Below are 72,089 nucleotides of genomic sequence, written 5' to 3' on the forward strand. Positions count from 1 at the left end.
ATGCACTAGGACATTTTAACGGTAAAAAATAATGTGGGCCGATCATGGGCTGACCGTACTTTATAATTTATTTGAAATATTAACATAAAATATTTTTTTATGCCGACGCAAATTGAAATCTGTATTTTTTGCGACGTGCTACCGACTTCATGCCATCCATTTTGACGGCATGGCAAAGTCGGCATTCATATTAAAAATAGGGTAGGCAACGTGAAAAATTACAGACGGATTTGCCAACCTATAAACTTCCTAATTTTCGTAATATTTGATTTCCAAATCCTAAGTGTCGGCATAACCAACCTAAAAAAAGCGTAGGCGCCGTGCCCAAAACAAAGATGGTTTGACCAACCATAAAACATCCTACTTTTGGACTAAATAGTGATAGAGTCGTTTTGGCCAACATTAAAACGTCACTAAATTATATGTTCGTTAATAAGTTAAAAACGTCAACCCCCAAAATTCCGGGTTGGCTCTTAGTCGGATAAAATGGCCTTACTATTTTTCCGGTGTCCGACCATCGGCTAACTGTAAATTGGAAAATTTGTGTTACATGGGTTATTGGACTCGAAGTCAGACTCGTTCTCCCTCCCAAATAATATTTTATTTTATAAATTGGATCAGGAATTTGAGTATAGTTCGAGGTCGGAAGATATAGCGTCGTGGCTGGACGGGAACGGTTTACAGCGGTGGCGGGAGGACGGAAATGGCTGGCGGCGTCAGAACTCGTTGTAGAAGCGGCTTATTAGACACGGAGTCGGACGCGTTCTCCCTCCCAAATAATATTTTATTTTATAAATCTGATCAGGAATTTGAGAAATTACGAGGTCGGAAGTTAAGAGCATCGTGGCTGAACGGGAACGGTTTACGGCGGTGGCAGCAGGACGGAACGGCTGGCGGCGGCTGCGGCTGGATGGAATGGCTAGCTGCCGCTGCGGCGGTTTAGAGCACCGCTATATAAATTCTGACCACCTGGCTGTGGCTGGACGGGAACGGCTGATTGCGGCTGCGGCTCCGGCTGGACGGAACGGCGGGCTGCGGTTGCGGATGGACAGGAATGGGTGGCAGCGTCAGAACTCGTTGTAGAAGCGGCTTATTAGACACAGAGTCGGACGCGTTCTCCCGCCAAAATAATATTTATTTATAAATCTGATCAGGAATTTGAGAAAAGTTCGAGGTCGGAAGTTATAGCATCGTGGCTGAACGGGAACGGTTTACGGCGGTGGCGGCAGGACGGGAACGGTTGGCGGCGGTTGCGACTGGACGGAACGGCTGGCTACGGCTGGCACTGTCAAGACAGGAACGTACTTATTTTCTTATTTTGTTTTCTTGTATACTTTTGCCATTAGTGTTAATTTCATATACTCTTGACCTACACTAACGATTATGATATATCAATTCCCCTGACTTATAGAAAATACTGCTCTTGACCATCTTGTTGTCGCGTATAAGGAGTAATGTTTAGCACATTAGTAATAATTAATTACATGTAATTCGAATGTTCAATTTCAACCCCTAATAAATAAAAACTAGCCCTTGTGGTTTAAGAGTAATAATAATAAAAATTAACCTTTAACCCCATATGAATTTCGAGCGATACATAATAAATTTAATTTATACAGATCATAGAATCAATTAAAAACAAAATCTAAATATTTAGATATGAAAATTTTTAATAAGTGTTTATAGTGTTATTTTATAAAATAGAAATATTTATTCTTCTGGTAAACAGTATTTGCAGAAATACTTCGGCACTTAATTAGGTAATTATTCACAGTTTCCTTCACATGGTTTCAAACAAGTGAAACACATCCAGTCTTAACAATTATTGCACTATAATCCTTCATCGTTCTTTTTCCTCGTACTCTGAAGTTAATCACATGCAGCGCATCTTTTTCCACGCTTAGACGAGGGGCAGGTCACTTAAATTTTGGGTGCGTCTTAATCATAGTAAAATTATTAAATCAGGGTAATCAAGATTAGAAAATCTAATCACGATTTAAACAATCTAATCATAATTTAAACAAGATCTAATCATTCTAATCAGGATTAAATCTTTAACCAGATCAAATCGAGATTTTATAATTAAAATCAACATTAAAGTACGATAATTTAATATTAATTATTAATATTGATGGTTCTATCGTAAATGTATTTGATTGAAATGATAAAAAATAACTTATCGCATTTTATTTAAAACATCCGAAAACATCACAGCTTTGTAACAAGTTGTCACAGCTTAGTAACACGAGTTATCACCGCTTAGTAATTAAGGAAACATTGTAATAGGAACGACTTTTTTCATGTAACATTATTCTAATCCGCTCGTTCTAATCACGCACAATTGTAATCATTCCATTCACCAATATATAATCATTCTAATTCTCCTTCAAATTTCTAATCGCGATTTAATCATACTAATCATTATGAAATCGTTTCAAACGTGATTTAATCAACAGAATCGTGATTAAATTGAATTTAATCAAAATAATCACGATTAAATCGGATTTAATCTTTCGAGGGGTGCGTCGTTAATCAAGGAAGTGACCTGCCCCTCAGATTTAACAGTTTTCTTAAAAATTTTCTCTCTCGTTTTCTCCGGCCTTAATTTTTTTACACTTCTTCAAAATAATTCATACATTCAGCACTTGTTAGATGTTGTAGAGTTTCTTGACTTAACGTGCCGAAGTTTTATTAAATACAATTCGTTTTGGATATGTTATAAAAGGGAATATCAATTACCAATACATATTCTAAAAGAATTAATGAATACTAAGATAATTATATAACTGACTTCATCTAAATCATTGGGAATCTTAATTTTCCAACAGCCTCTTTCCGGGCCGCTACCCAGGCTGAAACGAAGAAGAGATCCAAATCCTCGGCGCTTGAGTAACACTATATGTTTAAAGCAGTGTCCATCGAAACTCTTGGCTCCTTCGGTTTGGAACTGACAAACGCTATGGGTCGTTGGATTCGATCCGTCACTACTTAATCCAGCGCTTCGCCGTCGTGGTTCAACGAGGTAATGCCTCTTCGACACTGCACACCTTCCCACCGGGAACTTCCTTCGATGACTATTAGTTCGTTATAAATAAATTACACCAAGTGACAATTAAAATTATCAAAATAAATACTACTTGGACTTAAAAAGCTAGGGAAGCACTGATTCTATGATCTGTATAAATTATATTTAATTCTTATGTATCGCTTGAAATTTATTTATATAAAAGTTAATTTTAATTTTAAATACTTTTAAACAACGTGGGCTAGTTTTTATCTATGATGAAGTATTGTTCCACCAGTTCACTCATAAACTTCATTTTTAGTCTAAAATATATTTTTCTAAAGATAGTGTTACTCGTTCTTAGATAATTAAAATAATAATTAAATTTTATTTATATTTCTTTGTTAATTAACCTTTTTTAAGAATTTTCGTTATATAAAATCTTACTATTTTATAAAATTTATTTATTTTGGTTTTAAAACTATAGTCAGGGCAGTCTTATACTTTTGCCGCCAAAAAATCTGCCACCCTTTTATTTATACAAAATCGTCTTTTCGGTGCAATGCATAAATAGGCCCTATAATTATCAAATAAAAAGAATTTCGAGAAAAGAGAAGAAGCAATAATACACTTTTCACAAAATAATTCAGCAAGTGAAACAATTTGTATGATTTTGCCCAACTTGTTTAAATGGAAAACGACGCCTTTAAAATTCAGTCAGTGGCGACTTTTAGCAACGACAAGGGGAAAAATTTCCACGTTATTCAGTTTCCACGTTATTCAGTTTCCACGTTATTCAGTTTCCACGCTATTCAGTTTCCACGCTATTCAGTTTCCACGCTATTCAGTTTCCACGCTATTCAGTTTCCTCGTTATTCAGTTTCCACGTTATTCAGTTTCCACGCTATTCAGTTTCCACGTTATTCTTTTTCCACGCTATTCAGTTTCCACGTTATTCAGTTTCCACGTTATTCAAGTCGCTGTCATTTTCCACGTAAATCAGGATGCACGTTATCGGTATTTGGTTTTAAGTTGATGCCACTAACAAGGAACTACCAGATGTGTAACTCTTCGATTTTGTTTAAATTCAGGGATTAAGTAGACCTTCATGTAACTTAAAAAACACCAAAGGGAAAAAATGCGATGGGCTTTAGTTTTACCATGGCAACCGAAAACGTTTTTGACAACTAAAATATTACATTTCTCTAAGTAAATTAACAAGGCAAAATCGCAAATTCTTATGAAATTATTCAAAAAATTTTTGAACAAAGGTGGTTAAATTTGGGTAAGTATCTAATTTTGGGTAAATATCTAATTTTGGGTAAATATCTAATTTTGGGTATATATGTTATTTTGGGTAAATATCTAATTGTGGGTAAATACCTAATTTTGGGTAAAAACCTAATTTTGGGTAAATACCTAATTTTGGGTATATATGTAATTTTGGGTAAAAACCTAATTTTGGGTAAATACCTAATTTTGGGTATATATGTAATTTTGGGTAAATATATAATTTTGGGTATATATGTAATTTTGGGTAAATATATAATTTTGGGTAAATATCTAATTTTGGGTAAATACCTAATTTTGGGTAAATATCTAATTTTGGGTAAATATCTAATTTTGGGTAAATACCTAATTTTGGGTAAATATCTAATTTTGGGTAAATACCTAATTTTGGGTAAATATCTAATTTTGGGTAAATATCTAATTTTGGGTAAATATCTAATTTTGGGTACATATCTAATTTTGGGTACATATCTAATTTTGGGTAAATATGTAATTTTGGGTAAATATCTAATTTTGGGTAAATATATAGTTAATTAACTCTTTATAATGGTTTGTATAAAACTTTATCCGTTAAATGAGTAGGATTTTGATTAAAAATCTGCTTTTTATTCAGACAACTAGGTTGGCAGGTTTGCCAGGTAATCCTTTTTGAGCCTCCCGGGTTCGTGAAAAATCGGGCCCAACCTTCTGCTTATCTATACTCAAAAGTAAATAACCACATAAGTAATATTTTATAGAATGGTCTATTGGAAGAAACGCGGGTGTCCATACCATTATAGCTACTAGCAACTTGTTTTCCCCCATGACCTAATATTTCTGTGAAAAATTGACCTATTCCGACCAAACTAATTTCATTTAAGGTCTTCGAGTACGCTATACACTTTGTTCATTGTCAGTTTTCGTCTACCACCTAGCGTTAAAATAAAAAAAAACTCGAAAATCGTTAAAAATGTCACGATTTTGCAGATATTTACAAACAAAAACGACCTTCCCCGTTTGTGTACAACCTGAAAATTTCTAGGTAATATAGTTTTTGAGGAAAATGCCAGGGGCAATCAAATTAAAAGACCCTGTAATATTAAAATCCTTGGTGGAAAAACTTCAATTTTTACTAAAATTAATCGAGAATATAAAAGACGATTTAAAATTACATTAAATTTAATTTGGGATAGGCTAGTTTTACGGGACATAACGAAGGTTTAACTAATTTTAAAGTAAAATAAATCTGTAGAAAGCACTCCTTGGTCGCTAAAACATTGAACTAAACGATATGCCAAAACCAATTTTACCACTGAAAAAAAAACTAGATATAAACCAGCATAATTTTTTGAAAATACCCTTGAAATAAATAAAATGAAAAACCGGTAACTAATCGCCATCTGAAGTATTTATGTTCAAAAAGACGCTGATCTTGCAAATTTAAAATATAATCAGTTTGTTCTTACCCGCATTTAGAAGTTCTCTTGAAATGGCTCCGAAAGCCGAAAATATCGAAGTTATTTCAAATATTACGGATGATTTTGAAAATAAGTACCCACCACGAGAATATAAAATCGAAATTGTTTGGAAGAATGTTTTGATAGCCACTTTCGTTCATATCTTGGCGTTATGGGCTCTTCTCAATATTCACAACTGCAAATGGCAAACGCTATTATTCTGTAAGTAATTTAAAATTTTTATTTGCTCTTTCCAATTTCTGCAGTAAATTAGTTCTAAATGGCTTTTCAGTCAACAAAGAAATACTTAATTTATGTAACTTTCAGAAATTATTACAAGTGCCCTAAAAATAATAATAATTAAAAAAAATTGCAAATGTAAACGGCAAAACTTTAAACTAAAAATGAAGAAATGAGCTTGTTACGTCATTAAAAAATAGTCCATAAAATTTTGAAAAATTTACTTCACATTATATTAATAAAACTCACCCTTTTCAACAATCAATATTTAAAAGTCAATTTTAATGTCCTGTTTTTCCCTTAACTAAAAAAAAACATTTATCTGAGCGCCAACAAAATCAAATTTCAATGGAAACCCTAAATACACTTTCCATCCTCTCCTTAAAAGTAGGGATGCACCGATATATCGATAACCGATATATCGGCCGATATATCGGCTAATTTTTCAAATATCGGTATCGGCCAATATCGGCTTAAGCGAGGCCGATATTAGCCGATATTTCTGGTATTAGAAAAACATTTTCTAGTGTTTCTTTTTGATCGCTGTAGTAGGAAATAATTATTCGCGTCCAAAACGGTCAGGAATCATAAGTGGTTTTTAGACTCCAAAAGCCTTAGATCATATCATTTTTTAACAGGTGGTTACGAGAGTAAACAAAAAAGCATAATATTGTGATAGGTAACTTTGTTAATATCGGCCGATATATCGGCTATCCTAGACCGATTTCGCAAAGCGCACTTTTGTCCAGGGCTGGTTGTTTAAGGTGGCCGCTGTAGTGCTTAAGGCGGAGCAGCGGGGTACAAATACATATACTTATGTACCCATATCGGTGCATCCCTACTTAAAAGTCACTTAAGGTTCACTTGTATTGAAAGTATAAAATATTTTTTATATATTTGGGATAAATTCAGCTCTTGCTAATAAAGCCTTCCATTATAAACTTTAATACACATAATTATCATATTAGAAAGGTAGTTTTCGTCTTATATTACGTGACTGGAAACATAATCATTCGACCGTGAACGCTGGCGAAAACTACTATAAAAATTCGTGGTGTCTCGTTCTATTTCAGTTTCACTCTCGACGGTGAAGATAGGCTCAGAGCAAAAACCAAGCAAGTCTAAAAACGCCTTTTTTGAAAAAGAAAATTGTTTTTAAAATTTACCGATTTAAATGTAGATTTACGGGCGTTGTACGTATAATAGCTTCATATTTGATCAAATTTTTTTGACGTTAAAATAAGAAGGGTTAAATTTTTAATCGTCGCTTCAACTTCGAATCTAGATGCTTTCTAGGGAAGGTACACCGGATTGGTTGATAATTTGGTTTGTCACCGATAAACAAAAAAATAATGGTGCATGTGGCGAAATCTAAGCTTTAAAAATGTTGTATTTCGTAAAATAAATGTTAAAAAAATGCCCGTTTAACTAAAATTTTTAATTTGTTAAATTAAACTTTAAATTATTAATTGAATTAATTTCTCGTGGATGGAAAAAGATCACAATGCCGAGAGGGTGGCAGACATATAGTGTCTCAAACTTTCCTTCAACTTCTAAAAAACCTTTCGGGGCTAGGAAGCACTTCTTTTATCGTCTATTAATATACTTAAGAAAAGAATCAGTTTAATTTGCGATACATCTACGCTGTTAGAGAAGTATCAAACGTATAGACTAGATTTAACGCTAAAACGTGAATGACGCCGTCTTTGATCCCCTTTAGATCCGCCATTCTCTCTCCCCTAGCGATGATTGTATAGGTGCTGATGTTGTGAGATTCCCTCATGCTCCTACAATTATTTGACACGCTTCTGCTTATGGTAGCCACGGTTCGGTTCGTTTCTGGTTCCTAGAACTGACTAAGTGGAACCGGAACCGAACCGATCAAGACAAATTGGAACAGGAACTCAACCGAAAACTTGTAGGAACCGAACCGAACCGAGAACCGAAACAAAAATTGGGGAGAAACTGAAAAGCTATTTTCGCTTATTTCCAAATATTTTGAAGTAACACAAAACACGCGGCGAAATAAAAACCAACAGTTTGGACAAAACGAAATTAAGTGATTTCTAAATACAAAGGTTTTTCCTTCCAATTGAGACCATAGACATAATAGACCTTGTCACTGTTGTAAGTAGTGTATTTATTGTTTTTCGCGACTTTTTCAAAAGTAATAGTATTCGGTTCTTTCGGTTCCGGTTCGGTTCTACATGGAACCGGAACCGAACCGAACCGAAGTGGCTTCGGTTCCCATCATCTGGAACCGGAACCAGTTTTTCCGGTTCTAAACGGCAACAAAGTCAACTCGTTCTTATTTATCGGATAACTTTTCTGAAAACCAAAATTGTTTGCCGTGAAATAACAATATCTTTATGTTGTGATATTATTGGATTTATTATAATCCTATATTTTGATAAATATACTATTATCGTAGATCAGTATACACCAAAAATACCTCTGGCTTGTGAAATAAAATAAATCAATAAACCGTAATGGTAGTCACCATGGTAGTATATCTCGCGCACGGTCGCCACGGTGTGTAACGTTTATTCTCACACTATAGTAATATAGGGCGGACACCATAACCAACTTACCTTGAGGCTGTTACAATTAGAAAATCCTCCTGGCGAGTCGATCGCTTACCTTTCACCAGAGCTGCAGTCAAGGGTTTTAAGCTTACTTAAGAATTATAAGCGCCTTTGGTAAGGATTGCCAACATTTAATAACTAATAGGTATATGAGCATGAACACTAATATACAAATATAAACCTGGAACACTAATTAACAGCCCATATATATCACTTGAAGACAAACATGCATTTAACTACAAAGGTCATTCCATGACAAATGGGCACAGCATGTCAACCCGACCCCAACCGATTTGGTTCAAAATTGGTATAGGGGGTTTTTACTATCGTGAAAACCGAAATCTCAAATTATTTTGAAATCGGAGCAGTTGTTTTGGAGATACAGAAAATAGCCATTTTCAAAAAATGACTTGACCCCTAAAACTGACCACTGCATATCTTCGTCAATTCTTAACCGATTTTAATTATTGAAACGTCATTTTAAAGACAACGCGCTGTACCTTTATTAATACTTTAATATGATTTAAAGTTCACCATATTAAATACTATAAATTGCGATTAAACAATCTGACCTTTGACCTTTGGCTTTAACCACGGTTTTAAATTCCAAATAACAATTTTTTTCGAATTCCCCGCCTGCGGCTTACCCAAAAAGATTCAAACCCCAAATGAATATTTTTGGTTATAGAGATACATCTTTTTACAGTTTACCCCCGAATAAGTATAAAAAGCAAATTGCACGTTTCTTTCCAAAATGTTTAATTTCTAACTTAAAAATATTCAATTTTAATTGATTGCTTAACCTTAATACATTAAACAAACTTGTGTTTTGAAAATTCTAATTCAATTTGTACAGTATCGACGTCTTTTAACAAATACTTTGATCTAGAATACATCGCTGTTGTTGGATATTCAATTCCACAAACAATGTTTTCTGGTAAAACCCAGCATTCATCTTTTATTAGTGGCCAGTAATAATTTGTTGATTTAAAAGGGGGATACATATAAGATATCAAATAATCTCCACATTCATTTGAGTATTCTTTTACAACACCAATATAACATTTACTTTCATAAACAGTGGCCACGTAGGTTTCTGATGGTATTTCTTCAGATTCGTCAGAAGTTTCAACAGTATTACAAGAAATGTTGAAAATTTTCATTTCTTCCATATTTGATAGTGGAGCAGTTTTTATTTGAGTTTTACTCAGTGGAACAAATTTATGAAAGCCACGTGTACCTTTTATTGTTACTGCTTTAGAGAACCTATTTTGTAGAAAATTCTCTTTTTCAGATATCTCGTTATTGTCAACATAGAAAAATGTAATGTTTTGAAAAGCTTCAACGCAGAAATTAAACATGTCCTTTGGTGTAATTATTTGACCAGAAACTGGACGTTGAAGGCTAGATTTAGCGGTTAATCTCTTAACCGTGCCTCCAATTCCGTCACAGGGGCCTTTTCCGTGGGACGTGGCAAAAAAATGCCACTCTCCATTTAATCCAAAATCATCTTTTTGATATCAAAGATTGCAAAAATTAAATTGGTTTTTATACTGGCCTGCACAACCATCAGAAAAATATTTAATATTATGTAAATTTGGAATCGTTACTTTTAGGAAATTAATTAATTTAGTTTGGAATGTATATACAGTGCTTACAGAATGAGACCTTGTATCACTAATTATACAAACACTAATATGTTTTAGAGGCTCATTTAAATTTGTTCTGTAATAAATTATGTAAGGGTGTAAGGTCGCTTGAGAATTTTCCCAGTGAAATCTTGGTGCTTCGTCTTGAATGACAAAAGAGTAGTTTTCTGAGAAATCACCTATCACTATTACTGCTCCAGGAAGTACAGATTCTTTTAGTGACTTCAAATATTGAGATTGAGCTTTAGATATTATATAATGCCGAGTAAGTTCTAATATTTTAATAGAAAGGGTTTGTAAAAAATCATCTGCTGGTTCTGATATAGTAAGGAGATTTGTTTTATCAGTCGAAACCCATTGACTATAATCAATTGTTTCGAAGTCGTCCAGCATTTTTCGTAGGTATTCATTGTAAAGAACTCCATTTTTTCCAGTACATTTTTTGCACCATCTCATCATACAATTTTTCTCTTCAACGTTACAAACAGTTAGGGCCATAATATCAGATATTGTTAATGTGTTTTCTTTCGGTAACGCTAACACCATTAACTTCGCATTTTGGTGGTATGTACACACACAGACTGTGTGTGTACCCTTTGGCCCAGCTAAAATGCACCAAGGAGGTCGTAGTGAGCAAAAGGTTGAAAATCCAACATTTGGATATCCTTCTTCCTTATATTTTTGATAAAGTTCTTTAAGGTTTAATAATATAAGCCGCTTCTGTCTATGTTCTTTGATACCAGTGATTTTATTTCTAACTGAAACGAAGTCTTTTTGACCTGGAGTCAATCTACTAAAGTCATCGCTCTCATAGAAGTTTGATACTGCGTCTTTTACATTACTGCTTAGTTTCTGCCCTTTCGATTGATAACCGGGCACACTTAAAATTCCCTTTTAATTTTTCAACTGGCGACTACGTTTAACTAAATATTTTGAAGCTCCGAAACGATTTTGAGTTGAACGAATACTAAATGGTGATATGGTTAAAATGCGTAATTTTTCCGAATATGTTGTATTTTGATCGTTGAATTTGGCTACTAATTCGGTCATCATTGTTTCATATAAAGCATGCTCATTTAGTTTATCTTTAGCACTTTCCGAATCCACAACTTCTTGGAGCGACACATCGCAAATTTCTTCAAACTTTCTTTTCAAGTTATTAGTAGCCGAATTATATTTATTTTTTACCATGCGTTGTAATCCACGAGAATTGAGTCCTTCTGTAAATTTAACCAATTACTCTTTTAAGTGCACAGTAGTATAAAAGCAATTAAGAGTCAATTCGACGAAGGGAATTTTTTTTTTTTTTTTTGCCTATGATAGTAAACGCTTTTTTGTAGTTGCTACTGATTTTTCCTTAAAATTCGGATCTAATTGAGAAAAACTTCAAAACTCTTACTTACTTTTTTTAATTGGTGATTGATCAAGTAAGGATAGCGTAGCATTAACTTTGTCCTGTTGCACTTCTTTATCAAATGGGAGTCAGAGTAAGTTGTGGTGTAGAAGGTTCTACACTTATTTGAGAATTTGGACATTCTTCACTGTTTGTGGCTTGAAGCAGACAACTTTCGTAAAAATCAATATTGAAATATAGGGGCTGTACATAATTCTAAATATCTCGAGAACATATTCGGGGGTAAAATGTAAAAATATGTATCTCGATAACCAAAAATATGCATTTGGGGTTTGAATCTTTTTGGGTAAACCGCAGGCGGGGAATTCGAAAACAATTGTTATTTTGAATTTAAAACCGTGGTTAAATCCAAAGGACAAAGGTCAAATTGTTTAATCGCAATTTATAGTATTTAATATGGTGAACTTTAAATCATATTCAGGTATTAATAAAGGTACAGCGAATTGTCTTTAAAATGACGTTGCAATAATTAAAATCGGTTAAGAATTGACGAAGTTATGCATTGGTCAGTTTGAGGGGTCAAGTAATTTTTTGAAAATGGCTATTTTGTGTATCGCCAAAACTACTACTCCGATTTCTAAATAATTTGAGATTTCGGTTTTCACGATAGTAAAAACCCCCTATACAAATTTTGAACCAAATCGGTTGGGGTCGGGTTGACATGCTGTGCCCATCTGTCATGGAATGACCCGCAAACCAGAAAGCTATTATAATAAATATCAACCATTAAAACACAATTAAAAGCACTCCTAGCCCACTCGTTATACACCATGGCCTCATACTTTGTAAAAATAAAGTAAAATAAACAGCCAAATTATGTCAACACAACATCGGGTCGCTGATGTTGCGGACAACGCACGGCCTTGGGTGGAAGACTTTGCACATACACGTGATCATATGGCGCGATGCAACCGCGATTCATACCGGTTCTTGACTCCTCGATACAAAGGTCGCTGCACCCAGCTAAGCTACCGTGGGTGGCCGCGAAGGGCTCGTCAACTCTTGTAAGTTTTCGACTTTTTCGACCCTTTTTGAGTTCCGGAACTTTAAACTTTCTGTTTAAGCTCGGCTGGACTTCAGATTTCACGCACAACTTGGATTCTTTCACCCTGGTCAAATCTACCTTTCGGGTCCCGACTCCTATGTTTTGTTCTAGGCCACTGTCAATCAGGAGGTTGGCCTTAGTCTTGCCCATTTAGTGAAAGGGTTGAATCTATCACGGAGTGCGGCGAGGTCATTCATGTAACGTTTTCTAGTTATCGGGAAAATATGGGCCAGATACATTTTATGGCCCAATTATGGTTCAATTAAGTGGCTATGAGCTGGACTAGGAACGGAATTCTCAGAAAAATACCACGACAAGTCACGATGAACATTTTAACATTTGAATAATAAAAACAGCCGCTTAATTAGTATAATTATATTATTTAAGGCAGTGAGAGTCTTAAAGAATTCCTAAAATATATGATAATGAACGCTGGATAAAAATAGGAATGGATCTTTTAAGAAAGGTTCAATATATTCTTAATAAGGAAGGTAACATTAAAGCAGGTACCGCCACCACGAAAATGAAAGATAAGAGACGAACACAATGGGGAGAGAGACCCCTACGTCTTTGGATTCAACACGTCCCAGAACTGTCCCGTCGACAACAGCATAAAATAATAATAATAATAATGAGCTACATGTAGGCTAATACCCAATTCACCACATTAGGCCTAAGTCATCAAGCAACCTTTAAAGCCATTAATTCAGGTGGCTGGGTTACAATACGTAGGAGGATGTTGCCAAGCCCTTCATGCCATGCGAGCCAACAGCTCCCTACACTACCTATTACCGTTAACCTTAACAAGTTTTTAGGGAAGGGGAAACCGAAGAGCTCGAGAGAAAACCCCTTAAACCAGTGGGGAGAGAACTTGCAAACTCAACGCCTAAGGAATTGTTCCGAGTTTTCACCCAGTGCCACAAGCAGGGATCGAACAAACCTCCTCTTGCTGCGAGGCGAAAGTGCTAACGACTCCGCCACCCCACTTTAAAGACACCTGCTATTGATATGGGACTATAATTACCCCACCCAAAGGCAAGAAGGGGTTTAAATATAGGTCCCACACGCAGAGCCATTTTCCCAACCTAATCTATAACTTTCATTCCTAACGTAACTCGAGAACTAAAGAGGTAATACTCTTAGCCTCATTTATCTAAGGAATGAAGAATGATCCATTTTCCGGTTGAGTTATTTTTATGGACACCGAAACAAAAAGCGACGATAGCAGATTCAAAGCTGGTCTAAGCTGTCCACTGATTGGTTTGTTATGATAGTTGGTTATGCTTTATTTTAATTTTTAAACGCTTATATGGTCTACACTATGTATCGGCGAGAGGTTAATTGGTTCGCTGATCTAATCCGTAGCGTCCTCTACCGGTTTTGAGAAACATAGAAGAGAACAACATTTCCCTCTGTTCGACTACTCATGATCAGGCGAACTATCAAGAGTACCGTAGTTTTCGCTCTGAGCGAGCGAAGTAATTTTTTTTGTTAGCTTACTTTTTGAAAAGAGTAATTAAGCTGAGATTTTTTATCTTACGCTTTAAGCGTCAATATTTTTTTATGAACCATCACATCTTTTGAAAAACACAACAACACAGAACAAAAAGCATAAATATAATCATGTAAAGCAACTTTTGGGTAAAATATAAGAGTTATCCTAGGCCAACAAAAAGATACCGCATTTAATTTTCTTCACAAACGTTGAAATAAAAATAACTTGCTATGCTAATAATTAAGGCGCCACAAAATCTTTTTGAACGAGATAATGTTTTGCAGGTGCATTCTACCGTTATCTTTCCAGCCTTGGTGTGACAGCCGGGGTTCACAGGTTGTGGTCGCACAGATCCTTCAAGGCTCGTCTTCCTCTTAGGATTTTCTTGGCATTTTGCAACACAATTTCGTTCCAGGTACGTTAGTTTATAAATAAACCTCATTTTATTTTTTAATAAGAAATGCTTTCACTAAAAGCATTACAACATTTAGATTGTTACTCTTTATTTTATAAATTACGATTGTGCTCTATTAGGAATAAAATATATCAGTAATCATAATATTGCAATTATATTTTTATCAATATAACATATAATTTCGACTTAAAGAACCAAAAACTATTAAAATATTCATCACTTTATTTTTGTTTTAAAATATTTCAACCCGCAGCGATAAGTGTAGACAAACGATTATTGCATTTATTTTATAAGCTTTGTTTTGCAAAACCCAGATAGTTTTTACCATTATCGTACTACTGTCTATGGATCCATACGCACAGAATTGAGAAGAAGTTCATCTAATCAGAAAAATAGGATGCTTTGGTAGGGTGGGTGAAAAGGAAAATAACTGAACATTTCACGATCGATGAAAAAATAAAAAATGCCAACCACTTTCAAAGAGCAAACTCAACTTTATGGAAATTATGAGCGGTATATGGGCCCATAGTTGTGAAAAGATTCAGAGTTCCATGGGACTAAATAAGGCATATCTTTCATTTTATCGGAAAATATAATAAACCTTTTAGGTCAAAAATAGTTTAAATGCAATCAAATTTCGAACGGCTTGTTTAGTAATGTAGTTGCCTATATTTTGCAATCGGTGAACCACAAATAGCGTCATTAAGCTTTTTAAATCGCTACAGGAACACATATACACTTGGGTCAGAGACCACCGAGTGCATCACAAGCATGCGGACACCAACGCTGATCCATATAACTCCCAAAGGGGCCTCATTTTCTCGCACATTGGATGGCTCATGTGCAAAAAACATCCGGACGTCATTTCCAAAGGACGAACCATTGACTTGTCAGACCTAAAGGCGGATTCAGTTGTCATGTTTCAAAAAAGGTACTGGTTGTAAAATTAAACGTACGACGGATACTTCATGGTTTGCATGTTTATTTAAAATTTTAAAATTATTTAAAATATTTTTTGCTAGCTTTCGGGTTTTAAGACCCCTTTTCAAGCATTACTGTTTCATTACTATATGTTGAACAAAGTGATACGGTGTCGTTCGTCATCTGATTTACATTTCTCTTATCTTCATTACGTTTTTTAGGTATATCTGGTTTTAACTACCCCACAATTTTGTACACATATTTTAACTCTATTTAAATTTAAGTATCCTGATTTTTTATTTCTACCGCTTCTTTAAATTGTCTTTTAAAATAATATGGTTCTTTCGTCATAATTTCTCCGTTGTCAAAGTCAATATTATGTCCTTTTGTGTCCCAAACGTGTTTTGATATAACATTACTTTTGTTACCCATCCTTATACATTTTTTATGTTCATCAATTGTAACTCGAATTTTTTTTTGTCTCACTGATATAAGATTTTTTACATTTACAATTGATTTTGTATACAATGCCTGTTTCATTTATTTTTTCAGTTTTTGATCTATTTTTAATTAGTATAGAGGCTCGGGTTTCTGATTTTTTTACTTTTTAAGTTTATTTCTAGATTTTTTTAATTGTCTCTGGGTTTTTCAATCAATTGTAAATGTAAAAAAATCTTATAACGGAGAAATTATGACGAAGGAACGACATTTTTTTTAAAAGACAATTTATAGAAGCGATAGAAATAAACAATTCAGGAAAATTAGATTTAGTGGGTATTTAACCCCACTCTGTTTCTCGTCCAAAATATTTGAAAAGAAAAAGCAAAACACCAGTACAAGAAAAGTAGACTTCTATCGAAGACATGTTTTTATTCTTGTGATATTAAGTGCTCGAGAGTAGAAGCTACCTAATCCTCTAATTTAGGACGCAAGTTATCTGTCTTTCTTACTTTTTTGTCTTAGGTTTTACTTCTTGCATAAGCGGGCAAGCTTGGTGGGCAGATGGGCAATATCCCACGGGACCTATATTAGATTTTCTTTTGGTGCCTAGTTTATATAGCGTTTTGGGTTATGTCTAAATAACGTATGATTAGAGTGGGGTCATTTGTGGTGATACAAAATGTGCCATATTTGCTTAACTGGAGCAGATAAAATATAAAATGAAACAGAAACTTGTTGATTTAGTTTTGTAAAGCTAAATGCATGTCTTTTTAACATATTTAATTGAAATTAAGAGCTCAAAAGATGTTCGCCTTTAATACAATGACCGAGTGTATGCATTTAAAGAATATTTTATTGAACGCAGGTATTATTTGTGGCTGGCATTCTTTGTAACCTTGGTCATTCCCGTCACCGTTCCAGTCTACTGCTGGAACGAGAGTTTCAAACTATCTTTCCTGGTGTGTTTCGCTTTGCGATACATTTTCTCCTTGCACTGCACTTGGCTCATTAACAGCGCCGCTCACAAGTGGGGCGACAAACCGTACGACAAGAACATCAAAGCGGTGCAAAGCAAAATAACGGCCCTCTTAGAATTTGGAGAAGGATTTCACAATTTCCACCACACGTTTCCCTGGGACTACGCCAGTAGCGAACTTGGCTTCAAGTTCAACCCCACAAAGAATTTCATCGACTTCATGGCCTATATTGGACAAGCTTACGATTTGAAGACTGTCTCGGATGAAGTAATTCGACAACGATCTAAGCGAACGGGAGACCACACAAAATAGGAGCTTTACAAAATAGGACAAGTCGTACAGATCATAGCATTTCGCTTTTTCAGAATATGCCAAATATAATTATTTATGGATAGATATCCATTGAGAAGGTTTTATTGCAGGAAGATCTCAATTTATAGCAATACGCGCGATCGGACGTTTACTTTGGAGCGTTCTCATATGGTTCCAATAAAATAATTTAATTAAAAAGTGGAATAGGAAAACTGATCCGAGAGCGCTCTGAGAGCTAAAATAGATTTCTTCAAAACTTGCTGATTAGTAATTTTGTTAGTCTTTCGCTCTAAATAAAAAATTATTGATAGAAAATTTATGTTCATAATTAATATTGAAACTTATATTAACGTTGATCTCTGTTTATGGCATTTCTTTTGAAGGCATATTTTAAAATAAAAGTTCAGGCTAGAGGTCATCATGCGGTCATCGGTCGTCCATGGATCAGACTGAATGAGGTTTTACAGTTAAAATGTTGTTATAAAGTTTTGTGCTATGCCCTATCTGTAAAAAAAAATTAAAATGCAATTTTCAGTTATTTATGAGATTTGTAAACGATTTGTCTGTATTTGTTGGTTTTAGTTGATGCCACTAAGCAGATAAAAATAAATGTTTTGACAGCTACATTCTATCTTAGAAAATGTCCCATAAATTAGACCGTCTGTGTGTATAAATAAGTAGTCTTGAGTTTAACATTAAAACCTCATCCTTCCCCCACCGTAACGCTATGGAAAAACTATCCCGTTTTTCCACCAAATGCTATTTGACTTTCTAATGGGCTTCACGCTATTGTCAAAATCAATATGCCCTATACTTTTTTTGCGCATTTTCAACTTAAGAACGGTTTATACGATTGTTTTAAAAATTTTAAAGGAAACTTCGTTTAAGAATAGGTTGTGTGCTTTTGTATATATTTTTAAATTAATTACCAAATAAAACTTTAAAAATTAATTTACAAACTATCTTGCAAAAATTGATACCACCAGATGTCGATACAACTACAGCTCCAAATATTTTAACCTTGGCTGTCTAGCCTCTATTGATTATATCTCTACTCTATCATCAAAAATAAAATGGCGTATCGCCGCGATGCACTAGCTCGTGTTTTAACTAAGGCTTGGCTTACACTTTATTATTAAAATTTTTGTACTTCCCTGTTGGTTATCCATTCGTGGTCGAATGCCGAATGGTTAAATGTGAGAAATCTGCGCTGAATGCGGTTGTGGGAAAGGCTAGTTCGAATCCCATCAAAAGAAAATAAATATTTTTATATTTAAGATTTTAATTTGATAATACATTTTAATTTATATCCTGTTTATTTAATCTAGACAAGACGGAATCATATTATTTCAATTATTATTATTATTATTATTATTATTATTATTATTATTATTATTCAGTGGCGTAGACAAATGGGTTTTCGATGTCCAGATTCCCCCTCCTTGGGCCTAGCTTTGACTGTACTACATTTTCACCCCCTTCTCGACCCCCTCTTAACATTCACATACATAGACCCCCTTTGTCAAATTTCTGGCTACGCAATGTTGGGTAAAATATACTGAATACTCAAACGATAAAGTATTTAAAATAGAATACTTAATACCCACAGCATAAATTATTTAAAATAAATAAAATACTTTATTTTAGTATTTTAAAATACTAAAATACTCAAAATACTGTGATTTCTTGAAAAGCGGAATAAATTAAAGACTGTTCGAAAGATTGAAAATATTCCACTTAAAAGGCAGACTGTCTCGTAAGTCTCGAGTCCTCGCTACTCCCACGCCATTACGTGCGATAAGCGGATGTTTCAGTGTTTCACGAGTTTGTGCGTGAGTATCAATTAAGCGTATTTCTTCCGCTTGATGGTGTTGTATGGAGACTATGGGATGGATAAAGTATTTTTGCTAAATATCAACCATGCATAAACATGATGGATGATAAACCACTTATAATTGATGTTAAAGGACGAGTACATAACATACTTCCTCTTATTGTAGATGCTGATGAAGGTAATGGTGTAAAACTAAAAGAGAACAAGAAAGAACTGTAGAAATTTTCAAGACAATAGGTAATTCCCAAAAGGATGTTTGGCTTGAAATATTTAGCACTATTGACAAGTGTGCTGGTTCTCACCAAGTTAGAAATGTACGAGTTATTGTTCTGAGGGAATTAGCTCCACATTTTAGTGCGCTTCGTTTTCTTCTATAAGATATTTACAAGGTTAAAGCTTGGTCTGACCTTTATCAAAAACTGTGTCTGACTATTAAAATAGCTAATTTTGATAAGCTACAGTGTCTAATAAAGTAAATTGCGCCGTTCAAGGTAAGTTTAAGGAAAGCGAACATTGAATCTGACTCTGTCGTAGTGCAACCTTCATTAGACGAGTCTGATCTGCTATCTAAGTATGGCAAGCAGCTAGTTAGTTGCTATAAAGATATGAACGAGTTTCATGATTCGCCTTGCGGTAGTTATGAAAAGCTGTTTAAGAATAGCAAGCTCAAATCTGTGGGAAATTGTTTTGACACCCATAATTTAGATAGCAACGAAGGTTTAATGCTTTTAATTGCTGCCTGGCAATTCAAAGAGCCTCAAATTACAGTGGCAGATATTTTAAATAATATAATAATATAAAGCTTAGCGAGTTCACTAACAAGGAGACGACCCGAGGTGATAGTCACGGATTTTGTTCAAAGTCGGGTATAATGTACACCTCCAAGTAACTTGAAAAACCTGTAACGGAAAAGTTGCGACTGGCTTTCGTTTTGCTATGGCAACCGAAATCGTTTTTGACAACATGATTTGGAATTGTTTCCATTGAAAATAACATGGGAATTTGAAGGATTTTAAGGGTCCCCCAATTGACCAAATTTAATTTTTAAAATCAATTTAAATTTTTTTTCACGTTTTTGAAATTTTGAAATTTTTTAGTTTTAAAAGGTTTAAAATCCTTCAGAATATTAGAATTAAAGAAAGGAGCTGGTTTCGTAAAAATGAGGGTGAAGCCTTTTCTAGATCAACATCCGAAACACGACCCAACTAAATCTGAATCAGATGGCGAAAATTTCTACCACAGCATGTTGAAGTTATTTTTACCTTGGAGAGAAACTTCTTTACTAGGTAATTTAATTTAAAAACTCTTTCGAAAGCCATTTACCGAAGTTAAAAGAGATAATAAAGTATCATGAAAAGTTGAATACTTTAATAGACGCAGAAAAACCACTAGAAGAAGCATTGGCTAAAAATACACCACCTAATTGGCAACATAATTTTGTGGGAGATATCACTGATAATCCGATTGAAGGCATGGAATTAATAGAAGCAGAAAACACAATGAAAGAAGTGAACGCAGTTCTTAGTGAAAATTTAATTTTAACTCCCGAAAGCCTTGTTAATCAACCTATACCTTTGTTTCCAGATCCAAGGAGTATACTTGAGAATATTGCCAACATTTCTGCGTATCAAATCCCCCAAAACAAGGTTTATTCGTATTTGTCTGCGGATACGGAGGAGCTTAAAAGAGTTTCTTGATAAAAACTTCGAGAATAGTTCTATGTAGCCACTTTGAAAAATCATTTCCTATATGTACCAATATCAAGAAAGGACAAGTCATCATTTGAACCATACAGGATCAAATGTACAATTAATGGTGTGCACACTGAGATGGAGATCGATACGGGATCGGCCTTCACGCTTATATCACGACATATAAGGCGGAAGGAATGATCAAAATGGACACCGTTAAGAAGTCTGACATTCAACTCCAGTCTTTTTCAGGTCAGCAGATCGAAGTCGTGGGAGTCAGTACAGTTAAGGTAACACTCCACAGGCATACTCTCCATTATTGTGTTCGAAGGAAACGGTCCAACACTCTGCGACAGATCTTGGATTTCGTCATCTCTACCAATACTTAAAGAAATTAACTCTGAAGCAAATAACGTACTGAGTATTTCCAATTCTGAATATTCATTGCAGATGGTCCTGGCCAAGCACCAAAACGAGTTCGGATTGGAACCTAGATGGTGTCTATAAGGTGTAAAAGTGCATCTACATCGAAAAGCTGGAGTCGAACCAAGATTCTTTAAAGCGAGAACAGTTCCCTATGGCTACAAGGCCAAAGTGGATGAAGAACTGACAAGGTTAACTGAAGCCAACATCATATCTCCGGTTCCATATGCTCAATCAGCCGCTCCTATTGTTCCGATCCTCAAACCCAATGTCAAGATCCGAATTTGCGGTGATTTCAAGGTCACAGCGAACCGCCAGATTGAAACTGAAAAATATCCGCTTCCAAAGCGGAAGACATCTTTGCCAAACTCGCAGGATTCAAAATATTCACTAGGCTTGATATGCGAGATGCATATAGGCAGTTGCAGTTGGACGAGTCGTCAAAGGATCTTGTGGTCATCAATACTCAAAAGGGGCTATTCCAGTACAACTCTCTGCCGTACGGTATATCATCTGCTTCAACAGTGTTTCAAAAACACATGGAGATTCTTCTCAAAAACCAACCAATTGTTACTCCGTACCAGGATGATATATTGCTAGGTGGAACATGTCCCGTTGATCACATGAAGAAGCTGGATTCATTACTACACGTTTTCAGCGATTCTGGTCTGAAACTTAATCTGGAGAAATGTCACTTTGCCAAGGAGTTTATTGATTTTCTGGGGTATCATCTTGAGGGCGAAGGTCTCCATCCACAAACTACCAAGATGACAGCAATCACGGAAGCTCCAGAGCCCAAGAACCTAGAAGAGCTCAGGTCTTTTTTTGGGCGTATTTAACTACTACTCGAAATTAATTCCAAACTATGCAACTGCACTAGCACCGCTGTACAGGCTCCTCGAAAAATCAGCCGATTGGCAATGGGACAAAGAAGAAAGTCTTACCTTTGCAAAAGGCAAGAGATTACTTACGAAATCTAACTTCTTTGTTCATTTTGATCCTAGCAAAGAGATCCGGCAGGCGGGTGCCTCTCCGGTTGACATTGGCGTGGTCATTTCTCATCTGGTAAACGGCGAAGAGAGACCCATTTCATTCGCTTCTCGGACGTTATCCACAGCTGAAAAGAACCACCCGCAGTTGGAGAAAGAGGCCTTGTCACTGATCTACGGCGTGATGAAGTTTCGAGAGTATCTTCTTGGGAGACTGTTCAAGCTTGTTACGGACCACCAGCCATTGGTTAGCCTACTGTCGGAAAAGAAACCCATTCCTCAGATGTCGGCGGCAAGACTACAAAGATGGGTCCTAGTTCTATCCGCATATGATTATGAAATCGAATACAAGAAGGGAATTCTTCATTCAAATGCAGATACCCTAAGCCGCTAACCTCTCCAAGTGCAACATCAAGATCCTCCACTGCCCACTGAATACGTCTTGCTTATTGACAAAGTCAACAACAGTCCGCTTTCCATGGAAGACATTTGACGAGCAACGGTCGAGGATGGTCTACTTGGTCGGGTCTTGTCTTGCACAGTCAACGGATTGAAGCGTACTGATCAGGATGATTCGAAAGCAAAGCCGTACTTCGCCCGACGTGATGAACTATCCACCATGCAAGGACTACTCATGCTCGGACAAAGAATAGTCATTCCTGAGAGCCTATAACCGGCCATATTGAAGCACCTCCACGAAACGCACCAGGGTATCATAAGGATGAAGTCTCTAGCAAGGTCCAGGTTCTGGTGGCCTGGAATCGACAAGGATATAGCCGATTAAAGCAAGCAGTGCCAAACCAGTTCTCCTGAAACCAAAAAGGGTACATCTCCGTGGAACAGAGTCCATTGCGACTTCGCCGGCCCGATCGAGAATAAGTATCTCTTCATATGCGTTGACTCTTTTTCAAAATGGATAGAAGTTGATGTCGTAAACTCAACGTCCACGGACATTGTTGTTCATTCCTTGCGGTTCAAGATGGCTCGTTTTGGACTTATCCGCACTTTGGTCACTGATAATGCTTCATGCTTCACTAGCAATTAATTCAACGACTTCACGTCTAAGAATGGAATAAATCATATGACGATTGCCCCGTACCACCCACAGAGTAATGGTCAAGCTGAAAGGACTGTCCGCACCATATAGGGATCACTGAAGAAGATCTCCGGAGGTAACAGAACTGAAATTAATATACTCAATGACGGTTTTCAATCATTCAAGACAGGATCACTCGAACAAAGGCTGAACCGTATTCTGATGAGACACAAACGTACACCCTTAGTATCTTGGAAATCTCCGGCCGAACTTATGTTTGGAAGAAACATTGTAACAAGTCTAGATCTATGTCATCCTAACCAGCAACCCGTGGTGATGAAGATACCCAAGAGTTCCATCGGATTCAACGAAGACGATGCTGTGTACATCCGCAACTACTCTCAGGGGCCAAAATGGATACCAGGCCATGTTATGAAGCAAATGGGAAGAACCATGTGCGAGGTACGCAGCGGATGTCTGAGCTTAAGAAGACATCAGAACCAGCTAAGAGGGCGGTACACCAAATCTGAACAACCGTTGTCCTCAAACATATCGCTCAGTCCTTCTGTTCCATCAAGAGACGATGACGATTGGTTCCCCATCATGATGCCATGTTGCAGACAGTCGCCGCAGAACAACTCGCCAGTCGATAACAGAATGCCAGTTGCAGTACCATTAACCAACAGTGACCACGAAGTTATTGTCTCTTCATCAATGACGAAACAGCAATCTGGGAGCAATGACACATCAGAAGTCACTCAACCGCGACGTTCACAACGTACGCACAAACCAGTAATTAGACTCGGGTTAATAAAAAAAAAAGGGTGAAGAAAAAGTGATGTTGTGTTTGTATAAAAAATACCTTCTTATCTTATCAAGACGTTATCTTCATTCCTTCTTTGATAACGACCGGACTATAAATATAGCACCGTATTGTGAACCGGCACCAGATGCCCGACGGTCCATCATGTCACCAGTAATAAATCATATACTTGTATTATATAACTTGTCGTATTATCATTATGTTGATATACAACAACTCCGATAAAAGGATTCATTTCTGACAAATCTAAAATTAATGAAATTATTTTTAAACTAAAGCCGCTGTAGTTCACATATAAGGAGTGACTGCGAAAGTGGCCACTACATAGTTGCTCTAAAAAACCCTGGGATTGTAACGGGATGAACAGTTTGCAACGACAACGAAGTATCTACAAGAAAAGGTTTTATAACAATTTAACTAACGTTTACTGTTTACTTCTAGAAAAAGAGTAAATTTGCTAAATATATGGAATTGCAAATACGTTAGGTCCTTATGGAAACATACAGCGGAAGAAGGAATATTTGACTATTGTGCTGAAATAAAGAATACGCTAAATATTATTCTTGGCTAACTAATATATATTAATTGAGAATAAGAGTAATATACATGTATTGCTAAGAGTTGCAAATGATCCAGATAATTGATGGTAAACTACTCTAATTAGTCCTTACACGATATTGACAGAATATTCGAATCTTTTAAAACCAGCTAAAGAGAAGGTTATCTCTAAGGCGATCTTTATCGTAGACCCTATAATTTTGGGGGTTTTCTAGCAGTGCCGTTAATATCTAAAGCCAATCGGGAGCTGAAATATTTTCACCCTTTCGGGGCGACTAAAATACTACGGTGAATTTGCCTTCAATTAGTTTTTATACTATTGGCAGGACATCGATATCCTTAAAAAAAAAGGCTAGAATAACGGATAATATGTTGGAGGCCAACCGCGCCACATAATTTAGACAGTATTTTTTACACAAAATATGGACAGTCTGTCCTTAATTTTGTTATCAAAATACTGCCATAATATTGCAAGAACACGCATTAACATATTGATTTTACTCATTACAATTTAAAAGGATTGTATATGCTCTACGTAATAGAAATTAGATTTGAACCAAATGGGTGAAAATGAACCGATATGGCTAAAATTGGAAAAAATGTGAGAAAAAAATAAAAAAATATAAACAGCAGGAAAAATTTCGCGTATGCTAAAATCTTGGCTACCAGTAATCCACGATGGATATTAATCCGTTAAATGTTGTGCAATGTTTAAAGCAATTTCTGGAATTAGAATCAGTTGATCATAAATTTTAATAATTAATAATTATTTTAAATAAAATAAATTAATATACCACATAATTATTACACTAAAATTATTATACTACCTAATTTATTTAATATTACAATAACAATTAGTTTACTACGTAATTTACTAATTATTACTTTAAAAAGATGTAAATCGAATATACAAAGTAATTTCTACCAAAAACAAAATTAAATATTTTTAGTATTATATATAGTTATATTTTTTTTCACGTGTTTCTACTACACCCGTTAAATATTAAATCCTACCAACTAGTTCTTCTTCCTCTAGATTACTGGTAGCCAAGATTTTAGCATACGCGCCATTTTTCCTGCTGTTTGTTAGGTATTACCGTATACACGAAGAAACCAATATTGACGACAAAATATACTAACTGAACACAATTTATTTCGCTATAGTTAACATTTATCTTAAAAACCAAACATTATTATACCTTATGATTAAAAAATACCGTTTCGTTAAATAAATAAATATAAATAATTTTTGATGAATTTCATTAATTTTTTATTTATTATTTATGAAGTAAATAATATTCTAGAACTTTTAGAACCAAAACAACTACGGATATAGATTGGAAATTAATACAGTTTTTGATCGAAACTGATTTTTTTTAAAAATGTATACTTTTTTTTACAAAATTTTAAAATTATTTTCCAAATTTGGAAAATAATTTAAAAAAAGCAATTTATCTATATAAATAAATTTCCATCAATTCCTATCAATTTTGATCGTTTTGGATCGAAACTATTGATTTTAATAATTTTTTTTAGTGTTATTAACATTTTGAAAAAAAAATATTTCAAACAATTTTGAGATAGTTGGTCGAATTTTGTTTATTTTTATATAATTTTTACAAAACTTTAAAATTGGGCTAATTTAGATCTATTATTTTCCAATTTTGGTCAAGTTTGATCAAATTGACCAAAATAAATACTTGGTTTTTCAAAAAATCGCAATTTATCTATACATTAATCCAATTTTACACAACATATAAATATAGAAATCAATTTGTATCTTCTCTCTTTGGAACTTTTGGGGAAATCTGGGAAAGCATATATCAAAACAACAAATGAGTACAGTGTTTTGTGACATATATGGTTTCAGCCTCTGAATTGCATCAAGTATGGATATTAGTTTACCGTATATTGCTAACAAATTTAGGTACCAATTTTCGACCATTGTTACTGTTTCGATAAATTACAAAAAGTTCAGTATCTAGTACAATGAGATCCTAGTGATCTTTGGGAAGCAAAGGAAAATTTTATACCATTTGAAATGAAAGAATACGTCACGCTTTAAATTTAAATCGAAAAATTTCTATATTTATTTAGGATCACTTTCTGTAAAAGGTTCACATGTGGGTTAATTAAATAGTTTAATTTTACAAATGATATAAGACAGGCATAGTATAGTTGTGTTAAAATCAATGAGATCTTATTCAAGTAAATGATTTTAAATCAATACAATAAAAGCAATTTTTGGTATGACGTGTTTAAATTCGCGAAAACGGAGAGACAGCGCTAATTTTATAATGCTACTTGCAAAGCAATAGATAGATTCTGATTGCTTTATTTTGGAAGACTGTCTATGACCTCCGGGAGAATATAGTTCCATAAGTGGCACTGCCGATCCTTGTAATGGCGCACACTCCTAATTCCATTTACATCAATAATTGACGTCTTCTTATCATTAGAAGTGAAGGGCTCGAATTTCTTGTTTTCAACTGTATTAGGATTCCTATGGAAAAAAATTGTTTATAAGAAAAGAACATCCATAGAATAATTCACAAGCTTCGTTAAAGAATGAACGTGAACCTCAAGGTAGCTTTTAGCTTTGTTAATTGAACGCCATCTATCGGATTAGACCCAACATAAGCAGTTCCTTAAAAATACAAAGATATCTCTTCAAAGAGTCAAACTGCATTAATTAGCTAGGTTCCGTTAATTATAGACCTTAACTTCAACATTCTGTTAGCTTTAAGTTTCAAATACCACCTAACGGATTTTGTTTTGTCTAGACCCTAAATCCCATGTACATATAACGAACCAGGTTAAAGTGATTGAAGGTGGAAATATAAAACCAAAAACCAAAGCTAACTACGTCAAAAGATCTTTGGTTTGTGGTTCATCTTTCAACGAATCTAATTCATTTATTCATTGGCCATCCTAGGAGATGTTGGCTTCCGGAAAAGTTAAATTTTGTTCTAACTTACCCTGTTTTGGCAAAAGTGGCAAACATATCCATATATGTTCTTGACAACTGTGCTTCTTGTGGGGTATATCCCAAACCGGGCCTGATGGGCTCCCCGAAGAGGTAAAGAATGTCATCACCGTGAGCTACACCCATCCAGGTCGGCCATAAGGACGCGGACGAACGATGGGCGAACAAAGTTCTTCAAAACAGAAAAAATTAGTCACCCTGAACCCTGAAGCGTCTCTAACATAATAACAGTTCATCAAGATTTAACTAACGTTGCATCGTAGATGAACCCATGCAGACGCACTACGCCATTCAAATGGCTACGTAAAAAGAGCCATCTATTGAACTAAAAATCGTGCAAAATTAAAACTAAATGAGCACGAGAAAACCTATGGCGTCAAAGCCATAATATCTCTTATCTTAATTTTATCACGAAACTAAGAGATCAGAAGCAATTAAAACTCCTTTTAGTGTCCTTTACACTTTATATTTACGTATTTTTAATTTAAAATGATGGCGACTTGCCTCAGCTTAAGCGTATCCGACAGAAGCCAACCAAATTTGAATAGCAGTATCTTGATGAACTGAGCATAAAAGTAATCTTTCGCTAACCTGTAAACATTAGAACCACCATCAGCATAAGCTTCAGCCATTTCGTTAATGGCGCAGTTGAAATAGGAATCGGAAAATACGTCTTTTATGCTTTGAGCGTTAGCCAGTCCGTCTTCAGGGTCATTCCAAATGGTGTACTCGTAATCGACGAGTTTCAGCGGTAGCCCTTGCAGCTGAGAGACCACTTCCAAAGCCTCCTTGAAGTCATATCTCCTCACAAATGGCTTGTTTTCTTCAAAATATATTACATGCGGAGAAATTAATACAAGCATTTATCTGTTTGATATTTAACCTTTGTTCCTAAATATGTATTGGTCTCTTGTGACGCAAAACCCAAGTAATAAAAACGGATTCAGTTGATCGAAACACGAAGAATTGACAAGGGGGGAATTATAAAGAATGAAAATTCTCTAAATGGTTACAAATGTTTCGTATTTACCGACATAATCAAGCCACTTATCGCAAAAAAATAGTTTCGATAGAATAAACCCCAAATTTGTCTATCAATTTTTTATACTAGCCCGTTTAGAATAAAAAATCACTCACCCCTAACTTGGAAATACATTGGCAGTTGGCCTGGCAAGAACACGCTGGATTCGTCTTGTACTGATCCGAATAAAAGATCGACTTTTGTAAAGTTTCCCTTCCTCAGTAGTTTTCTCGGGTGATCGGGTAAAAATAAACCATCCACCACCGGTTTGAAGACGAAGACGTCGTCGTATCCGAAACTGGGTTCGCTGCTCAGAAGGTCTTCGGGAGACAGCCTTTGCAAGCACTCGACGACTTGCGTTTTGTTTCGGAGATCATTGCCCTTGTCGCAACCAGATTCTTCAATTAACCGCTCTCCCATTCTCAATGCATCTTCCTTCTCGGCGAAGTTCCAGCCGGCAGTTGGTCCACCACTGAGCAAAATAGCCCGGTTAAAGAGACCATTTCCATAAGGTGACATCAAATGATAGGATATGCTCACGGCTCCCGCGCTGTGTCCAACTACGGTAACCTATAGAAAACCTCGAGTTTGTAATTATCCTCAATGTAGTAAAAGAATTTAAAGGGGCACCTTGAGTTTGCCAAATACACCACCAAAATAAAGATATACTATATGTTCTGTATTTAATTTAATAGATTTAAAGACGAATTTCACCTACTTCCTTCAAATATAGAAAATTACAACACAAAGATCGCTTAACAGACTAGAAAATCTTCATATTATTTAAACAACCAAGTAAATGAGTCCAGGATCCACAAAGTTTAATAGGAATATCAAAGTTATTGGTTTGTCTAATTTAAATAATTGGAAAATATAAATGGTATATATAACGTACCTTCGTAGGGTCTCCACCGAAATGTTTTATATTCCTCTGCACCCACTGGAGGGCCATTAGTTGATCGTACATGGCCGCATTGCCGTTGGCTCCTGGATGATCCAAATACAAATAACCAAGTGAGGAAAGTCGATAATTAAAGGAGACAACCACAACGTTTTGCAGAGCTGCCAGGGCCAGGCCGTCGAAGATAGGTTGCGTTGAAGTTCCCTTCATGAATCCACCTCCGTGTACGAAGACAATTACCGGTAGAAGCATTGGCGACAGTACCCAAGCTCTAGGACTCCAGACATTGAGGGTAAGGCAATCTTCACTCAGTGGTTGAAGGGTGCTCCACTTCCGAATAGCCAGGTTGAACCTCTGGAAGGGAAATGGTTTCTGATAGCATGCTCTGAAAGTAAAAAATTCCTGCTGTTGATGGATAATGTATATTGATCTAACTGCGTGCGTTGTGTAACTCCGAAATGTCTAACAGTGAGGGAAACCTTTGTTGTAAGTTTATGTTTTCGGATTGACAAAATCGTGCGATCCAACGTTAAACAGTTTCATTCCGAGTGCCATTTCATTGTGACATCACTTTCCCTGATATACTTCAGATTTGGAAGTCCGTACAATAAAGTTTTACTCCAGATGCGCAGAGCTTTTTACTAGTTACTGAACTCACATGGAATCAAAAGGGCGAATACCCCTTTCATGAGCTGTGGGTACACTTATAAATAAATGTAGATTGCCCAAATATAGGAAAAATTGAGTACGTGGCATGAGTGAAGCAGGGCCGGACTTAGAGAGATAAAGAGTCTGGGCCCCCTTTTCACGCGCTGCATTTACTCTTATCCCTGGAACTAGGCTGTGCCTTAATTTCCCTGATCCAGCGTAGAAGTCTGAGCTCTACGGTTATATTACTAAATAAAAGGTCTTAACAATCGTCGACTAAATATGCGATAATTATCCAACATTTCGATTTAAGGGTGCGTCCGTAAACTGCCAGGCAGAAATTTTGGTAATTTTAAAACCAAATCTTCTACCTAGGAATTTATCCAATATAAATTTCGATTGATATTATAGATTTATGCCTTCGAATACAGTAATTACGGTCACTGAAGGGCCCCTTAAAAGGATGGGCCCCTAGGCCACGGCCTAGGTTGGCCTAGGCGGAAATACGGCACTGGAGTGAAGCAAAAGATTATGTACTTTTTGGTTATAGAACATTAATTTTGAATTTGTGCAAGCACTTACATTTAGCATAACACAAAATATTTTAAAAGTTGTGTATTCACCGATTCACTTAAGCTTGTGATTAATACCAAATTACCTTCGCAGCCTTTTAAGTCAGGTTGGGCAAGCAGGTTATTTTTCACCCTTTAAACATTGGACCCTATTTTTCAATTAATATGTCTAAATTCCCTTGTATTCAGGGCCCCTATTATACGTTTTAGATCAAACCATGGCCCACCCGGCCCTACCCGTGCGGTATACCAATTGCCAAGAATTTGTTTATCCCACAGGTTAATTATAATTTTATAACAAATTAAGTTATTTTGAACTGGCCGAACCTGTTAAAATTTGAAAGAAAAACTACGTGAGCTCGCTACTCTACTGCACTGCACAGATAAACTCGCGCATTTTCGCTCTCGTTCCCTGAAAGAAAAATGTGCACGCGATGAAACAATCATTATCACCTTATTTTATTCGCTTCCGAAAGCTATCGCTACGCCCCCTTTGGATCACCTTTGAAACCTAGATAGATAGCGGCTAAAGCAGACGCTATTATATTTTCCAGAATTTACTTTTTGTTTTTCCTCATCGCTATTCGCAAATTTAACTTCAAAATAATAACAATCAGCTAGGCTAATACCCAAGGCATCACCTTAGGCCTAAGTCATCGAGCGACTTTTCAAGCCTTTAATTCAGGTTGCCGGAGTGCAACGCGTACGAAGGTGGTGGCAAGCCCTTCATTCCACGCGAGCCAACTTCTCCCCATACTAACTATTACCGTTACGTTAAACTCTACAAGTTATTATGGAATGGGGTAACGGAAGAACTCGAGGGAAAATCCCTTTAACCAGTGGGGAGCGAACCGTACGCAGAAGGAATAGTTACGAGTTTTCACAACCTAGTATCGAACCCGGCTCCTTTTGCTACGAGGCGAAAGCGCTAACCATTCCGCCACCCCACAATAATTTGAAAGTAATGATACTGGAATTTTATTATAATTTGGCATCGTTTGCTTATATTTGGATAAGTTTAATTCCGAAAAAAAGTTCGTATGACTTTTCAATTTGTCTTTAGCAGACGCTATTTCTTAAGCGCTACCTCAGAGAAACTAGCGCTGTTACGCCACCTAGACTCGTTTTGTTCGCGAATAGAACAAACTCTTCATGAGTTAACAATATCAATTAGAAACGTGTATATCATTTTTTCTTTCCCCATCGACTTGATAATTTTATCTATTGATGTAATTATTAACTTTTTATCTTTAAAAAATACCTTTAATAATAAAAAGAAACTTTTAAATTATCGAAATTTAAGTGAATAGGTCTTTCAATAAAGTAACTTTTATTTTAATATTTCGTTTACGTCACTTTCTCTTAATTTTACAAGTCTAGGAGTGAGTGATAAAGTCGCGAGGCATTTCTGATTTTTTTAGCGCGCGTGCTTAGATTTTACTAATAAGGCCCTGTCTTGTGACGTAGTACATAAACGTTTCATAGTTATAATTTTTGTTCATTTTTGTATACTCAACATCCCCCTCGCCTCCGCCCTTGGTGGGCCCCAAATAACGCTATTTATTCGGGAAAATCTGGATTTTAATAAGTAGATAATCTACCAGCCATAAATATTAAAACGTGATGCGGTGTAAGCATCCGTGCTTTGGTGGCAAATCGGACCCTTTGAAAATTGTTATTTCTATAGCTAATTATTTGAATACTTTTCTATTAAGAAATGTATTATGTACTTTTTGTTATTCCCTTATTTACGTATTTTGTATAAAATATTTTTTTTATTTTTAAATTTTAATCGGTTTTAAATTTAGCAACAATTAAACATCTTTGTACTTACGCCGGAATTCTGTTGGCTCGGAAGACACCAGTCCATGGTACAATGGGTACAGGCGGCGCGAACCTGAAAACACCCAACGGTGGCAACGCGTAAGGTATGCCTAGAAACACATTGACGGTGAAGTTGGGTCTCCCGGAGTAGACCGTTGGGAACCCTTCCACTTCGCCCTCCTCCGTCTTGACAATGGGTGGTCCTTCTCTTTCGAGACCATCCTCGCGCTCCTGTCCCGCGATCACTGTCAAAAGAATGAAACCCAGAAACAACTCGACTACCACCCGCGTCTCCATTTGAAATCTAAATGGCAACCCGTTTCTTAGAATAAGCGTAGAAGAAATTCCTCTTTTCAACGCGATGTTATTTGTATAATACAACGAAGGATTTCGAAAATTATTCCGTAATAATGGCAGAAAATCTCAAGGGTAAAAGCGTCTTATTCTCAATTCTCCAGTTAAAGGCATTGATGCGCGATACGCTACAACTTACTTGCAAGTGAAAGTGACTTGTAATTTATAACCTATTTGGTAGTCTATGAATCTAGTCAGGACGATATAAAATGGATCCTGCCCTTGACTGAAATCTCTTGTAAGGTTGCCTACGCAGCCCACAATGTAATAAAGTATTTTACCGGTTTCATAATGAATATTGAAACGACTACCACTGTACTCACTTTTTGGAGAGAAAAAGCCTTGAGGTTATAATAAATGTTTTCTTAGCACTGAAGTGTTTTCTAATAGTAGTGGCATTATATACTTTTTTAATATTCGTACACATTAAAATGTGTATTATTTTTAACTTTTATTTTATTATATCTTTTAAAAAATACGGAAGGGCAAGTATTTATTTAAAGAAAAGGGTGCTTGAAAATGATTTTAAATTAAATGCAGCACGTGCCTCTGTATAATAATATACAATATTTAGTTTAAAAAAGAAATTGTAAGGTTCTTATCAAAATATCCAAAATTTGGAAAAGATTGCGTACGTTTTCTTAAAACGTGAGATAATTTCGTCGTACAAAGAAGCGTCCTTCAACCTTGAAATACTTATCGCATTCACGCTTTAAGTCGAACAAGGTCAAAAACCCGTCTTGGAGAAAATAAGTTGTTCTCTTAAGCACTTTATTATTGCATGCGAATAAAGTACCGCATTTTGTAAAAATCCATATACAACCTATTTTCGTTTCGTGATACCAAGGACTTGGATATATAACTCGTCCTTACATGTAAGATATGACAGTAATATTTGTTATAAAAGGATTATAACACGATTAAATGCGCATAGAGTATATATTTACATTTTGTTATACTGACATAAAAATTACTCACTCTGAACAATACTGTAACCCGAATGCTCCGGTATTCAAAGGTTTGCTTTTGGCAATTTATAAAAATATGGAGTTATTATTCGATATTCTACAAAGAAATGAGTGAATTGAATACTCGCATTGTTACATTAGAATATGTCATATTTGACTGAATATAAAATAATATTATTTCTGGTACATTTTTTACCAGAACTAAAACTTTTTAAACGAACTATTTCGCCCTCCAAAATTTCTGTTTCAGTAAGCTGATTTTACCTTCTTTTGGTGAAAAGCGCGTGACACCGGAAATCATGTCTCCATCTCTGGATTAATAATTGAGCCTTTAATTAGCGAAACATTTTGGAAACTTGAATATCGTGACCAAAGGTTAAGCAACTCGGGATACGAGGACTTTTGAAAGAAATTTTAATTGAGACTCCATAAGTATTTTCTCAATTAACTGACTTATTACTTAATGTTATTGTTATTTAACCTTCATTTTAATAAATTTTAAGTTTAAGATAATTAATTATGACCATTATGATCATAAAACCGAAAATTGTTTTTCATCAAATTTGGTTTAGACCTGCTTCTCGTTGCTCTCAGTTAACTAGAATAGGTCGTCTGCGAAATAGTGTTACTAAAGATATGTCGGTAGTGTTAATACAAAATTTAATTTGCTATTACAGTAAGTAATCCAAGGGTGGGATCGCCTTTAATTAAATTTTCGTGGTCCAATTTTTTTACCCATTTAAATTCGCCTAACTAATTGCACAGTGTGAAAACGGAAGTTAAGACAAATTTTAAGGCAGGAACTTACATTTTCGTACTTTGCACTTACAATTGTTAGTTGGAAGAACAATTGAAGTGCAGACTAGTTGATTCTAACATTAAAAAGGCTGCAATACAATCAAAACAATTTTCTGCAACAACGTTCAAGTAAGAATGTTATTTAACATTTTTCAAAACATCAAACACCTTTCAGGACTAAGCTGGACAACATCGAGAAGTTTGTTGGTTTTTTAAGAGATACGAAGTGACTGGCTTTACCATGTAGAATGAAGTTTAACCATTAAAACATTTTGGAATGAATATTTTTTCTACTATTGACATTGTAAATGCAATATAACATTAAGTAATTATACTATCCAAAAAAGGTTCGAATAATGACTCTTCCTTCTAGGTAATAAAGGGTTGTTCAAATTGAAGTTTTTAACGATTTTTAAGGTGGGAATTACCGTTGTCAAGTACATTATCGCATTTCCTTTAGTGCATATTTTTAAGATAAACCTTTAGAAGTTCGAGATAACTATTTTCAAGGTCAAAAACGCCAGTTTCTTCTAGCGCTCGGCGTTTGGATAGAAAATTTCCCGCTCATTTCTTTTAAATCCATATTCGAAAATTATACAAATAAAAACTTAGTTGTTGCATGTTAAATTGTATAATAGACTTGAATAATATCCATAAATAATAATTTTTTTTATGAATAATTGAAGTTTTAGGGTTTTATTTATAAGATTCCGCGAGCTCTAGTTACTACAGATGGCCTTTTTGGGCACCCCTGGTGTGGCGGATTCAGTCTATTTTTTAGATCTAAAATTACCTAATGTCGTTATATTTAGTTTTATGCTTGACTTGATTATTCTGAACGCGGTCGGCTGTCGATAAGCTATCTTCGCCGCAGAGCCTATTGGCCTTGAAATAGTTTCTCCGAGATGGGCAGAATAGTATGCCAGAAGTGGCAAACTTTGTTTCTGTTAGGTATTTGAAAGGATAATAAGTAGTTTTCGAGTATTTAAGTATTTTGGTTTACGCTCATACGCAATTTGCGAGGTTAACGTATACGTTTTGCATTTGTATGTATATATCAGAGCTTACTAAAAACCTATATAACCGTAATGGAAACCACAATTTGTTAATACCCGTAAAACCGCGTTTATGATAAAAAAATATATATGGAAGTTTTAACCTGGTAAACAACACCAATGTACAAAAATGATCCTATGTATGACTGTTTTCCTTTTCAGCGTTAACCAAAAAACTAAAATATATTCGAAATTTATTTCCTTTGAAAACTAATTAACCGGTTACCTATATATCACCTTCTTTACTCAGCGTAGCTGAGCTTTTCCCAGTAATATCAGTCCCTTTTTCTGAAATTGAGAATTAAAATTAAAAAAATTCATAACCGTAGTATTTGATTTCATAAAAATAATAATGAACAAGGTTTCCATTTTGAAATAAATATATAATTCATTATAAAAGGTTATATTTGGTTACATCAAATAGCTGATGTATTGTTAAATATAATATAATAAAATTAATTTCAAATACGTACATAAAGATAAAAATGTCATTGTTTTTTAAATTATAAAAACGTTTTGCCCATAATTAACATAAACAGATGACTACTTATATTCAGTGATATCGCCGATTCAATATTGAAATATATTAGGTATTTGTTTGGTAAATTTAGTCATTTTTGGAAAGAACATAAACAAAATTTAAAGAAAATTATATTAAATAAAATGAATTAGAGTTTTCAAAATTAGTACAATAGAACATTCATATCAAATCATAAATGGGTGAAATGCCTTAATTATTTCACAAATTGCAATATATAGTAACGTATTTCACATATTTTATTAATTCTATGCTATCAATAAATAAATTTAATTCTATATGCTATCTATAAATAAATACTTTTGAACTTAATTATAACACTATAGTCAAAATTGTCGTTGCCACCTCGTTACTCGACAAATTCACTAACTTCCAGGCAGGGTTTTTAAAAAACCCTGTTTTTACGAAATACTTTTTGTCTTGAACTGGTTTTCTTTTGGCGTGAAATTCTTATTAGAACAACTAAAGGTGGGGGTATAATATTTTAAACTAACACTTAAGTACTAATAGGTGGTTTGAACAAACTTACAGGTCCCAATAGAATATTTTGTAAAATTACACGTAGTGTGTAATTGGTCAATTTATTTTCTTTACAAATGCAGACAGTCAGAAGACAAGACAGTTGACATACAGCATTATCCCAAATCTTTCGTAATATGTTTACTTCACAAGAAATAGTGTAAGCTCTTTAAAATTTTAGATTCCGCAATTGCTCAATTCTATACATCTTTTTGCTTTCTATATCGAAATACTAGTATACTAGACGAATATTTAGCAGTATTTGGACAGTGAATTATCGAGGGCCGACTATCTGACTGACTTCAAATGAACCGGCCTCCGCCGCCTCTTGATTTCAAAGGAGCACGCCACTACTCCAACCAAAATAATTTTTTTTATTGGGTCGTCTATATTCTCCGGTCCCCACAGTTGCATGAATTAGATGGCACTAGTCCAACAACAGCTGCTTTTCATTGTAAATCAAAAATTCCTCTGTACAATTAAAAATTTCTTTGTCATGACATTTACAATTGTATCTAGTGGACAAATATTTAGCAGTTTTTTGGAGAGTGAAATATCATTGAGTAGTTAAAGCAAGACGAAAATTTTAACAGCGTCTTCCTTATCTATATTTATGAGAAAAAATTCCTACTGGAAACTTTCAACATACTTTAAGACAATTTGTAAATTTATAAAACTAACACATTATTAAACAAGTTGGCAAGCCAAAATATACCTCTCCTCGGAAGAATTGTCCCTAGCGATATTAATTTTTCGAGATGACTTTTAAAGATATATGTCCGCAATTCCGAGTTATTTACTAAAAACGTAATCCCGGTTGAATCCCGCCCGGTATAAAATTTTAATTATAATTAAAATAATTGAGACGAAACAACCGAGTTTAATTTATTCAGAATAATATAAATTAAGTAGTTACAACAGCGAGTTAGACGTACTAAAACAATGCACAATTGAATTTAACCCTATTTACGGTACAAGTTTATCAGTTAAATATAATACGAAGCCAATTATAATGAAAGAAATATCTAGAGAGGGTATTTGTATTTTTCTCGCTTACGAAATACTTGCCGCATCTTTAACGATCATTTTATTTCAAATTAAACATCTTAATCAGTCGAGAAAACGTTTAAAATAAATAACGAAGTAATGACGACCCAATTAAAAACCAGACCAACATAAGTGTAAGCGCACGATGTATACAATTCGATAAAAATCTACGACTTAAAAAACGAAATAAAATACAAATAAAACGAAAGATATTTAAAATTAAAAAACTGATCCTAATAAAACGTAAAAATACCCTCCACATCACGCACATTCGAAATACGCAGAATTAACGTTATACTATATCCAGTTTAAAATATTAGAGTATCAAAAAATAAAAATTACGAATAAAAAAATACACAATAACAACCCAATCAATCAGACTTCAGAAACAAAACTCATAGAAAAATATTATAACGCAGTCAAGCAATCAGACTTCAGAATCAAAATAATTCATAGAAAAATATTATAACGCAGTCAAGCAATAAATTAGTTCAAATATTTAGAAATCAAGCAATAGAAAATATAATATCAAGAAGCGCAACACCTTACCATTCACAAGTACGATTTTTCACGTTATTATAATGAAACCGGATAAGCTTTTGGGCATGACTTATGCTCTGAAAGGTTCCTCTAAGACTGGACGATTTTGCGGGAAAAAGGAAATAAACTTAAAAAATAGTAGATACAAATATAAGACAGAAAAAACCAACAATACCAAAGATTAGACAAAAAAGAACGTAATCGGGATCAGTTAAAAAACACAACAAAAAAGCATATCCGAAACAAGATTTCACCTTCAAAATTTCTTACGTAAAAAATGTAGACTTTAAAAACCATTAATATACTCTTCCGAGAAGCTGAGTTTATAATTTTCAAAGAAGAGTAACATGTATCGGTGGTTCTGTGGTAGAACAATCGCCTGTCACGCAGGAGGGCTCGGGTTCGAAACCTGGGCGGCGCTTTCGTTTGTAATCAACAGAGAATTCGCTACGTTAGAATTACTTCGATGCAATAATTTAAATGGAACACGAAATTTCGTTCTATTTAGTAACAACCAAAATTTAATACTCTGTTAATTTGTAATAAACGCTTCCGATAAAGCTGAGGGTCTAATTTTCGATAAAGCGTAATAAGTGTCGGTGGTTCTGTGGTAGAACGTCCGCCTGTCAAACAGGAGGTCTCGGAATCAAATCCCGCCTGATGCGATCGCAAATTGATACTAAGACGAATACCGTAAACAATTGGTGGAAACCCTGCCATTTGGACGTTGAGACGTTTATCGTAACCGTCAGCATTCGGTCCGTCCCAGAAAGTCAATAAGAAGAAGTTGGAGAGCAAAGACGCATATGCAAATTCAACACTCACAACCGCCATTACACAAACTCAACACTCACAACCGCCATAACAAACAAACTCAACATTCCTACACTACACATAAACATTGCAACAAATTCCCATTACAACTGAGCCGAAACCGAAACGACGGCGAGCGTTAACGAACAAAACGACTAAACCGCACTCTACGCAACCGCAACTTTACCCGTTAACGCTCACCCTCAGACGGTGGTTTTGCCAACCTTTAACAACGATTTCACGACATTGGACTTTGCCCCCGGTAACGCGTTCGCACACACACACAGACACACACAGACACGATGATTGTAAAACCCCTCCTAGGGGACTTTGTGCCCTCGGAGAGGTAAAAATATAGCTGAAATATAAAAAGCTTCAAAATAGGGGTAAGGGGACTTGTATTATATAAAAAAATACTAACATAACAAAAATAATACGTGAAATATATTAGTCTGATACTTATTTTAAATTACTTTTTTTCGGTAAGTTGTTCTAATATGACCAGTTGCTCTTTTTTAAAAGAAAGAATGATTGCGGGGTTTGTCTTATGCATCGCCAATATTCCAGTCCATTTTTTTAATCCATCACTTAAAAATTGGTCTATCTATAAGACTTCAAACTAATGCGAGCTATAGATTATTTACGAATTTGCGTGAACAAATTTTGGGAACTTACAAATATACTACCCATGGATTTAAATACTGTCTTATCTGAAGCTTTGCTCTTAGCTTTAACTTCAAATTATTTTTAAGTGAATTGTATTTGGGCATCAGCAACGTCAAGTTAATTCCTTATGATCCAAATTTTTAGGCCACACAAAATTTCCTTGCCCGAGTACAACTTCTAATACATGCAGTCACTTATGAAATTACACTTTCTCTAAAAATAAACAATATACGTCAATCAAATTGTCAAAAAAAACCTTTTTCTTTGAGCTATTTGACTGACATTGCAAAGTGTCCATCCGGTTCCAGATCCAGGATTGTTCAAAGCAACTGTGTAATGGTCCTTTGTGCAGTCTTTTGCAATGTGAACTACAACAGCATTTGTTTTAAAATATAAATAATTGATTTTCACTCTATCAGTACTAAACTCCTTAATTGGAGTGTTAATTTTAATTCGTTCGACCGCCCGATAAGTAAACCTGGACAAATTAAAAATTAGATATTAACTCGAAGAGCACAAAATAGTTCGCCGTTGTTTCGTTTCATTTTAGCACTGATCGCATCGATTATCAAATAGCTCCCAGTGGTCTAACAATTTATTATTTTTTTTTCTAAATCAGCGAGTAATTTAACGATGAATAAATGAGCGTCGGTGGCTCTTTGGTAGAGCACCCACTTGCCATGCAGGAGGGTCCGGTTCAAAACCCGTCCGATGCGATCGCAAATTAATAATAAGACGTAAGCCGTGAACATTTGGTGGACACCCTGCCTTATGGACATTGAGACGTTTATCGTAACCCTCAGCATACGAAAATTTAATACATAGACGTTGGAGACTAGAATACTTACACATACGAAACACAAACATTACAAAAACACAACACGTCACAAATGCACAATATAAATCAACATTACAATCTCAACATCTTGCAAACGACTACCAAGTCACAACCGTCGCGGCAGTGAGCGTTGACAAACAAAACACCAAAAACCCCAAACGCAAATATTATCCGTTAACGCTCACTGTCACGGCAGTTTTGCCACACTTTAAAATCAACAACAAATTCAAAGCAACTGCGTACGCAGTGATTACGCTTTGCCCCAAAATCGCGAACGCGTTCGCAGGACAGACACACAGACAGACACACAGACACGGTGATTGTATAACAAAGTACCCTCGGAGGGGTAAAAAGCAATATTCTAAGCTAGTGTATACTATATTATTAAGATAGACAACTTTACAACGATTGCAAGTACAATATAAAATTTTTAATATAATAGGAAGATTAAAAACGGTAAAAGTTAGTGTAGGGAGCTGTTGGCTCGATCTCGTGGCATGCAGGGCTTGCCACCACCCTCCTACGCATTGTAATCCGGCCACCTGAATTAATGGCTTCAAAAGTCGCATGATGACTTAGGCCTAAGTTGGTGCCTTGGGTATTAGCCTAGCTGATTATTATTATTATTATTATTATTATTATTATTATTATTATTATTATTATTGAAAACGCGTTACAAGTTTCGGCATGGGCGTGTACGCCACCGTTTTCAAACGCAAGAGACAGGTGCTAATTGGTTTAAAATAGGATGAACCTAAAATCTAGCCCTTAGCCAAAGAATTATTTTTTGTTTTACACACGAGTTTAAGTTTTAATTCTATATTTTACTTTATTCTTGTATTGCTGGTTTTTAGGGGATTTTAGGGATACCGAATATCATATATTTAAAATAGCAGTACGCGGTTTCTGAGTTAATAAGTCCTTTAGCTTTAGCCTTTCATAATAGGAGATCCAATCTGCAACTGTTACTAATATGAAACGAACGAATCAAAACAAGTAACGGTAAAAACACTATACCAACAAACACACATATTCAACATATAAAAAAATTAAAAACATAGACAGAATATTTAATACTGGAGGTTAGGATGATTTAATTGTTCCAAGAATGTATTTATTTATACCTAAATATAAATAAATACATTCTTGGTTGTTCTTAAACCTTTATTATGGGAAAATATATTAGCGGAAAAATTAAACGGAAAAACACTTAAAAACACTCTTCTTTGAACGGAAAATCAACAGATGATTTTAAATTTTGTACCACTTACGATTTATGAAGTAAACCTTTATAGGAAATTAAATTATAAGTTGGTTTTTGTTTGGATGATTTCACCGACAGGGATAAAATTTACTTCCCGTCCCACAAATACCCTAGTAGTGGGCCCGCCGCAGTACACGTTGGCCTACCACCAGGTGGTTTTGTTTTGGTAAGTAAATTTGAAGGGCGACAGGCAGTAGAAAAAGTAGACCTTTGAAAGGAAGTTGGTCCAGCCCAACCTACTTTTATTAGGGATATTCCAAATTATGGACTACCACGACATCACTACTTTACGACTTTCGAACCACAACAATAGTCTCACTTCATACCTTTTAGCTTCATTAGCAACCCTAGTGGTGCTCAACAGGGCCGGACTGGCTAGCAGTTGGCCCCACCGGCTATGCAGTCGTGTTGGCCCCATTTCCCATTAATGCCTATTTGTCCCCCAATTTGAGATGGCCCCGGTTAGCCGCCCGGGCCAGTCTGGGCCTGGTGTTCAATTAACACAATCCCCCCCCCCAAGGTACGTCTCTTGCCACTCCCCTCCCCCTTATTCGCCACTGAGCGCGAATGGCTTACTTACAAAAATGAGATAAATTAGGTAAGAAAAAAGATAAGCACTTCAACACATAAGCGGTTGGTTTATAGTATGTTCGTGGAAAAATGTGCTCGGCGCAAGTAAAACTAAAATCAATGCTGTGTATACTCGCCTCTGCAACGAATAAATTCTTCGAACCGGTCGGAGATTTAGCAGCTCGTATCCGGACCACCCACGCTCTATAGGTTTGAGTGTTTGACAAAATGGTTGACGTTATCATGAATGTATTCATTTTAACCATGAATATCGAACTATATCATTACCCTTTCTACTATCTGGTCTGGGTCTAGGATGGGCGGTGCCTTTCTGCCTTTTACTTAATAACTTCAGCCAATCAGGACTCCTGATTCTGGAGGCGGAAGTTTTCAAACGCGATTTAAAAATATTTCAGGATTATACGTTTTCACCGGCGAAGAAAAATACTCACAATTCTTTCAAATATACTTTATTTATTATTAACCACTGATTTGTAGTAATAAAGCTATATTTACTATTTATATATTTACATATTTTCGTTCAAAAATTATTATTTATATTAAAAATGTATGAAAAAATTTCGAATAAGCCAATCAAAACCTTTCTAAATCGAGTGACGCGAATGACGTAGCCACGCCCATTTGATCGGCTGAAGCTAGACTACCAAATACAGTTCGATACTCATGGTTGAAATGAATAAATTCATGACGTTATTAGTAAAAAACCCGCAGCGAAGAGCACTTTTGAATAAAAAAGTAGCGGGGGTAATAGTCACGGCCGCGCGGTGAACACTATTTTAGCCTGTTTTTATTTTTCGTCGTTTTTCCGGGGCCAAAATAGTGATTCCACATTATGACTAAATAAGCCTTCAAAGGTGGGGTGGCGGAGTGGTTGGCACTTTCGCCTCGCAGCAAGAGGAGCCGGGTTCGATCCCAGCTTGTGGCACTGGGTGAAAACTCGGAACAACTCCTTCTGCGTTGAGTTTGCAAGTTCTCTCCCCACTGGTTTAAGGGGTTTTCCCCGAGTTCTTCGGTTTCCCCTTCCATAAAAACTTGTCTAGGTTAACGGTAATAGTTAGTGTAGGGAGCTGTTGGCTTGATCTCGTGGCATGCAGGGCTTGCCACCACCCTCCTACGCATTGTAACCCGGCCACCTGAATTAAGGGCTTCAAAAGTCGCATTATGACTTAGGCCTAATTTGGTGCCTTGGTTATTAGCCTAGCTGATTATTATTCATTGCTGCGAAAAACAGGCCAAAATAGTGTGCGCCGCGCGGCCGTGACTAATTTCGCCTGTAAAAAATCGAAGCCCGAAAAACAGGCCAAAATAGTGGTAACCCAACCAAACTCTATTTTCGCACGATTTGAGAAACAGGCCAAAATAGTGTTGGCCGCGCGTTGAAGACTATTTTGGCCCGTTTTTCGGGCTAAAATAGCTAAGCATTTGAAAGTAAGCTAATGTAGTCCGGAAAACGGGCCAAAATAGTCATCGGCTAAATTGGCCCGAAAACCGGGCCAAAATAGACACGGCCTAAATAATTACTCAAAAGGTTTTTTCAAAAAATAAGACTTATTCCTAAATCATCATTTATAATGCCAATAAAAAACTTTAAACCAAAATTTAATACATTAAAAGCACAGTCAACTTTGATCTCACGCTATAGCGGTTAACCCATTCATCGAAATTCCCCCTATAAACTGTAGGAGTTTAGCGCTACGCCAAACTATTCTAAAAAACAGTATTTCACTAGGGACGCTCAACTCATAAGGATATCGTTTGCTCGTAGGTTAACATAGAATTTTCGACGAACGGGTTGGCTGCTATAGCGTGATATCAATTGTTAGCCGTGATATTGCATAGCTTTTTAACACAAATTATTTAGGTACCAAACTATAAGCAAATTATTTTTTGGCTAAACTCCAGTACCACATTTTATCGTTCAATAGCTTAAGTCACCAACTCTTGTTAAAAAAACTAAACTAAATACGGTTTTTAGGCCTTTTGTGTAAGGAGTATAAGTTAATACAGTAAATTTACCGTTTTTAAACACTAAACGTTAACTTTAATTTCCTATCAACCTTATAACAGACGGCGTCCCCAATTACTTTTAATTAATCTACAAGTTTACAACCAAGGTGAGCGCCACCGTTACAACGCGTTCAATTTTGGAAATCAGCCTATCGGTTCTCGTGGAAGGAAATCAAACACTGGTTACTCGTGACAAATAACTTGTCGTTTTATTAATGAAGTATAACTTTAAAATAATTAGATCACGCTTAAATAATAAGATAACGCTTTAATAATAAGATCACACTTAAATAATAAGATCACGCTTAAATAATAAGAAAACACTTAAATATTAAGAAAAACACTTAAATAGTAAAAAAACACTTAATAGGAACTTCATTTCAACGAAGTCTTTCGCTAGATTTAAAAAAAAAAACTTTTGTTTCTGCCCCGCTTGGACAACTAAAACCATCTACACGGCCAACAGATGACTTACTCTGTCTCTAAATAAAAAAGAGAATCGTTTTCTTTTCCTGCACGTGGTTTTTTGGCGTTACCAAGAAGCAGCTCGTCAACAAGTGAGGGTGGTGCCATCTTAGTTCTTAATCGTGCAACAGATGGCGGGCCTTCGAGATCTGAATGCTTTGATTTGCTCCATCTGTTGAATGCTCCCTCACTTTTGAGTTTTAGGCTATATCCCAACAAGCGAAAAGTACTTAATTTTAATAAATTATAATTATGGAGCTCCTTCGAGTTTTACAAGTTCTTTGATAATATTTACAATATAAGCCCTGGTTTGGGGGATTGTCTGATGAGTTTAGTGCCATATGTTTTAAAACTTGGAAGTTCCTCAATCGAAAAGGGGCAGGCCTTCGCTAGTTGTCCTCTAAAACGCCATTTTTACAAACGGCGATAGAGTGATCTTTCCCGTCAATGGTAACCCGTCCATTATGTCCACTGAAGGGACTCGTCTTGGAGGTGAAATTCGAACAGATAATGACGAAGAGTTTGATTAGAGTACTGAATGACAAGCTTGCGTCGAGTCTGTCGGGTGATCATCGATCCTTATCAGGGGCTCCGATAGGGGAGGTCGCGTTGGTGAAGTCGCCGATACATCTCGATTTGATGAATAAGGACAGAACTCCATTACTTCCAGTGAGCGAGATGTGGACGGCCAAATGAACACGATTCCGTCGACTTGGAAATCCACGGATTGGGGCCACGTAACATCTTCTTCCGTTCACTCAGCTAGAACTGCGTCCTGCTGGACTTCAGGAGGATTGGTAAAGATGACATCGTAGTCCTCAAAAGTGATAAGACGAACCTCAGACGGATCATCGTTTCGAGTTTCCATTCTAGGAGGCGCGGGCATTAAGTGTATTAAAAGTGGTGGAGTGGCAACACTCGAGCTGTTGAACCAAAACGGATCCAACGGATCCTCGGCTATAGTTTAAGTGGCCTGGGTACTCATGTCAGAATGAATGAATGGAGCTTTTTCCGGTTGCAACATCGGATCTACTTCACGTTATTCCAGAACGTCATTATCCATGAAATCGTCTGGTACGGCTGTAATAGCCGCTCGGTGATGCGGATAAGTGTTTCTAGTCATAATAAAGTACAATCCTTGGTTTTCTATTTGGCATACGAGGCAAGGACAATAGCCAAAACTCAGAGATCTATGGGCGATAGGGCCGGTTCTCAAAAGTTCGACATCCTTACGGATTATTATAGTCTCCGGTATGATGGCTGTTGAACTTCAATTTTCCGACTCCGTAAACTCCCCATTAGTCGGATTGTTGTGAATGACGGAAAACGATCAATGAAAGTATACACTATTGCATCGGAAGAAGGAAATCTTCCGACTCCGAAGCAATTCACTGTTGCTGACGTGATAAGGTTTATAGTTAAGCTCAAATCGATTGCCAACGGGAAATCAATTATTCTTCCTTCGCGTTGTCGTATCAGGACATTGTGCGTCACACATTAACGGGTCTGAAAGAAAAAGTTATTATTTCAAAATGGCGCCGCTGATATAATGTTGACATTTAATAATAACAAGTTGACTAGCCAAAATATACCTCTCCTTGTAAGAGTTTGCCTGTAATATTTTTTTATTTTCAACATTTCGACATGGAAGTCAATGGCTGCACTCCGTTTGCTACCAATGTGAGCCAGGTTCGATTCCTGGCCACCGTCGTATTTATGTCAAGATAATTAATTTTAATAAAATTTTATTTTATAAATATTAAAAATATTATTAAATAAATCGACACTAATACGTTAATAAAAGCGTAAAAGACAACCGACTGCTTTCTGAATGTCGTTGTAGCGTAATATGTGTCAGTGATTCTGTTGAACACTCGCCTGCCAAGCAGGAGCTAGGGCTCGGTTTCATAATGGCGCCGCTGATATATATTTGACGATTAATTTAGAAAAAATATTTATCTCAATTAAAAGTAATCCACTCTTATAAGAGAAAACCTGGTCATAAACAGCTCAGGTACAGACTTTCCTCCAATGGAAATTTTTCTAATTATGTTTTTTTAAGCGTTGATTAAGCTTTCTCGTTTTAGAAATCTACCATTACTGAAATTTTGAAAACCAATTACTTTTGTTGTTAAAGAATTATAACATTAAAAAATTTTATGGTGTGCTGATAAGTTTTTGACACTTTATTATTGAAAAACGCGTCTCTAGCTTCTAAACTCACGTATGATATAGGAAATAGGGAACCAAACTTTCTAATACAACTAGGATAATACAGGGTGTTTTATTTTGCTCGAAAAAGTGATTTGTTTCAAAACCTGTGTTTTCTAGAAATTTGAAATTTGTACTGTACATTATACGTGTCGAGGGACACCTTCTACCAAAATTTCATATAAATCGAAAAATATTTTCACGTTTTTTGAAAATTTTAATTTTAACCGCTAGGTGCTATAAGAAAATTGTCAATGAGAAAATTGTAGAGCGTCACTGAAAACGTACAAATAGCGTTGGCGCGAAAAAAATAGATGTCTTTTTCACTGAAAACATACGACTTGAAAAAGTGACAAGTTGGGCAAGCTAAAATATTTTTTTTTTAATTCCATTGGGAGAGTTGTGTATTTTGTTTAAAGTCAGAAATTTCTTAATGCAATAAACTGAAAAATCAAGGAGACAATGGCGAAGAAGGAATTACACGATTTAATTTCGTAGGATGAATGCTAATTTTTAGAAAAAACAAAGAAACATTTTATTTATCTACTTACAAACAAAATTTATAAGTACGTTTCGAAAATAACACTTTCGGCTGCGATGCAGGCTTGGGCGCGAACAATCATATTGTCAAAGGCGGCTTGAATCATTTCCGGGGTTACTTCCCGGCAAGCGCTTACAATTCGTTGACGCAGCTCTTCATGGGTCTCAACCGTAGTGGCGTACACCTTGTCCTTGACGAAGCCCCAATGAAAGAAATCCAACGGAGTCAGATCGGGCGACCTTGCTGGCCAGTGTACGGGACCGTTTCTCCCTATCCATCGTTGGGGAAATTCGTGGTTTAGGTAATCTCTCACGGCTCTGTGCTAATGAGGCGGGGCACCGTCTTGCTGAAATCACAGTCTTGCTCGTTGCGCCAACGGCAGTTCGTCAAGTTGTTGTTCTAGCTCATTTCTCAAGAAATCTAATTAACTCTGGCCATTTAGATTTTGTGGTAAGAATACTGGACCAATTAACCGGTTTCCAACAAGACCAATCCAAACATTCAAGCGCCCAAATTGGTGACGGTGTTAATATCCCCAGTGTGTATTTATGTCTTCCTAAACATGATTATTTTGGTGATTGAAAGGGCCGTCTCTTGCAAACGAGGATTCATCCGAGAATAGCATGTTGGGGAGGAATTGTGGGTCGTAGTGCATGGAATTTAGCAGCCAGTTCCAAATACCAGCCGCTGTTGAGCGTCTCCGTCTCGTAAACCGTGGTGAAGCGTTGCTCTGTAAGGATGGTACTTATGCCTATGTAAAATTTCCCAAATGCGAGTTTTACTGCAAGCCAAATTGCATTAAACACCAGATTAAAAAATTTCTGACTTTCATAAAGTTAAACTACTCTCCCAATGGAATTAAAAAAAAAGTTATTTTAGCTTGCCCAACTTGTCACTTTTTCAAGTCGTATTTTTTCGTGCCAACGCTATTTGTACGTTTTCGGTGACGCTCTACAATTTTCTCATTGACAATTTTCTTATAGTACCTAGCGGTTAAAATTTAAATTTTCAAAAAACGTGAAACTATTTTTCGATTAAGATTAAAATTTGGTAGAAAGTGTCCCCCGGGACGTATAATGTACAGTACAAATTTCAACTTTCTAGAAAACAAAGATTTAAAAAAAAAAACATTTTTCGAGGAAAAAAACACACTGTATATTACAAAATTAAACTTAGGTGTGAGGCTGTCGCCCTCATATTGGTTCACCACTTTTCCCAGAAAATCTTCAATTAATTGTTCTAGATTTTTTATTTGTGAAAATGGAATTTTTTCCGCCAAAATAATATCGCAAATCTGGCGGGCTTTTAGAAAAATTTCCCAGTCTGCACTATCTTCGGTGATGTAAGTATTAAATAATAACTAAAACGGCAAAACAATTCGCTAGCCGATCCTTTTAGGTTCCAGTTCCCACATTTAGCAAACAAAATTTTGTGTATATAATAATAATAATAATAATAATAATAATAATAATAATAATATTTATTTCGCAAAGAAAAACCAATGCAGGCAACCACGGAGGCAAAGCCTTTACAGGGTGGTTACCAAGACGATACACAACACATAGTAATATAAATACAAATCAAAACACCTAAAAAATTAACTAAATTAAATTAAATTTAAAATTAAAATTAAATTAAGAATTTTGACTGATCCAAAGCGCAAATAGAAATTCCGAAACCAGGGAACGAAACTGGGAAACAGATAGGCTAGTGGAATTTTCCCGGATGTCATCAGGTAAACTGTTCCAGGTTCGAGCAGTTCTGAAGAAAAACGAATTTTCTAACGCCAGGCATCTAGCAAACTTTATATAGTAAGTAGGGAGGGTCCGCCTGGAAATCAATGTCAGATGTTCACCGAGATCGAGAGTCGTAGACTTGACGAACTTGAAGAGCGTAATCAAATCTGAAACATCCCTTCGAATAGATAGAGGTAAAAGATGGAGAGTTACGAGGCGCTGTTCATAAGGAATATGGCCAGGTGAATTAGATCGTGGAGTTTTCACGACGAATTGAGAGAAGTTACGCTGTATACCTTCCAACGATGTGATATCTTTCTTGAAGTAAGGATTCCAAACAGGAGACGCGTAATCAAGGACCGGCAGGCACATTGACGAAATAAATTGGCTCGATTTCCAATGTAACAAATATGGGACGACCATTTCAGAACTCTGGAAACAACGACTCCGAGAATTTTAAAATTGTGTACGCGAGCTAGTGGGACGTTGTTTATCGTGTAGGTGACGTCATCGAGAGGTTTCCTCCGAGAAATCACCAAAAAACTGCACTTCTTGATGTTAAGAGAAATGTTATTGGTAACACCCCAATGGAACATCCTATTTACGTTTTCTTGCAGAATCAAATGGTCCGTCACAGATCGAATCGGGAGCGATATGTAACTGTCATCATATGATCTATAGTAAGGTTTTTTTCATCTATAAAGCTTCGTAAAATTCTTCAAAGTATAAACGGTAAAACTCCTAGTGAATCATGCATAATATCAGGGATTAGTTGTTGGGAGAGATTCATGAGAGGGCTTTCATTTTGTACTCCATATATAGAAAATGCATTTGGATTTTTCTTTGTTAAGGATCAATAGTATTTCTGTCTATTTAACTTTCTTTCATAACAACGTCTTTTTCAGATTTTCTAACGCTAATTACTGATTTCTCGTTCGCGCAACACCTGCAAATTCGACAAGAAACCAAATATGGAACAAAACCACCTACTTTAGGTTGTCACCATTTATAATTGAAGCGCAGCTTCTCACGCTCTTACCTAAGCCTTCAAAAAACATCAAATCAATGGCCAGTATTTTCAATTCAAATATCAATGGTTTTATAAATTCACTCCCACCATAATTATCTATATCTAAAGATTTGTCGAGGGCAATTAAATTTTTGTCTTCAAGTTTTGCTCTATATTTGTTTTAGGGACGCTGGAATAAATATGCGAAAAAGGCGTGTAAAATAACGAACTAAAAGTATAGAATTAAAAGATCTTTTAAAAATTGTATAATTCACGTAAATATAATTTGTTTAAAAATTCCTCAATGTTCTATATATATATATCTGTATAACGTAAAATATAATTTTGTAAACTAGTAAAAATATAAAAGGTCTCGTTAACCCGCTTGTAAATCCAAATTTATAAAATTTTCCGAATCGGAAAAGTGCATTGTTAGTCAGAGAGCTGCTGCCCCAAAACTTTCCACAAGGTAAAATTTGAAGCTCTCTCTCTCTCTCTAACCCTTCTTGTAAAATTCCCAGGAAAAAGGTGATTTCTCGAGGTGAATGTTAAACCTCGTTTTGAAATCGGAGGCTTCTCCTCCGCGATTTGGTAACATATTGTATTGAATATGACAGTTCGAACTGTGATCCCAACCCAAAAGGGTCTCTTCTCTTCAACTCAGGAAATAAAACTTAAGCTCTTTTAATTTCGTTAAAAAACCGTTGTAGTTATTTTAAACCAACTAATACCCAATCCCAACTAACTAAATAATCAAGTTAACGTAAGAAAGCTTTTTCAGACAGGCAACTCCGACGAATCATTTAGCTCTCCCAAATATTTAAACGAACTAATATCAACTCGCGACACGGGGTAAACGAGACGACCACCCTTCCTCAACACTCGGTTTTAAAGGTTTTGGGGCTCTCAAGGGATGACATCAGTCACGTCCTGATCTTCGATGAAAGATGTTTAAATGAATTTTTCTCGAAGCGAACCGATACGAAAAGCTGGGTTCAGAATTTTTTACCCTATTTGATTTCTCGGCCCCTTCATCGTTCGAGCAAAAATGATTTTCCAAGAACTCTGGGGCGAGGAAATGAAGCTTGATACATCGAGGAGATTTGAAGACTGGTGCAAAGAGCTAATGGTTTGGAACAAGATTTCTGTTTAATGAGATCGGAAACTGGATACGATTCACTGTTTTGTGGATGCGAACGAGCGCCCTTTCCCTTCAGTTGTGTATTGGAGATTTCAAATCCAAGATGGAAAATACCAGAGGGGCCTAAAAACTTCTTAAACCCGAGTGCCTCCTATCAAGAAAGAAACCATTCCTCGAACTAATGAGTGCTCTAATAGTCGCGAGACTAGTGAATAAAGTAATGAATTTCTATAGCAAAAATATCATCTATATACAGGATGTTTCATGGAATTCTGGCACAAATTTACACTCGTGTTCTTTAGGTAACAAGGAGTAAAAAATGTCCGAACAAATATATTCCTAAATTGAACCGTATCCCATTAATTGACCGTCAAAAATTGGCCTCCAAAATAAGTGCACTTAGGCTTGGAAATTTGTTTCGACAATGACATATTTGGAAAGAGAATTCACAGGGCTTCAAGACAAGCCCTCATTCATTCGATTTTATTAATATCGACTTTTCATGCAACCAACACTTTAAGCGTTCGCATCTTTAAGTTACCAAGAGACACAGTAAAAAATGCATTTCTTTATTTAATGGTTTCTCAGAGGTTACATGTTTTGTTACCTACCAAAAAAATTGATCATTGTATTTACAAAAGTTGTTCGAAATGGCTCCCATTGACGTGTAGGAAAGCTTGGACGCGTCTTCGGAAAGATACTCGAACACAACGAAAGATTTCTGACGTGGTTCGGATTGTCTCGCAGGCGTCAATTAAGCGTTGGCGCAAGGTTTTCAACGTATCAAACTTCAGTCTTGCATACCAAGCCCTTGATATGGTGCCAGAGATAGAAATCACATGGGATCAAATCAGTAGATCCACCTCTGAAGAAACTCGGCATCAAGATGAGCTCTAACCCGAAGGCTAAAATAAAGGGGTGCCCCGTCTTGTATAAACCACATTCGTAGAAGCAGGTCCCTTGGGTTTTATTTTTCAGTTGCTCTTCAGCGTCTGTCAATCACCGTGAACGTTTGTCGATTTGGAAACTGTCTTTGAGGAAAGTGCTCCTGATACAAGCGCCGCTCATTAACCGCATTTCCCTGAGCGATTCCATACATTAGATGCATATCGCCATATCCTGCATTCGTGAACTGCGCCATAGCATAGCAGGTTTCAGATAGGAAATGTGAATTAAATTATTCAGGCCCCTCAATTTAGTGAAAATGGGAGCCTCGTTCCCGTCCAAAAAACTATTAGAACATGTAGACTAAGAACATTTAACTAATTAATTTGACCAAAAATTACACAAGCCAACTACATTCAGTGTACTAGAAGTATAAAAAATAACAGATGAGCGAGATGCGTTCCAAAACGCCTCACAAGGTGCTAAATTTGTACTTACTTAAGGCATTAGAAGAATAAAAAAATGGAATTCAATATTTCCCTTTTTACACACAATCCTAAGGATTTGTGTGTATTAGTCTCACGTACAGTGTAACCGTGGCCGCCGATGCCGATTCCTCCGTGTTGCGCATTTCTCTTCAACGGTTAGGGCTAGAAGAGTCAATGATATCTCGTTCGAGTGTACATACATCGCCATTGATAGCCTTTGAAATCGAAGCCCAAGAAGTTGGGCATTTGCCCAATTTACCGTAAAAATAATATTGCTTAAGATATATTTTAGAAATTAATCTAATATTTTAATTTATCTTAAATTTAATTTAAAAATATAATATTCAATAGAGGGCGCCCCATCTAAGTGTATTGGGAAAACTAGCGATTTAGAGCTAAATAGAGTCTGCTAACTCTGCTTAGCTGTTATTTTCCTTACGTAAATCAGTTCGTCTCAAGACTCACGTGGGAAAAAGGGTTACGTCAGACGCATTGTTAGTAAATTCTCTATCGCAATTTTATGGAATTAGAATTAGTTATTAATAATGAATTATATTCAATTTAAGATCTAGATCATTGAATGGATTTCAGTCGTAATAGTTTTAAACCGTTAACTAATGTCTCCTTATCAATGCTGTGTGCCTAAGTGCTTAAGCAACAAAGTTAATGATGATAAAGAAGAAATTCATACCTTTGGAGCCCCTAATGAACTAAATTTAATTTCAGCTTTGGAAGATGCCATAGGAAAAAGCTGAAAAAATCATCTCGTGTTTGTCATTAGCGTTTTGTAGAAGATGATGTTTTAAAAGCCTACACACTACTAATAAATGGAAATATGGTCTATGAACCTAGGCTGAAATGGGCTTTGAGAGAAGAAGCTATTCCTAAACTGTTACTAAAATTAAACAATATTTCCAATAAAGAAAACTAAACTAATCCATTCAAAGTATTGAATTCATGTGATATTTGGCAACCATTATATACCATTGCCGTTACTAATGTAGAAGTTGAGAAGGTAAAAGTACACGAAGTTTGTGATAAAATAAATTACTAGTATTGGAACCATATGATAAAACTGAGCTAAATGTATCAGAAATTCCTAATGAATTTGAACTGGAAGTACCTGAAAAACCTCAACCATTTAATGAACCTGAATTGAAACAACTTAAAACATTTAATGGATTAAAGTTAAAACTACATAAACCACGTAATGAAACAGACCAAAATGTATGTGATATTTTTTACGAAACTGAGCCAAATGTACCTGATATTTATATTGTTATTAAACATAAATTACCTCATTTTTCTCTCGAAACGGAGTTAAAAGTACCCAATTCATCTAACACACTAGACGTACCTAATATTACTAATGTAATTGAGCCAAATGTACTTGAACAATGTAATGAAATGAAGCTTAATTTATCTGCAAACGGGTTAGAACTCAAAGTACCTAAACTATCTTTTGAAAATGTGAAGCAAAATGTGCCTGAGCCATCCAATGAAACCTCAAAACTAAATAGTTAGAATGAAGTTGTTGAAAATTTACATTCGATTGAATCAGCTCTAATTTTCAAGGCTCTGATAAATAGCATAGGAAAGATAAAACTGCCTGGAGGATGGTCCATTTTAAATTTGGAAGTGAAGGAGAAATGTATCGCTATATCAACCCACTATAAACGAATAGGTGGTATGTGGTTCCCGTTAAAACAAATCATAGTTTATGAAAACTTGTACATAAAGATTTATGTGCGTGAAGTTGTTCCATCAAATATAATTGATCATATTCCAATGTATGAAGAACGCATACAATCGTTATAACAACAATAGTGCAATTTCAAAAAGTTCAGATTTGTTTGGGAGCAACGCGAACAGACAAACCCTATGTAACTATTATGAAGACCGGAACGGCAGTTGAAGAAACTTGGTATTCTAATGAATGCAGTATAATTTTACCTCCCAAAAATGAAGTTTTTAAAGATGACAAGTTATCTTGTAAAAATTGTAAAAAAAACTCCTTAAGTGCATTTTTGTTAGGAAAGTAAGACTACACCAAAATAGAGTACCTAAACCATTATCTCGTACCAGAGAACTATTAATTCAAACATTGAAAAAGAATGCTAGAGAGAAGGAATATTTGAAAGTAAAGAATAAGCGATACTCACTGAAAATTGACAATCTTAAATTTGAGATTGCAAATATGAAAAGGAAATTAGAAATAATGCCAGAAGAAAATATAGAGAAAGCCATTCAGAGACTTCCAGAAAAACAACAAACAATTTTCAGGACAAGCATTCAAAATTCAAGGAAGTCTCCAAACGCTTACCGATACAATGTAGACTGGATGTTTGAGTGCTTCTTACTTAAAATTAAATGTCCCAAAGCAGATATTCACATTAGAGGTGAAAGTCTTCTTCCTTCCACTTCCTCACCCGAATTATCCGAGGAATACCAGCAACGTTTGGATTCAATGAGTTTTCTTTGGAAAGCATAAAAAAAATTGACGGATTACCAACGCAGATGAGAGCTGGAACGGTTCTTTTTGATGAAATGAAATGCCAGGAAGGGGTAGCTTTCAATAAGCAGTCCCAAAACTTCGATGGATTTGTGGACTATGGAGAATTTGGCAGAATAAATGATGGGCAAGAGTTAACTGATCAGATTAGTTTTCATGTTTAAACCATTCATGGCAAAGTGGGTTCAGCCTATAGCTGTTTTTGCGGCTCGAGGGGCAACCCCTGGAACAATTTTGGCAAAAATGATAATACAAGTTATTTTATTACTTGATAAATACGGTGCTTTGGTGCGCAGTGTAGTTTGTGATGGTGCACAGTCAAATAAGAGTATGTGGAGGAATTTGGGTGTTTCTGGAAAAATTGGTGCAGTTAAAAATAAGATTGATCATATCCAGCTGACCCTGAAGGACGGTCTTTATTTTTTTTGTGTGATGTTCCTCACTTGGTTAAATGCATCCGCAACCACATGTTGAAATATAGTTTAGTGAGATTTGGTAAGTGTTCACGTTTACTATCTATATAATTCTGTAAATTAATTTTTCTTATAGTTTTCCTTATTGCTTGTTACAGGTGACGAAAAAATTAATTTTGATCTGTACAAATAGCTTTTGGAAGTCGATCAAGGGCCAGTGGCATTGAGAGTTGTTCCAAAACTATCAGAAGCCCATGTCAGTCCCACGCCTTTTCAAAAAATTAGCGTTCGCTTTGCTGTGCAAGTAAGTTAGTTTTAACTTAGTTATGTTCCCTAAATTTAAAAACGGAAGTTTTGAAAATATAATTTTATGATTTTAGCTGTACAGCAAGAGTGTGGCTGATGGACTACAGTATTACCGAAGACTGGGACACATTATTTTTAAAAACTCGGAACCACTTGTAAAATTCACTAGAACTGTTAATGATTTATTTGACATCCTAAACATTAAATTACCCCGTAATGGTGTCACTCCTAATTCCCAGAAGCTTCAGGTAGTTGTTACAAGCTTCCCAATATTTTAAGAATCTAAATGACATTTTTATTAGATTCTGGTGGAATTTCTGTATGTTTTGGATAACACTGAAGCTCAAGATGACGAATCCCCAATGTTTGTTTCCCAAACTACAGCGGAAGCTTCAAGAGTCACGTTAACAACCATTCTTGAATTAATTTCATATTTGACTTCTGATGCAGTAGGAATGAAATATGTACTTACTGCCAAAGTCAATCAAGATCCATTAGAGAGATTTTTCGGATTAATTAGATCAGCTGGGGGGCCGGGAGTAGTGGCTCACTCCTGTAATCCCAGGCGTCCGGGAGGCAGAGTTCGTGGATGGCCGTGTGAGGACGACCACCAATCCCCCAACGGGTGGTCGGCATACTTCCGCCACGTATCCCCCCGTTGGTGTGGCCGTTACACATATCTCGCCCTGATAAATCAGTTATTGTGTGCTGGTGTCTAAGGCCTTGGGTCGACACAGATGTGTGGATGTCAAAAAAAAAGATCAGCTGGGGGAGCTGAAGAACATCCATTAGTTTTATGTTCTTGTATCGCATGCTTTCTATGTACACCCCGATTAGAAGAGCAACAAAAGGAAATTGCCAGTCAGAACAAAACGAGAGTATTTTAGCCTCTTATACCGAGTGCTTGAAAATGAAGAGGAACGAATGTATTGAAAAATCCAAAAATTTGAAAAATCAAATTCAAGATGATTTAGGAGACAAAATTTTGGAAGTTAAAATGAAGTAGAGATCAATTTAGATGAACATGACTACGCCAAACTGATGTCAAGGGAAGATGCAATAATTTATCATCTTTCTGGATATATCCTTTTTAAAATCAAGAAATTTACAAACTGCCAAAAGTGTATATCTACTGCCAAATTAAATGGAAACCCTATAAAAAAGTCACTTTTCACTGATATCAGATCCGAAGGATATATGCAATATTGCTCTAAGGAAATGTTTAAAAAATTTCAAAAAGTAGAAAATGCCATTTTTGATGAAATATCCAAAGCTGAATTAGTGGGAGACCTCTTTTGGAAAATCTTAGATAAAATATTTATTGAGACTCCCCCGTTGGGTGTGAAGCACATTCTTCGGAACTAATGCCAAAATTGGTGCATTATTATGTGGTCACACGAATGAACTTCATTGCGAGAGAGAAAAACCAGAGCCTTTTAGTCAAAAAGAAGTCGAAAGCAAATGAAAATCAACCACAAATAGAACCCGAAGGTTCAGTGTTTCAAAGGAATCAAAGGTAGAAAATCCAGCAAAAAGAAAGAAAAAGGCCAAACAAAGTGAAGTCAAGCGATCTAACATTTCAAGAAAAAAAGCAAAACTATCATAGTTCCGGGTTTTGTTTTTCCAAATTCAATTCCCCCCTATCTTTTATATAGATAGCTTCCTTAAAACAGCTATTATACCAGCCTGTCTCCTGGGAGACTACTTTTAATGAAAAATAAACCGAAATCGGAGGATTTAAATAAAACGGGGGTAGTATATGAAATAAAGTGCAACGGTGGAAAAATTTATATTGGACAGGCTGGTATAAACGCTGTTTTAAGGCAGCTATCTATATAAAAGATAGAGGGGTTTGAATTTGGATACAGGGACCGTTAACATAATAGGATGGGGGGTTTTAAATTAAAAAAGTAATAATATAACGATAAAACCTGTAAAAAATGTATAATCTTTCAACGATGTTCTTATTGTAAACTAGTATTACTCGACGCTTGGCTGAGGAAGGACCGCGGTCCGAATGCTCCCAAAGAAAAGATTTAAATAAATTATGTTTTTAAATAACTCCATGCAGTAGCAGTTCTTTTTGAAATATTTTTTACAGAGCAAGATACACTCCCGTGTCTCTTTCTTGACAGCGCCTGAATGCCAGCGTCTCTTAACAGCCCGAAGTCAGGGGTTTCGGTCTTGCGGTCACCGGTTATTGGCCCCGTGGTCAAAAATTACGAAGGTTAGCAATCTCAAGACGCCCCTTAAACCTGACGGCATGGGCCACAATGCCACAGGCCAAATTTCGTGCGAATCGGACAATTTTCTTGGGCGTGCATAGAAGGTAACAAATATATATACAAGCATCAGTTTTTATGTATGTAGATTTTTTATTATTATTACTCTGTATAAAACCTTTAAAATCATATTAAAAAACTTTAAAAGGGTTTAAAATCAGCGTATTTTTAATGCAGTAAACCTTTTGCATGATTTTTCGGCATTCAAGTGCCCAAGACATATTTTATCTGAAACTTCTCAAACACGTTGTAGGTTTTGAATTTAATGTTGAGTTTAAAAAAAAATTGTTAGTCACTATAAAGAAATCAATAAGGTATAGATATATGTTGCGTAATACGCGTATATTTAAGTTAGAAGAAACCACCTATGGACTATGAGAAGGATGATAAAATACGCGAAAAAAAAGATAAGTCCATAATTAAAAGGGGTAATATAGCTAAATCCTAAACAAATTTGAAGAAAATTAAAAACTTACTAATAACTCGTACCGATAGGTCTTCGAGCAACGCGAAACTCGGATCAAATAGATCTTCGAGTAATAAACTAAATTAAAAATAAATAAAATAGTTTATTACTCGAAGATCTATTTGATCCGAGTTTCGCGTTGCTCGAAGACCTATCGGTACGAGTTATTAGTAAGTTTTTAATTTTCTTCAAATTTGTTTAGGATTTAGCTATATTACCCCTTTTAATTATGGACTTATCTACTTTTTCGCGTATTTTATCATCCTTCTCATAGTCCATAGGTGGTTTCTTCTAACTTAACTTATCGTATATACTATTCTCCACCACACTCCCCCCTTTTCGGCTTTCCGTTGCTATACGCAACGCGTTTTGAAATTTTTAATGTTTAGGCTTAGTTTCTCTTTTCGATTTGATAGTCGCCAGCCAGATTTCCCGCACAATACTGATGAGTTCCAAATAGAACGAAACCGGTCTACCGTTGGAATTTCTGGCTATTTTATTTATTTTTAATTTAGTTTATTACTCGAAGATCTATTTGATCCGAGTTTCGCGTTGCTCGAAGACCTATCGGTACGAGTTATTAGTAAGTTTTTAATTTTCTTCAAATTTGTTTAGGATTTAGCTATATTACCCCTTTTAATTATGGACTTATCTACTTTTTCGCGTATTTTATCACGCGTATATTTAAGTTGATGTTCCGACCTGAAATTTCAAAAAATACCAGATATTTTATTAATCAACTGCAGAAAGTAAGAAAATGTATATATATAAATAAAATAATATCTGCAGTATTAACAATTTATTGGATTCCGATGTGTAAAAATTGTTTCTTGTGCAAGCTTTTGCAAAACCTCATTATGGCTTGATGTGTCATCGGCTTAATAGGGTAACGTTTTCTTCATATAATCGGGTCAAAGGTCTAACGCTAACTTATATTATAACATAGTAAATATTTAATGTATTGTATGTGTCTAACTTTATTTTGAATGATTATGCCATTGGAAAATATTAATTTAAAATTTCGTAGGTCATTTAATACCTTTCGTCAAATAACAAATGTCTTTGGGAATAACATTTTTATATTCCTAAATTTCACTATATAATTGCTCCAATAGTAAAACGAAAAGATTACAGTTTAATTGTTCTTCTTTTCGTTTTATATTATATATATATTTAAATATAAAACGAAAAGATCGGTTTTTCTCTTCCATCAAATTATCCATCAAATCATTTCCTAAAGCTTTTTAAATACTGTCGTAGAAAAACGGTAATTGCCAAAAATTGTCCATTATCTAAATCCATGGGATTGGGTCTCTCACGATATATTCTTCCACTCTGTACACCTGGTTCAACACTTTTAAAACCTTGATTTATCGCATTTGCTCCACGAAGGGCCAAAAGAGCAACGTACTCTGCAGTATTTGTTGGGAAGTGAATATTTCCCGCCTTAGACATGCACCCACGCTCCATTTATATTCATACTTGGTTTGGCGGTAGATTTCAATTTTAACAAACCTTTCAATATCATCATGTATTTTTGGATGACTGTTTATTATTTGGTGACAGGAAAGGGAGGAATTTGTCTTTTAATTACAGCTACATTTAAGATTGTCATAGCTACTTCAATAAATAAATACGTGTTGGTAAGAAATTGTAAAATATGTTATTACAAGGGGGCAAATGTTTTAAAAATCAAGGTGTAATACAAAAATAATTTGACTGTGATGTTTACACTGTGAATGATTCGACAAACACTCAACTTGACAGTTTGGTGTCGATTATAATTTGCCGTCTTCCCAAAACCAATACGGCATATAATGAGGAGGAGCGTAAAAGATGTCTGCTGAATAGCGACCGCCATGCAATAATTGGTGAAGAATTTCACTATAAGTGGCAATGGACTGCTCACATATAGGGCACCCTGAATGTTTATTCCCAAAACCAATACGGCATATGATGAGGAGGAACTATAATAAGATTTTTTTATGATAAAATTGCTTCAAAAGAGAAATTTTAATTATATCAAAACGAAAATATCGTTCTTTCTTCGTTCTTCTTTTCATTTTATTAAATAATAATAATCATAATAATAATAACAATAAAAATTATAATAATAATGGTACAGGAATTCTTACTTGAGTACAAAATCTATAGGGCGCCTTTCAATTCTGGCCTAGGCCATTCCAATTTGCAGCTTAATAGACGCAGTTTCCGGTAAATGTTTGATTGCCCTTACAAAAAATTTGAAGTTACAATTTGACTGCATGGCAGCCAAATTGCAGATTTACATTCAATTCAATAAAAATCTACTATTTATCTGTAATAAAACTGTTTATTCGCTGGAATCGGTCCAATTTCAGGCAATTTGCAGGACTTAGAGGCTGCCGTTGATATGAACGAATAGCTACAAAATAGACAATTTGCAGCCTATTATAGTTGGTTTTAAACGCCTTTACAGTCTTTAAGCAGACCATTTACAAACCTTTATAATAGTTCCTTGAAGTCCAATTACAGCTAAATCACAGCCACACTGCAGTTCCTTTGCAACAACGGTTCAGTCCATCTGCGATCCCATTACAGCCTAATTGATGTGCAATTACAATCCCGTTACTTTCATATTGCAACTTTTATTTAAGTTAATTTTAAGGCGCATTACAGCTATTTTGCAGTATCATTATAGCCCCACTACAGTGCTTTTGCAGTGCCACTACAGTTACTTTGCAGTAGCAATATAGCCCCACTACGGTTATTCTGTAGTTGAATTGCACAACCAATGCAGCGGAATTTAAGCTCCACTACACAGCTGACTAGTTATATCTGCATGGATTCATCCAGTAAATAATTATATCATAGCTAGAGCAAAAATAACCTACTCTTGTAAGATTGTATAAACAACACAATAAGTTATGAATATAATTTTATTTAAAACCATATCGCAACTATTCATGCACAAAATAAAATTTCTTCTTGGGACTAATTTCATTCATTTAAAAATTATTTTTTTAAATCTCACGATCCACTTCTTAATTGCGCTATTTAAGAGTCATTTCAATCTAAATCATTTTCTTGGGTGTCGAAATTTTGGTCATTTTTACCTTTTTGTTGGTTTAATTTGCTGTGTTTGGCGGAACAGAATCGATTATATATGCATTTTTTAAGCTTTTTCTCGGTTATTTCACCGTTCTTAACTTGCTCCTTGTACATTCGACCAACATATGCTGATAAATTATAATAAATAAAATAAATACAATATAAAAATAAAATTTGTGCAAGTACACATAATCGGCATGTGATAGCTCTAACTTCACTTTCTGGGAATTCAATGTTTTCAAGTTCTTCTACTAGTCCATGAGCCAGGCGCCAAAAAGGGGCTTGTCAGGCTCATTAGGTGGTACCAAACGAAATTTTTAGGGTTGATAGATGATGTCGTGAAAAAGGCGAATTTCAATTATGCACTCTCAAATCCGTAGCTTTTCAAGATGGCGGCCGTTTATTTGAGCTTGAACGTAATAATTATATGGCTCAATCTCAAAGCCCCGCGCTACCCATCGACAAAGAGGACCACGCCATTTGTATAATTTGTAACCGCGTGTTTCCAAAGGAAGAACTTTCGAAATTAAGAGATAAGAAATCATGGTTGTCCCTTCTTGAAGCCGCAAAACTTCACAAGTTTGAAGCGATTATTCGACATGAAAGTTGCGAAGATTTATCAGATATATGGTATGAAGCTAAATGTTGCTTACAGTTTACGCATTACAGGACTTTGGATAAACACAACGAGAGGTAGAAAACACCAAATCACTTGTGTATGAAGCCAAATGTATATTTTGCGAAAAGGTAAATAAATATGGCAAACAGCGGACTAAAGAAAAACTGACTCAATGCGTTGATCTTCGCGCTGATCACATCATTCGAGAAGTAGCAACTAGAATGCTTGGTACCGAACTATCACCAGATGAAGTTATTTTTCACCAAAGAATAGCAGCCTTAACAACACGAGATATATTTGCAGCCGAGGCTCATTATCACAAGTCATGCTACATTAACTACACAAGACAAAGAGAAGAAAAAATTACGTCGACGGACAACAAACAAAATGAATCTAGCCAATATTCAACGAAAAAGTATCTCGCATTCAATCAGCTGTTCCTTTTTATAAGGGATGAGCTATTTGGAAACCGAAAGGTAGTGAAAATGACAGTTCTTCAGGATAAACTAGCTTCGCTCATTAAAGATCAGGGTGAAGTCGTTGTGAGTCGAGATCTATTTAAAAATATGCGACGAAAATTAGAGACGGAATTTGGTGAAAGCCTTCACATATTTTCCAATGACGATGGAAAAAGTATAGTAATGCCTGACAATATTACCCGCGAACACCTAGCCAAAGACCTACTGGTGGCACAAGAGAAACTGGATCGCTTTATGGACAATTCTAAGGAAATAACCGAAGTGGTTACTAAATCTGCAGCATTACTTCGAAGAGAAATAAAACAATTGTGTGTCGAACAATCTAGAGAACAATTGTGGCCACCGAACCCAATGGAGCTCGACGAAAACTACATTAACGTTCCTGATTTTTTAACTCAATTTCTGAAAGTTATTTTTAGTGGTGAATCACCTCGTTCTTGCACATCACGGGTTGATAGACTAGTGTGGTTAGTCAGTCAAGATTTAGTTTACGGTGTCACCAGCGGGAAAATTGAAACGCCAAAGCATGTTTTGCTTCCTTGGGCAATGAAAACCCTTACAGGAAATATCGAAACGGTGAAGATTCTCAACCGATTAGGTCACGGAGTATCGTATACCAAACTAGAAGAAATAGATACTGCTTTATGTTTGCAGAAGCTAGCCGATACCGATGAAAATTTACTACTTCCTTCGAATACATTCTCCGGGGTTCCAGCGGTTCTAGCTTTCGATAATATTGACCGAATGGAAGAAACGTTAAGTGGTTCAGGAACCTCACACCGAGTTAATGGCATAATTATCCAACCACAAGTTCTGACCGCCTCTAGACCACCTCAGAACCAACAGAGGGGAAAGGGTAAACAACGATCAATTCCATTAAATATCGTAACACTACCGAATATTATATCAGCGTCTAAGAAAAGTCCTCCAGCTATAACACCACTTGAACCTTTGATAACTGAAGTTAACGAACTTAACGTTGCCAAACTTAAAAAATTTGTGTGGATTTTAGCCCGCCTTATGCAAGAAGAAACGCCATGGACTGGGTTTAACATTCTCATCAACAGTGACAGAACGTTAAAGCCTGACACAGTGGGATATTTGCCAACAATAAATGCACCGGCTACTCAAATGTCCACTGTTCATGAGATTCTACGACAAACACTAAAAATCATGATGTCTCTCAACCTTTCAGAAATAGTTTGCGTATTTGATCAGGCATTGTACGCGAAAGCTGCCGAAATTGTGTGGAATGATTTTGACTATTACAAGCCAATTGTTTTGAGAATGAGTGCCTTCCACACCATATGTAATGCTTTGTCAATTGTAGGAAAACGATTTAGAGATGCGGGCCTTCGAGATATAGCTGTAGAAGCTGGAGTAGTTGCCGAGGGATCCATTGACGCTGTTCTTGATGGTCGCCAATACAATCGAGGAGTGAGACTCTTAAAAATTGTTTACGAGGGTCTCTTTCGCCTATCCTGGAAGGGGTTTTTAATATGGATGCGTGAACATAATCCCAATGACCTCCCAACCCTGGAAAACTTGATGAAATGTGTCAAAGAAGTTTCTATAAAACCCGACTACCAAATTGTATTCGATTTAATGAAAAGTCAAACTTTTGATGAAATATCAATTTTGTTTGGATACTATCAAAACTATCTTCGATATGATTCGGGTCCTCTCGCTTCGTTCTGGATGTCTTACCTCGACATGGCTGAAATAATTTTGGGATTGATTCGAGCTTCGCGGGAAGGAAACTGGAATCTCCACTTGCAGGCCATTCGGTCACTAATTCCATGGTGCTTCGCGTACGACAAGCAGAACTACGCTAGATACCTTTAGGTGTATTACTCGCGGATGACCAGATTACCGGAAAGTCATCCCGTAATTTTTCAGCATTTATCAAATGGAGGTTTTTCCGTTCAAAGGTCTACAACTAACAGCTTTGGCCGAATTCCAGTAGATCAAACGATATAAGAAACTGTAAATATGGATACACAAACAGCCGGAGGAACGAAAGGATTTAGCCTGAAACCATCTACATTGTCCAAATATTATTTAACAGCTGAGTATCGGAACGCGTCATTGAAGCAATTTCGAAGCCTGATCGATACTAATCAAAAAGAAAATAGTCACCCGGACTTTGGTGTTTTACGTATGAGAAAAGATGAAAACGACGTTCAGTCGGTCACTGATTTGCTGGAACTGAATTGGATAAATCCCTTTGAAGAACACGAGGAAGATCTGGTTAGCGTTTCTACCAGTGTAAAAGCCGCTCAAGACGTCACCAGTGATCTCCTTAAGGCAAATGAAAAGGGTGGAGCAGCATACCAAGTATTTGTTGACTCCAGACTAAAAAAAGGCGCCTTCTTTTATGATAGATTGCCAAAATTAAAACTGAAAACATTCACCATTGCCCATGCCAAAACTAAAACCAATTCAATTAACAATGAAACTATTCTCAAAGCTGAACATCACTTATTCGGTCGTATGATACTGGTAGCTTCGAGCAGAAAACTCAACATGGAGCAGGTGTTCCAACACCCTCTTGGACCATTGCCATGGTCCTTGGCCAATAATGACGGAACTATGAAGAAAACAAATAAGTCCGCTTTAGCGAAACACCTTGAATCTGGAATCGGTCCTTCTGAAAACGTTTCACGGCCTAAAGCAACTATAATTTATGGAATGGCGCAAGTACAAAAATTGAAATGTGACAACTTCACCTTTGGAGAGCTATCTCAATACCTTCTAAGTCAAGTGCTTCAAATAGGCTCCGAAAGTGGAAGAATCGACGTTGTATTCGATGTCTACAGGGAAATCTCCATTAAAAATAGCGAAAGGCTAAAACGAGGAGCCGATTCTGGCGTTTCATTTTCCAGAATCGTAGCTGGTCACAAAATCAAAAACTGGAGGCGTCTCCTTCAAAGTTCTTCCAGTAAGAATAACTTAATTACGTTCCTTGCCGAGGATTGGAGTTTAAAATTTGACACTATTGGCACAACCTTGTTCTATGTTGCCTACGGTGAAAAATGTCTTCAAATATCAAAAATAAATACTAAAGAAGTTGAGGAACTAAACTCCATCCAGGAAGAGGCAGACACGAGAATGCTTCTACACGCTAAGCATGCTGCAGAACGCGGCTTTAAGACCATTACCGTTGTTTCAGAAGACACTGACGTCTTCATTTTATGCTTAACGTTTTCATACAACATAACGGCTGAATTGAATATCAAATCTGGAACCAAAAATAGGAGTCGCTTAGTTAGTGTAAGCAAAGTAGCAGCGTCACTAGAATTTGACGCTCTCTAATAGCATGTCCGAAAATACCTTTACCCCAAGGACATGGATGGGAAATCGAAAAAAATGGTCTATTGGACATCAAATGGATGTTAGGGCCTCCCGCACCTCAAGCTATTCTAGAATTTATTGCTTGTAACTGCGCAAAGTCATGTAAGAATTCCAAATGTCAATGCGTATCAAATGGCTTAAAATGTACAAATGCCTGCAAACTACAGGACTGTTCAAATATGGCCGCTCCAGTGGAAACACTAGAAATGGACCTAAACGATGCAGATAGCGAAGACGAAATATAATCTATTAATATTAAGTTTTGTAAAAATTTCGGTTTATAACTTCAAACAGAACATTAAATATTATTAGCTTATTTTTTTCAGTTCTAACTATTCATTATGGGGCTTATTATTATGTTGTTATGGTAAAGTTAATATTTGCCTATCTTTTTTGTACCAATTCAAATAGTCTAGCGACTGAACATTCCTACTTCAAAATCATATTTAAAAAACTAACTACTTATCTTAATACAATGTCTTAGGAACCGGCGGGCATTTTTCAAAATGGCGGCAAGGTGCAAAGAAAGCTAATATGCCAGTATAGTTGAGTAAATCAATTAACTTAACTTGGTTTCTAAAAAAGATTCTTTGAAAGTGTTATTTCTTTTAAATTTGGTTACTTAAATGTGGGTCTTAACCAACTTGTTTTAATTAAAAATCACATAATATTTATTATATCTCCGGTTCCATTGGCTTGATTTCTATGAGTAATACGTTGAAAGAAAGCCAATTCATTGCAGTATTAGAATAAAAATTGGCAATATTATTGTTAAATTCGGTTTTGAAAAGCGACCGGAAATGTTCATATTGATACGGGTGGTGTCACCGTAAATTGGGCGTGTCTCCAAAACTACTTTACAAATCGAATTATTACTAAAGATGTAAAATGTAGGTAACTGAAAGAGCTTTTACATGACGTATCGAACGTCAATTTCGGACCAGGAAAACCTTAGATATTGCGCATTTAAGATGTTGTGGGGCCGCTATCTTGAAAAGCTACGGATTTGAGAGTGCATAATTGAAATTTGCCTTTTTCACGACATCATCTATCAACCCTAAAAATTTCGTTTGGTACCACCTAATGAGCCTGAAAAAGTGTCTGGCTCATGGACTATACTGTATGTAAATAATTTACAATGGCAATGGCAGTTTTTTTTTTGGTGAGACGCAAAAACTCAAATTGTGTTTTTGCAATTTTGTTACCATAAAAGTACTGCCTTCAAACAAAGGAACCTAATAATATTTTAAAACATTGTACGTATACCTATAATATCTATATTATAAGGAGCGCTTGGTACGTTGGTCGTACGTCCGAGCTTTCTGGAATGTTTGCTTAGTCTGTCATGAAGCCAAAGGCGGGGCGGCGAAGAGAAGGCCAGCGCGGGACGGAGAGAGAAGCTGCTTCATTTCGCTTCGTTAGTAGCTCAACTATAGCCTTTTTAGTGTTTTTGCTTTGTCAGTAAGGGTACCGAAGGCAGGGGGCGAACCAGTAGAGTGTTAAAATCTGCGCGTATGGGTAGTGGCTCCTCTTTTTCCACGCTATTCTGTAGCCGAGAAAACCTATAAGCTCGGTTTCTCGGAGTCTTAATACTCAGTCAGGGCAGCAGTAGGTAACATTGTCAAAGCTGGGAGGAGGAATGCGGCAAGCTTTTCGACACTCCCTGCCTTTCCGCCGTTCTGCGAGGCGAGGCGGTCTCTCGGTCTCTTCAAATTTTAAGGGACGAGCGTATTTGTTTTTGTTCGTCATGAGGGGGGAGCAAATCTGCCATTGGGTACAGGGGGTTTACAGGGGGTTTATAGGGGTACAGGGGGGTTTGAGAAAGACGAGTTTGTATGTTATTTTTGCGGGGGGAAAAGGGTACCCCGATAATTCTGGCATGGGGAAAAGGGGCAGGGGGGCCTTACAGGGGTGGAGTGCCTCGAAACACACAACTAGCTGAGGGCCCGCCCGTAGGGTTGGCTTCTCGGCTAGTATTATATAACATCCGGTGTCATTTACCATTTTTTTCGCTTCCTGGCGACAAGCACGACCCATTCCTGATCGAAGAGGGAATTACTGAAATATAGATTAATGTTTATAGTCAGTTTTATTACAAAACTTGTAAGATTTATTCAATAAAAACATTCGTTAGAGGGACTTTTATTTTCTGAAGATGGAACATTAATTGATTTTATTAGAGTCTCTAAATTTTGCTTGGCTTGATCAGATAAAATAAAATTATTTCACCCATAGTTTTATTGTAATTCGAAGTAAGATATACTAAAAACATTACTTACCACTATTTAAACTTTCACATTTGATACAAGTAAGATCTTCTAGTCGTTTAATGCGCTCCTCCCTCTTTATTGTATACATAATTTGCATTAGCAATACATTTTAAATAAATGCATCAAACATACCAAATCTCTTTTTTTGTTATTTTCCTCTTCAAGTTCATATCTTAATTGCTTGATAGTCGAATCATTGTGCATACTCTAATGCAAATCCAATATCTGTTCTGGAGCTGAACTAGTACACATTGGGGTGGCTCCTGCATATTTAACAATCTAAACTATTCTACTCCATAAAGGAGCTTAAACATAATGACTAACGAGAGTAGGTTAAGCAAAAATCCTTTTTATATAATCAATTCATAGGATTGGGTAACTCACGATACATTATTTCCATTTTCAGCGGAAAGTCTGTAAAATTCACATTTTATTTGTATCATTTTTGAAGAAAAAAGCGAAGCCTGAACAATTTCTGACACAATGTATCGTGCTTTTTATTACATTTTACTCAAGTAAATAAAAGGAACATTTTTTTATTGAAGAAAAGTCACCTAGGCATGAAGCTCCAGAAGAAATGTCTCTTTAAACAAAAGAAGTAACTTCTTACAGTGCGCTAGCTACGATTCCACTTCTTTTCCGATCTAAATGCTCTTTGATTAAATCAATCTCTCAGTTATTGGTAGGTTTTCCAAAAGAAATAAACAAAAACCGCCTTAATAAAATATGTTTTTTTCAGTGTATTTTGAAGAGATAACAAAAGTACTCGAACCGGAAAGGAGCTATAAAAGTTTGCTCTTTCTGATACAACTAAAAATGTTTCTTTACATTCAGTTTTATATATTTTAGCTTATACGCTTGGTTATAAGGTATTCAAATGAATAATGAAGCAATCGTTCCTGTCACGCACTAATACAACACTAGATTTGAAAACGCCAAATATTCTCGCGTGACACAAACAGGTGTGTTTTTCCGCTAAAATTTAAATATGGTAGCTAGACATTATGTATCAACATTTTACTAATTTTAACTGTTAACCTTAGTATTTTTCTTTTTGGGTTTAATTAAAATTATATGGGAGGTAAATTTTATGTGCAGCAAAAAGAATACTTTATTATTACCAATTGATAATACCGAAATGTTTTGCTTAAGCTAATAAATATTGTTAATTACTTTTCAATAATTTCCCATACGTTTTGTTTATTTTAAAGAAAAATTCATATAGATGGTGAACTCTACTGTAACAAAACCTCTCTGAAAATTTGCTTTTTAATCGTTGATAACAAACTAACCCAAAGGCTTAAATAGCCCCTAACTATTATTGCCCTAACTAACTTATCCTAGAATAACCAGGGCTACCATGACCTGGTCTATCTTAAAATGTTACCTTACGGAACAATTCATTTATTTACATCTTACCAAATATAAAACCTACTTTATAACAAAAAATAAAATAATAATTTAAGAAAACTTCTGCTATCATTGATTGATCTCGCAATTTTCAAAATTCTAAATACCATTTAGAGATATTTTGATTCGATTTTGAAGTAATAACCTGGGAGTATTACCAAAACGTGCAAGAAGATTTATTCTTAACACTTCTTTTGCAAACTATGCACCACCTTAGGAATAAGTCAGCTCACGACGTTTAATGTCTTTAAGTCAGGTGGCTGGGCTTCAAGTACCTAGGATAGTGGTGGCAGATGTAAATTAGTTTATTTTATGTGTAATAAATGTATTTCTGCTTTTATTTTTGAAGTACATAGAAGAGTGACATATCATTCGCTATCTATTTTAATTTTGATATAGTATTACCAATATCATCAGAAACTCAGAAATATAACATTTCATATATCCGAGATCCTTTAGGGTAAAGTTGTTTTTAATTTTATTTTGGGTAAACCGTTGAGCTATGGCTAATAATGATTCACAATTTTGGGTTTAAAAGCAGTAATTGAAATTGTACTATGAGCATAGGTCCTACAATGCTTTGTTTCAGAGTTTTGGGCCCACATAAACCAGGCCAAAACAACGAAATAGCCAGTAATGGGAAGTTCGGTATCTGCCTTGAGCCCAATTGTTTTCATTTTTAATTCATTAGTTTTTTAATGGTGAAGCAATAAAGACCAGAGCAAATGTCAAAAAATCGTTATTGAACTATCAGAAGTGTGCTAAATCGTACAACGATTGTATTAATGCCAAGTTTAATCATTTAAAAAAAAGAGTTTAATCGACACTGTTAAACATGGTCAGACATTTTGGAAATAAGCAACTAGCACTAGGCGAATGGCAATTTAAAAAGTATTTTCCGTTATGGATGATGGGATAGTGCTACTTAATTTGGAAGGCTCACAAGAGCAAAATTTCGAGTGTTAAAAAACGGAATGTTACATTTACTGCTGAAGACACGTAATGATACTTGTTATTGTTGAATACGTGAAATGGTACTCGCGAATACTTACAATTGCTTCCATTTAGTAATCATTTGTTGTTTATTCGTGAAACGAAAATTATCATATTTAACGTCATAAATAGACTTGGGATTTAACAATACTTAAATAAAGATTTTAATGTATCAACGTAAATGTTAATTACTTAAAATTTAAGTTACAAATGCAAATTTCTGTTTTATTTCAAACATTACAAAAATGATTCAAAATGGTCACCTCCGGTTCTAATACAGGTACGAGCTCGTTGTACAAACAATTCTCGAACGCTTGCTAAGATTCCAACTGTGTTGCTGAAAGTTACACAGCCATCAATTATGCGTTGTCGCAGATCGTTAATTTCTTAAGATAGCCCCAGAGGAAAAAGTCAGATGGTTTTAAATCGAAAGATCGTGCTGGCCAGACAACCGGTCCACCACGACCCATCTACCTTAGAGGGAATATAACCTCTGGTATTTCTGTCGCCCTCCGAGGGTTCCAATATTGTCCGCTGCCTCCCATGGCTTTTCACACCTGCGGCGCTGATAATCGCTGATTGTGAAGCGAATAAAAGGAAATTGATGGGGTCTTCCATAAAGAACGCGTGGGAGGTTCTATTCCCTTTAAATGAACGGTCGTGTCAAGATGAGCTCTTACGTCGTGGCTGAAACTTGAAAGGGGGTGGAATTCCATCGTGCAGAAACCACTGGCTTCTTCTTGTTTCTAGCAGTACGTCTTCGAGTTGCTTGGTAAATTTAATCTTGCAGAAATTGTATTTATGCATAACAATTTTATACTTGGCAAAAGAAAAAAAAGGAACGGTACCACACCAAACTTATAAGCTAAGCTGCCCTTGATGAGATCTAAC

At 35.7% G+C, this 72,089-nt stretch overlaps 2 protein-coding genes across 2 annotated transcripts; one reads left to right on the plus strand and one right to left on the minus strand.

The window, feature by feature from the left end:
- Positions 1 to 5,762: 5,762 nt before the first annotated feature.
- LOC149949730 (acyl-CoA Delta-9 desaturase-like) lies at positions 5,763 to 17,224 on the plus strand. Its single transcript, XM_090169472.1, has 4 exons — positions 5,763 to 5,952; positions 14,443 to 14,573; positions 15,299 to 15,504; positions 16,801 to 17,224. The coding sequence occupies exons 1-4, from the start codon at positions 5,763 to 5,765 to the stop codon at positions 17,222 to 17,224; spliced, it is 951 nt and encodes a 316-aa protein (XP_090025598.1).
- Positions 17,225 to 26,751: 9,527 nt separating this feature from the next.
- On the minus strand, positions 26,752 to 32,827 carry LOC149949731 (acetylcholinesterase-like). Its single transcript, XM_090169473.1, has 6 exons — positions 32,541 to 32,827; positions 29,481 to 29,871; positions 28,702 to 29,155; positions 28,156 to 28,387; positions 27,557 to 27,736; positions 26,752 to 27,081 (listed from the first exon to the last, which is right to left on the minus strand). Exons 1-6 carry the CDS (start codon positions 32,825 to 32,827, stop codon positions 26,913 to 26,915), a joined length of 1,713 nt encoding a protein of 570 aa, XP_090025599.1. The 3' UTR covers positions 26,752 to 26,912.
- Between the last annotated feature and the right edge of the window lie 39,262 nt (positions 32,828 to 72,089).

Source organism: Leiobunum rupestre, chromosome 3 (assembly GCF_980474605.1).
Source record: "Leiobunum rupestre chromosome 3, qqLeiRupe1.1.hap1, whole genome shotgun sequence".
NCBI lineage: Eukaryota > Metazoa > Arthropoda > Arachnida > Opiliones > Sclerosomatidae > Leiobunum > Leiobunum rupestre.

Bases quoted from the DNA above. Each gene is read 5' to 3' on its own strand.
- LOC149949730 (XM_090169472.1), top strand. From the start codon at position 5,763: ATGGCTCCGAAAGCCGAAAATATCGAAGTTATTTCAAATATTACGGAT. The intron at 5,953-14,442 runs GTAAGTAATTTA...AATGTTTTGCAG, and splicing joins ATGGCAAACGCTATTATTCT to GTGCATTCTACCGTTATCTT. The intron at 14,574-15,298 runs GTACGTTAGTTT...AAATCGCTACAG, and splicing joins GCAACACAATTTCGTTCCAG to GAACACATATACACTTGGGT.
- LOC149949731 (XM_090169473.1), bottom strand. From the start codon at position 32,827: ATGGAGACGCGGGTGGTAGTCGAGTTGTTTCTGGGTTTCATTCTTTTG. The intron at 29,156-29,480 runs GTACGTTATATA...GGTTTTCTATAG, and splicing joins TCGGTGGAGACCCTACGAAG to GTTACCGTAGTTGGACACAG. The intron at 27,082-27,556 runs GTAAGTTAGAAC...TTTTTTCCATAG, and splicing joins GCCACTTTTGCCAAAACAGG to GAATCCTAATACAGTTGAAA.